The sequence below is a fragment of the Numenius arquata genome, chromosome 4, assembly GCF_964106895.1.
Source record: "Numenius arquata chromosome 4, bNumArq3.hap1.1, whole genome shotgun sequence".
Classification (NCBI taxonomy): domain Eukaryota; kingdom Metazoa; phylum Chordata; class Aves; order Charadriiformes; family Scolopacidae; genus Numenius; species Numenius arquata.
Window position 1 is genome coordinate 2,475,476 of NC_133579.1, and position 72,089 is coordinate 2,547,564.

General features: G+C 44.1%; 2 protein-coding genes across 3 annotated transcripts in view; one reads left to right on the forward strand and one right to left on the reverse strand.

The window, feature by feature from the left end:
* Positions 1–41,402: 41,402 nt before the first annotated feature.
* On the reverse strand, positions 41,403–51,398 carry GDAP1 (ganglioside induced differentiation associated protein 1). 2 transcript variants are annotated; one of them, XM_074146553.1, is made up of 6 exons: positions 51,348–51,398; positions 50,964–51,156; positions 48,600–48,773; positions 44,601–44,695; positions 44,124–44,238; positions 41,403–41,785 (listed from the first exon to the last, which is right to left on the reverse strand). In XM_074146553.1, exons 1-6 carry the CDS (start codon positions 51,396–51,398, stop codon positions 41,403–41,405), a joined length of 1,011 nt encoding a protein of 336 aa, XP_074002654.1. The 2 variants fall into 2 exon arrangements, with proteins under 2 accessions (XP_074002654.1, XP_074002655.1); XM_074146554.1 differs by lacking the exon at positions 48,600–48,773 and having other exon boundaries at positions 51,348–51,383.
* Positions 51,399–70,943: 19,545 nt separating this feature from the next.
* Positions 70,944–72,089, forward strand: part of JPH1 (junctophilin 1) — an 88,971-nt gene continuing 87,825 nt past the window's right edge. Inside the window, exon 1 of the mRNA XM_074146126.1 lies at positions 70,944–71,359. Coding sequence (XP_074002227.1) covers positions 70,981–71,359 — 379 coding nt within the window. The 5' untranslated portion in view covers positions 70,944–70,980. The remainder of the gene's footprint in view (positions 71,360–72,089) is intronic.

Here is a 72,089-nt window from a genome sequence, read left to right on the forward strand (position 1 = left end):
CCGCAAACAGTTTAATTCTCCTCCTGGTGACTCCTCCAACAGCACAAAGTTGCACAAAGATGGTAGAAAGCTCCATCTCCAGCTATATTTAAAAATAGTCATGGGTCTTTAGTCTTTGGTCATGGGCCATCCTGGCATGGCTTGTTACCAAAAGAACCAGACAGGCAGTTAGGCATGACTTAAAAGCTTGGGACAGAAGGCTGGAAGGAGAATCAAATCCACTTCCCTTTTACTTAAGGAAACAATTTACTATAACTCCATTCCCGCAATTACCATATAATCCATTTTCTCCTCTGCCTTCATTTTGGGAGGCTAAACATGCCAAGATATCTTAGACTTTGTCTACATCTGAGTCCCATTGCCAAGCTGGGCAGCCACAAGCCGGGTCTGACCCAGGAGCCACATAAAAGCCCTCACAGAGCACTGTGGCAGAGTCACTGTGCCCTGCAGAGAGGCTGGGCACGCTGTCTTGGACACAACTCTGCTCCAATGAATGTTAATGGAGTGATTTGTAATGAGACTACCCTAGATGATGCCTTGCCAGGAGCTTTGGACCTGCTAAGCATGGACCCAGTGATGGGCAGGGGAGGAGCCAGCACATCCCAGTCACATGCCAGGCTTTCCCTGGGAAAGGTAGTCTAGGAAGGCCTGGCTACCAGCCACACTGGTTTTCCTGAAAGACAGTCTGTGACCCTCAAGCACGGCCAATCCCAGTTCCGGGTCATCAACAGGTGCTCTTAAACCGTTGTTATCTTTCTCAGTCAATGATTTCTACTGAAAATATTAAGATTGGCACAACACAGATCATTTAAGAATGCCTCTAGTAACTTCCCATTAGCCTCAGAGTTCCATTTTAAGCAAAACCCATGAAGTTTTCTTTTTAGCCAGTTCCTTACTCACCTTGCAGTTTTTTGTCTAATTCCCACTTATTTCAGTATAACTAATAATTTCCTATGTGGCAGCATATCAAACACTTTACTGAAATCCAGATAGATCTACTGTATTTCTCTAGTCTAAAAATCCATTTTTATTAAAGAAAAATATTGGGCTAAACTTCAAGATCAGTCTCTGGTAACCTTATACTGCATTTTATCCTGTTTTCCTTTTACTTCCATGTGCTTAATTATTTTTCCTTTAAAATTAGTCCTCAGCCTTTTAATACAGTCCAGGCTATGCTAATATGTTTGACATTATCCAGAACTTTTCCCCCTCTTTTCTGTTCTCCACTTGGATAGTACTACCAATTACCTTAATTTATTAAATATCCTCGTTAATTGGTTTTGAAATGCCAGTACTTTTCCTGTTTAGGCTAGAACTTAAGCTCAATGAGTTTTCCTTCCATCTCAAGTGCTTTAATTTTCTACTTGTGCCCTTTCAGGCTTAGCTGTGCTGCCTTCGGACCCGTGTTCTACATCACTGCCTTCATTAAAAGCAGAGACTCCTTGTTTCACAAATTGTGGTGGAGTCTGGTCCAGTCCCTGCTGGCCCCGGGACCGTGCAACCACAAGCCCATATTATAATATCTCCAGTTCCAAGTGATTTTGCTCTGTGAGGGTTGGTACTTTCACTACATGGGATTTACTGTTTATATGTGTCTTATGTATAAACAAGTCCAAGACCAGGCTGGATGGGGCTTTGAGCAACCTGGTCTGGTGGGAGGTGTCCCTGCCCAGGGAAGGGGGGTTGGAACTGGATGATCTTTAAGGTCCCTTCCAACCTGAACCTTTCTATGATTCTATACTGGGACTGTTTATTCAGAACACTGTACACCTCCGGTGTGTAACATATGTCGGGTTGGTTAAGAGAATTATATTTCTCACTATTTTAAAATCACAAATGATTTAGAGTTATCTGCACTCATAAAAGCGTGAGTATATATAGGAAAAGTTGATAACCTCTGAAGCTGTGTGTAGATCTTGGAATAATACATAGCACTACGGCAGTAATTTCAATATCCTAAATATCAGACTGATAACAGAGCTCTTAAGAAAGCACAGTACCACAACTTTATGGCAGCCATATGAGTAAATCGCATGGGAGCTTGTTGTTCTTGAACAGGCCAAAAAGCTCTAAAATTCTGGATTTCTTTCAGATTAAGAAACAAAAACCAAAACAAATGTTCTTGTTCTTTGTTGCTTATTGACTAGATAATAGGAGGTTGCTTTGAAATGACTTTGTACAGTTATTATTATTGGAAGGCTGTTTTCTACAACGCAGATTTCAGAGTCTGCAAAACAGCCCAGCAATTCTCAACCTGTTATACTGGAAATAGATTTTCCTGAAAAAGAAACCAAAACGAACGCCAAGATCAGACAAGCCTAAACACTCAGCAACCTTTTGGCCCGCATCTTGCTAAAGCACCTGCAGTGATATGGGAAAAAAAAAAATAAAACTCGGACCCTGTGCGGGATTCTCAGTACAGGCTGTGAGTGAGCCTTTGTGAGAAAACGCACACAGGCACAAACACACACATCCAAGCAGGAGGGACCAAAGGAGCAGGTTACCCTGACAATAAAGCAATGTTAGCCAAATGTGACCTAATTTCTCCACAGAACAATCCAGGCAGAATTGCTTCCAAGGGATTTGCTTACACAGAGAAAAATCCTCCTTTTGGTATCTCCTTCACACTGACTCTTTTTTTTTTTTTTTTTTTTTTTTTTTTAGGGGGGGGAGGAGGGCGTGGATTGTTGGTTGTTTAGTTTATTGAAATTAGCACCCCAAATGATAACACCTTTTTCAATAAGTTATAATGTAGTTCCTCACCCACTTTTTCAAAGTACATTAGCTTGACAGCACAAGTCCATATTTAGTCAGCAAAAGTGCCCTAAAGCTCAACTCACATCTAAAGTTCTGTTGTTCTGGGAACCACACAGACACACGAGGGCAGGGACTTTCCCCTAAATCGCTTGCAATATGTAAAAATTCCAGTCAAGATAAATCCAGATCAGAGCATGCAAAGAAATAGTAAAGAAGGGGATGTAATCTTAGCCACATCTGTGTACATTAGAATGATTTATTGGCCTATTTTTGCACTCTGAAATGTAGAAATATAATAAATATGCAGGAAATAGGCTAGGAATATGTATGGCATGTTAACTTTCTCCTCAAGCTGTCATTTTATTAGCTTGGCAAATGATGGGAAGTAAAATCCTTTGGAAAAGTCTAAACTTGTAAGAGGTCATTTGGATGGTTTTGGAAGTGGTAGTTTCCTATTTAGATAAAATACCCACTGTATTCCAATTGGTTAGGGGCACAACACTGCTGCAAGTGCTGCCCTTTGGATAAGATATTAAAAAAAATAGGGTTTTTTGTTTTCTTTCTATAAGATCATTTTATTAGTAGGGAGAGGTTAGTAAGGATCTGGGAAGGTGTTGTCCACTCCTCACATTGACCACCTCTTCCCATCTGGTAGTGAAACTGTGTATATTTAAAGAGTATTTTTTAAGCTTCACTTCCCATCTTAAATGCACTTTCAGATACTGAATAATTCCATGGCAGATATAGCTCTTACCATATCCTGCATGAATCTTGTCCAGTACAGGGCAATTACAGGTAACACTCAGATTCGGTACTATGCAGAAAGTATAGCAACCTGTCTACAAAATGTAAACTATAATCATATGCCAAATGTAAGCAAAAGGTTCAGACCTGACGGGGATGATGTGTGCGCATGGCTCATTTCTGTAGGCTCTCCATTCTTTCCCCAGAAACTCAGAGTGCGCCCATATAGCAGAGCTGTAATCATTACGTGTTGCTTTTATGATTAAAATTTAAGAGTCTGCACTAGTGACTGGTAAGGTATTAGGACACCGTGTCAATATGGATGTATCTAAGTCCTCCCAGTGTATATCCATTCTCTAAACAAAGTGGTATCATTCTCTTGAAGGAAAACTCAAAGAGTCTTGAAATCTCTAAAAAAAAACTTGTCTCTCAGGGGTTTTTATGCATGCCCATGCAATGATTTGACAACATCCTTGGCTGCTGTTAAAGAAGTTTCCAGAATCTACTGGGAGTTACTTTATTTCATGAGAACTCATTTAACAGTACTGTGTCCAGCTCTGGAGTCCTCAGCACAGGAAGGACATGGACCTGTTGAAACTGGTCCGGAGGAGGCCACGAAGATGCTCAGAGGGCTGGTGAGGACCTCTGCTGTGAGGACAGGCTGAGAGAGTTGGGGTTCTTCAGCTTGGAGAAGAGAAGGCTTTGAGAAGAGAAGGCTCAATTTTCCAGCCATTCTCCCTTTCTCTCAGCCCTGGTTCTTCACTTCCAAGCAGTGATCAAACCTAGTCTTACCTCACTTTACACTTCAGAACTTGTCCCTTCCTTTCCTTTCAGAATAAAAAAATTGCCTGTACATATTGTAACTCATCTTGTTGTCTGAAGTATTGATTGCTTTTTTATTCTTTGGCAAATTTACTTTGCCCCTTTGCTGTCTGTTTCTCCTGAAATTACCAAAACATTTTTGCACATGTTCTACCAAGCATTGCCAACATGGGGCTTGGACAGCTTCAACCTGCTTTAGACATTGTTTGTTTTAAGGTTTTCCTTCTCTGTGGTAAGAATTGCCTGTTTGTTATTTGGCTTTTAAGATCGTGAAGAGAGGTCAAGATGCTAATCCTTACTCAAACAGCCCTCCGTCGTTCAGCACTTGCTTGGGTCTCCAACCCTCATCTCATTTCTCACATCCAGCCAAAGCTATTCAGTTCAAAGTCCAAGGTATGTAGGTAAATATCACCCTCATAGCACTTCAGCTCTGCTACACCTCAGGAGCTGATTATGATCCCAAGAATGTGCACCGAGGTTTAGGACTGATCAAACTCCTGTTTCTGCTACTTTGAAATCCAACCAAATAATCAGCAACCCAACAAGTGTCACCACGAGATATTTCCTTCCTTTTTCCAAGCTACCTGACACCAGGAGATGTGTAAATTAATGCTCAGTAGCACTCGGAGATTCTGTCTGTATTGAGAAAATTAGCAGAGAGTGCAAGGATTGCAGTGAAGGCCCATTGATATCTGTATCCACTGGTAACGGGCCAGATCTCCTGCCGTGTTAAGGGCAAAAGGGTCCACCCTGTATGTGTTAGACAGACAGGTCATTGATCCATTTGTTTTCCTGTGATTTTCCCAGGCTTGATGCCTTCTCCAGTCTTCCTGACTACACCCATTATCTGTTCCAGCAATTGGCCTACCGCACAGGATGAGTTTTATGTGATATAAGCCTTTGGTGAATCAGATATTTTCCCATAAACATGCAGTTTTTCAATCTAGAATTTCTTAAGGGAAACTATAAAGCAGAAAGATATTGAAATCATTATGGGCTCCACATTTCACAAGGGCAAAGCATTTGCTTGCAAATATTTTGCTTTTGCAGAATGAAACTGAGCCTCTTTTGTTTGCCTATCCTCATTTGTTTGAAATGAGATCTCCCTTTGACACTGTGTCTTGAAAAAAAAATGCACTTTAAATGTTTCATGCAGCTTGCTTCATTTTGGAATACTGGCACTCACCTCTGCATTATGTTGGGAATTTTTGCCTTTTTTTGGCATCGATAAAGCAGCATATTGTGTCCAACTGCAGATGGACCAGCTCCAATACAGTTCAAGAGCTCTTGTCTTATTTTCAGGTATTTCTGAGATCTGTTAAAGTCCCTTTAGCTCCCTTCTAACACAGGAAGCATTTTAATACCGAGGCAGGTATTTTTCTTTCATAAGAATTTTAAACTATGAAAGACAAAGGGGAAAGAAACTGGCAAGCAACAGGATTCCTAAAAATAAATCTGGTATTCAAGTGGACTTTACATATATTTCAGAGGGATGGTCTCAAACTTTGTATTTTGTCCCTCTTTCCAAATCTACATTCTGCAGATTGCAAAATCTTCCAAATTCTTTATGTGGTTCTATCTAATGTTTTGACCAGACACAGCTGAAATTTAACAGAATTCAGTAATTAACTGACTGTTCATTAGGGATTATTAGAAAGCTGGCAAATTGTGGTCAAGACCAAGGGGGCAGCATTTAGGAGTCCCAGGAGGTTTCATTTTTCATGGAAAGCAGGTCTACAGATCTCTGGCCCGTAGATCAGGAACAGATAAATGGAAACTCTGAAGTTACTGCTGCTTAAATATTGATTGATAACATTCTCGCAACGTTCATAGAATCATAGAATGGTTTGGGTTGGAAGGGACCTTAAAGATCATCCAGTTCCAACTCCCTGCCCTGGGCAGGGACACCTCCCACCAGACCAGGTTGCTCCAAGCCCCATCCAGCCTGGCCTTGAACCCCTCCAGGGATGGGGCAGCCACAGCTTCTCTGGGCAACCTGGACCGGTGCCTCACCACCCTCACAGCAAAGAATTTCTTCCTGAGATCTCATCTCAATCTCCCCTGTTTCACTTTAAAACCGTTCCCCCTCATCCTATGGCTCCCCTCCCTGATCAAGAGTCCCTCCCCATCTCTCCTGGAGCCCCTTTAGGGACTGGAAGGGGCTCTAAGGTCTCTCTGGAGCTTTCTCTTTTCCAGATTGAAAACCCCCAACTCTCTCAGCCTGTCCTCACAGCGGAGGTGCTCCAGCCCTCAAAGCATCCTCATGGCCTCCTCTGGACCCGTTCCAACAGGTCCATGTCCTTCCTGTGCTTCATTAAAGAGGAGAAAGTGCTTAGCCCTCCGTTTGCTAATGCTGTTCAACCATCTGCTATAAGCATTCCCTCAACTAGGGCTCCCAGGCAGGTCCCTTGGCCAAGCTGCCTTATCATGAGTGATGGAGCTGACACTGTGGGCTGCAGAGAAGTGCCCTGGGGGGATATCCCATCACACCCATTAACAATTTTTCTTAAATTTGAAAACTTAGTTCAATCCATGTTGGTCATGGTCAATCTGGGTTGACAGGGCTGGTTTGTTTGAAGTTATTTTATATGCTAAGCAAGCAGGATCAGCTTTGTGGATAAGATTGGGCAGTTTCATGGACTTGGGAAGAATTCTCACCACCTTGCTGACCTTTTGCTCAGAAGCTATGGTTACATTTCAAATATCTCACTCCAAATTATTTCCAATTTTCTGAATTTATTTATTTAAGCATTACATTCCAGAAATTCTAGTTCCTTGGCATTTAAGCCATGGGATAACTGGTTTAAAGTGCCTTAATTTGCTTTGGAGAAAAGCTTCCTATAGATTGTATACACCTTTGTCCACAAAATGTCACCGTAAAATCAGAGTAAGTGGAAAGCAGCAAAAATATTTTTGCAGATTAAAGCCCACAGGGTTGACAAAGCTTTTTCTTTTCCCAGTTCTATAGTAATTCCTCTGTTTTACTCACCATCATGAAAGGATTTATATGATAGTATTCTCTGTGATAACAAGTGACAAAACTTACTGGTTCACAAGGTCCTTTGCCCATCTGCGTTACTGTGACTCCCAACTTCCATACTTTTTAGCCCACCAAGGGTGGGATGTTTACAACAGCCAAGGAAAGCCTTGGAGTTTTTGCTCAAATCCGTGAAGTCTAATGCTAAAAAAGACTCCTTCTTACTTCCAGCTTTCAACTTGTCCCCTCCTGCACCACTGTGCATGAATAATCTGTGCATCATGAGGGTGTGTTTCAAAGGAAACGCACTACTTGGCAATCGAGGAGGAAGCACATACTGTGCTTAGTGATTAGTTGGCATTTAACCACACATAAATCTATTATGGGATTAAAAACCTATCACAGTGCCAGCCACAGGGAAAGAAATACACAGCTGCAGAGACTACTTGGTGTGTGTACACAGAGCCCCATTCGCCCTTGCTGTGATTACAGATACATGATCGCTTTCCTGAGGCATTCTCTGAGAAAACGAGGCACAAATGTTTAATGCTAGATTATTTTTGCTGACAGAGGATAAGGAAATCCCAGAAGCAAAAGTTTAGGATATGTAATAACAAACAGCCTGGTCAATAAGTAGACTGAGGCTTCAAAACTCTCTTTCCTTGCATCTTGCATACATAAAAGAATGGCTGATGGTCTGTTATTCTGAGAGGCTGAACCACCCCCAGCTGACTGGCTCTTCTACCCTCAGTTAAACTTCTTCCTTAGCCTTTATTCCATTTATAAATTTTCACCTTGGATAATTTGTTTTTAAATCTGAGATCTGAGCCACTGTGGAAAGAGTCAACTGATATTTTCTTTTTGGTGTTGTTGAGGTTTTGGGGATGTTTTGTGATTTAAAAGCTTTTTTTCCTATTCCAGAATAATTTCCTGAAGTAAATCTGACTAGCTTGTATGCGTCTGTGTGATTATTTCTTCATTCACATACATATAGTCATATGTCTTTGCCCTTGTTTGTATCTGCGCTTGGAGGTAAGTGATGTATATAAACATATACCTGTTGTGGACGATCTGAAAGAATCACGGCACCGCTGAGGCTGGAAGGGCTGTTTGCCTTCTTTGCTGCAGGGACACGTTACTGGCAATGAGGGATTCAAATATCCCTTGTGCAACCAATAAAGATTAAGGATTTCTTTTAGCATCCTTTCTCCAGTCCTCCTTGCTGGCTGAGCACTGGAGACATCAGCTTTAACGCCTGGGGTATCATCTCAAGGCATTCTGTACACATACCTATCGTGGGAATTACCATTACTGACATCACTACTTTGGGGAAAAAACAACAACAACAAATAAAACCCCAAAACAAAACAAATCAAAAAGCAAACAAACAAAACAAAAAACCCCCATGAGTTACTACTCAATTGTCATTAAGCCTAAGATAAAGTATTTTTCCAGATAAAAGTCCCAGTCAAACTTGAATTCAGTGGGCCCAATGTGCTTGGGAACATGTTTGTATTGCCAATTTATACTGGACACATGGATCTATGTTATTTAATGTGACATCCTCTGAAGGGAGCCTACAGGAGAGCCGGAGAGGGACTCTTTGTCAGGAAGTGTAGTGACAGGACGAGGGGTAATGGTTTTAAATTGGAAGAGGGGAGATTTAGATTAGATCTTAGGAATAAATTCTTTACTGTGAGGGTGGTGAAGCACTAGAACAGGTTGCCCAGGGAAGTTGTGGATGCCCCATCCCTGGAAGTGTTTAAGACCAGGCTGGATGGGGCTTTGAGCAACCTGCTCTAGTGGAGGTGTCCCTGCCCACGGCAGGGGGGTTGGAACTGGATGTTCTTTAAGGTCCCTTCCAACTCTAACCATTCTATGATTCTATGATTCTATGATTTTCGCAAAGTGAATGGGCTCTAAGCAATCAGAAGCAACAGCATTCTCATCTTACCCTAAAATAAAGATCTGAAATAGGTCAGAGCAGTCATATACCAAAAGTGCCCACTTCTTTCTGTTACCTGAAAAGGAAATGGGAAATCTTACAGGTAATAGGAATAAGAACAAGCTTTAGCAGAACAAGCTTGAAGTGTTACCAGGCAGGATCATAGCATCATAGAATCATAGAATTGTCTAAGTTGGAAGGGACCTTTAAGATCATCTAGTCCAACCATCAACCTAGTTCTGATAAAAAAAAAAAAAAAAACAACAAAACAAAACAAAACACTAAACCATATCTCTAAGCACTATGTCTGCCCGGCTTTTAAATACCTCCAGGATGGTGACTCCACCACTGCCCTGGGCAGCCCATTCCAAGGCTTAAGAACCCTTTCTGTGTAAAAATTTTTTCTAATATCCAATCTGAACCTCCCGTGGTGCAACTTGAGGCCATTTTCTCTTCTTGTGCAACAGATGATGCCATTAAGCTCTTGAAATACAACCATTTTCTTGCCACTGTGTCCAATGAAGCTATTGCAATTGCAATTATAATTCTAAATCTTTACTTCTTTCAGCAGCATCTGATAAAGATAGATGTCTTTCTTTTCATAAGAACTGGAACCAGGAATATTTAACAGCCAAGAAAGAATGCAGCAGGCATCAAATGGAAACACTATTCAATCATTTTTTTGAAGTTCCTCGTAATGAACTTTATCATGTTTCAGTATTTTGTTCTACAAATACACAAAATCTGAAACAGCGGTTCAGGACAAAAAATATGACAATTCTTGCTAGTCTATGGTCAACATGGAAGCCAAGACATGAGAAAAATATTTCAGTACTATAACTTTACTGAGCATAATTGAAAATGTCATCTTGAAAAGTCACTACAAAACAGACTTGCCTTAATTAGCAATTTGTGTGCTTCCACTCACCTACCTGTGAAGCAGAAACCTGTTAAGGAAGTCACAAGCTAAAAATGCTGCATATAAAGGAAAGACTGGCCAGTCCATGAATGGCTTTGCAATCTGATCATTCCCAAATACCACATACTTCATTCCGCACCCTACAGGACAGGACTGCTGTCCTGCCAGCAGCAAAACAACTTCCAACCAGCAACTGAAGTCCACAAGTAAAGGTACCTGTTGTGGGTCTGAAAAAATGGCTGTAGATTTTGAGCTACAACCTCTCCGGTACAGGAGGGGGTAAGCAGAGATATGTCTCGGCGATGAAGATCAGAGAAAATGATTGTGAAGACAAAGGGGGTATTTTCCTTCTCACAGCCATTCTGATAGATAGAACGAGCTTGGGAGAGAGGACACAGAAGTCACCCTGTCTTTTATAATAAATTCGTTACATTTTTTTGGCCCACGGTAATATATAGAAGGAAAGATTTTACATGGGTACTTCATTGTTAAAATTCAGGATTATGTAAAATGTAGTATTTCCTCAATAATAACATGAGTTACAGCACACCTTATCATTTCCCCTCTATACTCAATAGCATAGCATAAGATTGCTTTGCCAATACAACGGAGTTACACTGCATTGGGCTTAGTATTCGTAATAACTCGTGTTGCAGACAATTATCTCTCAAGAGACCGTTGCTTATTCAACTGAAGCTTTGCAGGTGGGCTCCAAACATAAGGTCAGCACCCTGAAAGCTGTTGTTGAAATGCAGGAGACTTGACAGACTGAATGAGGTGCCCCATACCGGCAGGCGGACAGGAATATCTGCGGGTTCAAGCTGACAAGAGAATAATAAATTACAAACCGAAGTGCCAAAAGCATCATGCTCCCTATTAGTTTTGGTTTGTTTTGTTTTCCTCCTGCGTGCAGGTTTCAGTGTTGTTCCCCAAGAATGCTAAAACGCTAGGAGAAAGAATTTGCCGGTTCAGATTCCTGGATAACAATTCACTTTGGTGAAAACTGTTTACCTTGGAAAGAGGTTTTCGACTTTCCAACTATCAATAACACATGCAGCCACAGTCTGAACCATAAGATACTTGTTCCCAAAGAAAATAAACAAACAAGTACAAACGAGTTTTTCTCCAAACATCAGTTCCCAATATATGGTCCTGTTGATTTGAATCAACAGATACTCGCATAAAGTGCTTAGTCCCACAGCATGCAGCAAAATTCACTTTTCATCCATCAAATGGCAGTTTATTTGGCTGCAACAGTTGCAAATTATTTCTTTTTTTTTTTTTTTTTTACATCAAACTGGAGAAAACTGGACAGTCTTCAGGAGACAAAAAGAAAATAGAATGCAAGCTGCTGCAGCTTTTGTAGAAGCCTGTCCTTGTCTGTCAACGAAGCCAAATGATTCGCAACACTGATTGAATGAAGATTGTGGCACACGAAGAGAAATCAAAAGACATCGTAATGGCCAACTGAAGACCAATTGACCTCAGGTTAGTGCCGTTTGAAATGTCTTGGTTATTCTCCTCAGACTTTCTACAATGTGTTGCACTTACCCCAGAGATGTCAACGTCAAACAAGAGCCCTTTAGGATTCAGTAATTTTGTGGAATCAACAAAGAAGCCCAAAAAGAGTACAAAGAGAAGAAACCATGAAAGTAGAGCAAAGCAATCCCAATAATTTTTTATAAATATTTCTCCTTTTAATCATAGAATCTAGAAACATTTGGGTTGGAAAAGACCCATCAAGTCCAACCATAAACCTAACAATGACAAAAACCATCACTAAACCATGTCCCTAAGTGCCAAGTCTACCTGGCTTTTAAATACCACCAGGGATGGGGACTCCACCACTGCCCTGGGCAGCCCATTCCAATGCTCAACAACCCTTTCCATGAAGAAATTTTTCCTAATATCCAATCTAAACTTCCCCTGGTGCAACTTGAGGCCGTTTCCTCTTGTCCCATTGCCTGTGACTTGGGAGAAGAGACCGACCCCCCCCTGGCTACACCCTCCTTTCAGGGAGTTGTAGAGAGCGAGAAGGTCTCCCCTCAGCCTCCTTTTCTCCAGGCTGAACACCCCCAGCTCCCTCAGCCGCTCCTCACAACACTTGTGCTCCAGACCCCTCACCAGCTCCGTTGCCCTTCTCTGGACCCGCTCCAGCACCTCAATGTCTTTCCTGTTGTGAGGAGCCCAGAATGGGACACAACTGAGAAGATGAAGGCATGTCTTCAGTAATATAACTGAGATTGTGTCTAAATTGCAACTGGTTTATTACAGCTTCAGTTACAACACTACAGTTCAAGATTAAAATGTTTCACCTGAAAATAAGACGGTTGTCAAGCAAAAGAAAAAAGGTTCTTTCTATTTATTTTTTTAACATAGGAAGTCACCACAAAACTTTCAGGTAAAATAATTGAAATCCGAGGACGCAAAGACTTTTTTGTTGTAGTTACATCTATTTATTGAGGCTCACTCCAAAATAACCCTTTCCTCTTGACATCAGTTACTTGAAACGTTAGTTGCACTAGGCCAGCACAACGCAAGAGGGAGCTCCAAGACAGACTCAGAGCCCTCTCTACCCAAAAAGTGGAGGCTTAGGTTGGGCGTAACTTTGTGCACAAACCGGAGTAACTGGGAGGGCTGTGTTTGCCCTCAGTGCTGTCTCTGGTGATTATCACCGTTTTATTCTCATGGAGCCGATAATACCCTAATAGCCACCAGATTTTCTGGTGATAACACAACTGCCGTGTGCAGCCCCTCCGATACTTTGGCTGAAGAGAGCTGAAAGCTGCTTTGGAATCAGGATGGGGTTTCCTGGTTGGGAGCTTACATGATTAAATGATTAAAGATTCTTTTGCACATAACGCACAAGGCTGAACAAACCATCTTAATTCATGGGGGTTTTTTTAACTTCAAAAGGCTTGACTCTGCAGCGTTAAGTTAATGGTTTAACTTTTCAGATGCAATACTTTATTGTACCCAAAAGAGTCTGTTAGACTTAATTCATTTTAGGCATTCTGTAGGCCAAAGCAGATATAGAATGCCCAGAAGAGATATCACAAAACATTAGAAACAACCGGGATGTTTCAGTAACATATCACCTGGAGAAAGTAAGCAGGTCAACACCAAGTTCTGGTTTGGTTTCTCTGGAAATTATCACTGGAAAGCCTCATCTTTGGAATTCAATCTCTTTGGAGGTCCTCCTAGGAGCTTTCAGGATACAGAATCAGGATTATTACTTTCTTTGTGGTGCTTTATGAGGTTCTTTGTACAAAGAGTTTTTCTCGTTTGTACTGCAAATAAAAATGTTATAGCAGTTACAGCCTGTGGGGAGATGCTCCACAGCAAAGTGAAAGAAATAGTTCATCTGCAGATGTAATATCTGCACAAGCTCATCCTTAGAGACTACTGGATCAAATTATATGATTTTGCAGGAAAGTGGCAGCTAACAGATTTCTAAGGCAAAGAGAATTATCATAAGTAGCCTTGAAAGCCTTGGGATGAGACTGTGACACAGCTCACAGGAGGAACTGCTTTACTCCAGCTTATCTCTGTCAGCGGTCGGTGCTCTATCCTGCAGTGTAAAGGCTCCTAAATAGAGTATTCATGATATAAACTTCCTCTGGAGACTGTTTTTCCCCAAGTTAGCAACTGCTTCTTTAAACCACGAGAATCTATAGCATTTAGCCTATAGAGTTTTAGCTCAGTAGTGAGCACAGAAGCCGGCATTAACCGATTCTGTATTCTTTTCAGATCTTTTATATCAACAGAATTTTACTAACAGCATTGGGGGTGGTGGGGGGTGTTTCTCACTATTTCCATTTTTCAACCAATCTTCTTTCAATTCTGTTCAAAACTTAAGGGGGAAAAAGTAATTAAAATTCAACAGGGAAAGCACAGGAGGAATTCACAGTTCACCCTTCTGCCTTCTAATGGCTCTCACCCCTAAATTTAACTGTTACGATTTACTCCTGCAGCCTTCAGAGACAAAGATCTGAACAAGATTTTAATAATGCCTGCCTCTCTTATTTTTCTCCAGATTTTGAGACCCTTCCTCAGAGAAAAAAAACCTGCCTTTCAAATTTTACTCTGATCTTTTCGCTACATGTTCAGCTTGAGAAGTTCCTCTTCACCTAAGCTCCAGTGTAAAGGTTTGTTGCTCTCTAGCAGCCACTCATTGGATGATGACACTCTGCCAGTTTTACAAAAAAACACTTTCAACCAAGCCCTTACAGCAAAATCAACTGCCTTCTCCAAATTCAAAGTTTCCACTTGAAGTTGTATCTTTAAAATAGAGTTATATTCACAACTGGACAGACCTCCCAGACAAACGAGCTCTTTTCCCCCTCTTATAATCTCTCCCAGGTGGTGTTACTGTTTTTCCTACTCTCTACCCTTCTGCAGGATTACCACAAAATTCTCCTCCACTGCTTCATTGATTTGTCATTCACTGTAGGAAGCACAACATGAACCTCCCAGCCCAGCTCCAGCCAGGTCTCACTGGAAATGACCGCTGATCTGCAGGGCTGTCTACGAATACCTCATGCTACGAAAACATAATGTGAATTCCAGTACCCTCTTCTTCATTAAAGCCACATTAAACTCACAAAAGCACCGATTTCAATAAACACTAGAATCCTAGCATAACAAAAATAATTATTTCCAATTTCTCTATTCTCAGATTTTCTATCTCGGAGCTTAAATGAAGTTTAAAAGCATCCTTGTGTCCCTTCAGACACAACAAACACTCAAAAAACCAATCCTTTATTCTGCATTTAATTTGTGGATTTTATTCCAAGTGCCATGTTGGGGTTTGTACTCCCAAATGACTTTTGCTGTTACAGTATGATATTTGAATATTGCTAGTCCTTGCAGGGACTAAAAATCAAAAATAAAATGTTTTTCATAACAAAAGTGTTGTCAATAGCAAGACCCAGGATTTCATTGCCTCCAAAATTAAAAATAATAAAAAAGCACATTTCAAGATGAGTTAGAATTCTTTGGAACAGATCCTGATCTGTTGATTTTCCAGCTGAACAGCAAAAAAACCAGCAATCAAGGAATAATACACTCCAGACAGTGCATGTTGGTATGATTACTGCACGCCTCAGGTGGTGTTATAAAACTTAAAGTCAGTGAACTTGAACCACCCAAGAAGAAGAATTGCTCCACCAGCGTTTCCTGGGAAGTCAGCACACTATTGAGGTAGAATTAAAGCAGACCTGCGAGCAGCGTAGGAAACACTACCTTTTCTGTTTGTTTGTTTTTGGAGTTTTCTTGGTGAAGGAGAGTCATAAAACACACATTTGCATAAAACAAGGCATGGTTGAGACACAGTGGTTTCAAATTTTCTATTTAAATAAATAAAGACAGAAAGAATCAGGAAGACCTTGAACGTCCAGGATGGAACTTCTCATGTGAGAGATCCCCTTCAGTGTATTCCAACTGTGAGCTAATCACAGTCTCCAGCTGAAGAAGTCCAAGTCTGACTCGGTTCAGAAAAGGGTTTTAGAAGAGCATTCTAGGAGTGCACCTGAGCTCCTGCCTGGTCCTGAGCAGAAAAAAAAACCTTCTCCATTCATTTCAAGAGTAAATTATAAAGATCTGTTTAATACCACACCTAAACTACTTTATTTTTCTTTCAAATTGTACTATTTTTCCAAGAAAAAGTTTTCTTGTTTTCCAACCAGCCCTATGTAGCACTATAGTATCTACTGGGGGAAAAGATAAATAAATAAATAAAATAAAATAAATAAAATAAAAATAATAAAAAAGAAACAACACACCAAACTAGAAAGCTGTATACATATTCAGTACATTATTATGTACTGCTGTATGTATGCTTATAAAAGCAAAGTATCAATTTTGTATGTAGATTCAGCTACAGACTATCTGATGAAACTTGTGTCTCACCATGCTGATGACCACCTAAACGTGTGGAGAAAAAAGAGCTTAAAGAGTCTTAGAAGTTTACTGGAAAGGCTCTTTGTTATCTTGTGGCACGGGCCACAAAAAGGCATGCAAAGAAATGTTTTGACTTTCCTACGGGATGGCTGTGGCATCTGTCTTTGCATATACGTAGGAAAGCTCAGGAAGCATTCCCCAAGGGTTAGTAAGTGAGAGATCTAGGTTTCCATTCTGAGCTGGTTTGCTCACTGATTTCCTCGCTGTGAGCAGGGATGCTGGTGGTTATCACGTCACATGCGCACGAAGGGTGTGACATAAATACATGTTTACGACTAAAAGTTTCTTAGCTGAAGCAAGTACACTAATGCAAGATGGGTACTGGCATCTCAACCATATTAGGCCAAAGATATGTTTTATCTGCCATAATCACAAAAATAGTGATTGCTACGAGTTTGACAAAGCACGTGAGCACTGATTTCACAGCTTCACTTGGGTGTTTTGTGCCATAACAGAGAGAACAGATAGGTCTTTTCAAAAACCAAAAAAAGCAGTTCTGTCCAGAAAATTTTCTTTTGTGAAAATTTGACTTTAAGACTAATTTCTTAATGACTTAAGAAATTAAGACATTAATTTGACTTTAATTTGACTGAAATTTGACTTTGTCTACTTTTGGACAGTAGAAAAATCAATTTACAGTAGACGGATTTGGGGGTGGTGGTAAAATTTACACTTTTTTTTTAACTTTCTTAAACACACTAAGAAAACCAATCCCTCTCAATAAAATAGCTAAGTGCCAACTTTCAGGCTTTTGCCTGTCACCAGTACCATGCTGCCCTTGATCTGCACGCTCAGGGTCACGGCTGAGGATGCAAGGATGGTTAAAAGATGTGTACAGGAACGACAAAAGAAGTGTGGGATTTACAACCATAGGAATGTGGACCTGTCCTGGGATTCTCATGCTTTCATGTAACACTGGATGGAAAAAGAGGGGTTGGATTTATATTTCCTGCCCTTCATCAAATGACAGATTCTGCCCTCTCCAGCTCCATACAGTCACTTTTTCCAGTAACACAACTGTGCATTATATTCATCGTATCCACGTTCACACACCCTTTGGTGTAGTATCTCAGGATCCAAAATTATACGGGTGTATCGGAGAACAGGCAGCAACTTGAATCTAAACACCAAAATGCGGCCACGTAGCAAGGGACACGGAATGTTTACATCTGTCCTGTAAAACCACGTTCTTTAGTACCATCCAAACACACGAACCACGAAAAGACTGATGTCGTAATTGCAGTGATGCTACATCCAAATTGCATTGCCTCCTGGGAGACCTCTATCTGTTACTGACGATCTGTTGAGAAAATCTGCCATTGCCAGCTCGATAGTTTAATCAGAGGGAAGGACACAAGGGGACATGTAGCACTGCAGAGCCTTACGTTAAACGATAAGAAAATAACAGAAGTGTCAAGGGTTTTCTGAGAAGGATGAACAAATGGGAATTCTGATGCAAACACTATGCGAGTTGACAAATGCACTAGACAAAATTGTCCTCAGCTCACCCCTCTGGTTTGACAAGTAAGAAAGTCTGCTGGAAAAAGAGCTGGACTGTTCTTACCCCATCTGACTCTCACTTTCTTTACCATAAGACTCAAACACCAGGTTCGGTGACCACCATTCAATGAAATCCAGCGCCTCAGCTGAGCTGCAGGAACAGCCCAGGAACACCTTTCAAACTCTGTCTTGTAACAGCTAGAACGTGTACTCTTGAACATCTTTCACCAGCTAAAATGTGTGCGCTTGAACATCTTTCATCGCAGTTTGAGAGCGTTTTTCACTTCGGGCTAGGAGCCCTCCCCAATGTGCTTATCACCGTTCAGCTGATGCATTGTGCGAGCAACTGTAACTCCATCCATCTCGGGCCCTGGAAGCTCTAGGACACAGACCATCAGTCAACCTTTTGCAAAAAACCCCAGAAAACTATAATTACTGAATTTGAAGGATATAGGAAAAGAAGATTACAAATGGCAGGCAAAAGCAAAGGAAAGTTCAATGTGTATCTAAAGCATAGGACAAGCAGAAAAAGGTGTCTTCAGATCACTTAGCTCTTGTTCAGCAACATCCCAAGGAGATTCCCACTTCTTCCTCTCAGATTAAGTGTGCTGAGCAAGTGGCAGTACCTTTGAGTACAGAAAGGTGCTTCCTCTTAAGAGAAAACAGAGTTAGAGAGAGTATGGAGAACCAAGTCTTCTCATGCTCCCTCCCAGTCCCACCAGTGACCTGCTGCGCAATCTTTGCTTGCCCTGGGGGAAAATTGAGAAATAATACAAATTGCTTGTCTGTAAGCGGTGTGAGTCAGCCTATTTGCAGCTGGATGAACCCCAAATCATCCTGTCAGTTGCACGGTACAAACTGGAATTTGTGATGATTTAACTGGGGGAGAGGGCAAAAGAGGGCCAAGATCAGGTCCCAGTGAAGCCATCAGGACAAGGTTTCAATCCTGAATCTTGTGAAAGACAAAGAGATTTTACACTGAAAGAGTAGGGGGGAGAGTATGCTTAAAAAAACAACCCACCAACCAACACAAAAACAAAAACCACCCCAGAAAGATTATTAAATTAGTCTTTTTTTATTAGCTGACTTCTCAGATACTTGGGTGCCTTGGACTACATAACTTCTTTCATTCTGTATAAGATACCAGTCATTTTGACCTAGAGCTTGCAATTCAACAGTTTGCCTCGTCTTTAAGGCAGAAACGCTGCTAAATACAAATGTTCAATTTCCTTTGAAAGCAAGTACTAGAAAGCTAGTGTAAAGGAAGGCAGCGCTTTTTGAAAATTCTCAAAATATATATCAGAACGTGAATCTTCTTAATAGAAATGGTTTCAACTCTGCTTTCAATCATTCCACCATCTCCAGCAGCAAACATTGACACCCTTTGTGTCCAGTTCAGCACTTTGGCTCCCTGCCTGCAGCAGAAGAGCCACTCTCTGAGCACATCAAAAGCCCAAACTGTCTGAAATGAGTAACAAAATGAAGACCAGTCGTTATTTCACTGATTATTGGGTGGAGTTTTTTTTCTTTCAAACTTGAGGAGTGATTCAGAAAGCATCTTGAGCACCACGAGGGATCACTATGAGAGTAGAAAGAGCAGACTGATGCAGAAGTGATGCCGCTCCCACAGCATCAGGATGCTCCCTCCATCCCTAGAGGCTTTAAGTGATAATCACAAGTTTATTTTTTGCCTTCCCTTTTAACTGCTCTGTTCATGTCTACGTCTCTGTTGCTCATCCTCCTCCCTTCTGCTGAAGCATAAAATAGGGTACATATCTTTATGGGGACATACCTTTACTGAGACACAGTGAGGTTACTCAACTTCCAAACCAAATCACGAGGCAGATGAAGCTCAGATCTGCTTGTTCCCTTCAGCACAGATGCCTTTAAAAGAAAAAAAAAAAAAAAAAAAAAAAAAAAAAGAAGTGTAGAAGAGCATATTGAGCATGGAAGAATGCTGTTCACACCTCAGGTTATTTCACTGCGTGGAAAAAAATTATGACTTAGGAAGGAAATAAAGGAAGCTGTTTGCAAATAGCTGGAATTTAAATGCAGAATTAAGAAGAGAAGGGGAAGGGCTAGTATCTACAACTAACCAGAACACACGAGGTAAACCAGTCTGCTGTACTCTTCATGTCTTCCATCACATTAGCCTAAACTCTCTTGATTTTTAGCTCTGACCCCAACTCAAGGTCATGGCTGTTTACATCCAGACAAGTTTGATGTCTCTGTTTTCGCTAAGGTTTTACTAAGTTGTTAAATTTCCCTGCAGGATTTGTGACCATTAAGTGCAAATTTTCAACAAGGTCTACTTCAGACATTGCTTCCCTATCAATTAAGCTGTCTCCATGTCCAAAAGGCTCCTTTAGAACACCTGGCTATTAAAACCACTGGCTATGGAGATATTCCTACAACTCGACAGCCCTAACTACAACAGTTCTGCAGAATATTCTTTGACATTCCTACCATAATAGGTATTATAAATATGGCATTTATGCTTCCTGGCATTGTCTTCAAAAGCATATCACAATTAGTCCAGAGTTTCTGCATTACAAACACCAGAACACTGAAATTTCTTACCTGCCAAGAATGGAGACTGAGATGGACAAGCAGCAAGATAGAGAACAAAAAGAAAAATACTTTGCCCTGGGGAAAAGTAAGCCTTAGACAGAGCCTATAGAAATGAGAAATATAGAAATGAGCCCTTAGAGTTATAGAGGTCTGGATGTACAAAATGCTGAGGTACACATTGGTCCCTCTAGGAAGAGGTTTTAGGGAACTGGCGTCTCCAGCACATTGTCCTCCAGTGACTAAACATGTGGGTACAAACTGTAAATGCTTCAATCATGAACTAAGAGATTAACTGAGAAAATCCCTCATCTATTTTTTTTTTCTTTTTCAACATTGTTTGCTTATATGTTGCAAGATTATAAAGTTGTAAGTCTTTTGCTGTAATGAATTTCATTAAAACGCTGGTTTGAAATCATTTAGCCGTACCATCATCATCTTGCAATTATTCTGCTTAATCCTTACTATGTTAACTAACCACAGCTGTTTCCCTTGGCTCATCAGTGATTCCTTCTGAACTTGTGTTCCTCTTCGGAGGAGACGAACCCTTCCTGGAAGACAACACAGAATTTTCATTTATCATCTCTCTCTCCAAGAAACTGTAGCTGTTGATAAGTATCAGAGAACTTGACTGCTTTCGAGCACCACATGTTTCTGCTCTCTGCTCTGAAATGCTGTGTTTTTCTAAACTTTGTTTCATCAAGTATAATTTCAATTCAAAACCATGATCTAAGCTAACAAAGATGGCACTGCAAAGATAAGTACTCTATACCTTCTCACAGCATCTCTGAGGTCAGGATCTCAGACCTTAGAACGTTTAAGCTTACTTAACTTTCCCCCTTCTGTGAGGGAAACAACACCTTAAAGCTGAAGAAGGGAAGAGAAAAACATTTACTGTCCACGGGATACCTGCAGCTTGAAGGGAAACTCAGTCAGACTGACAACTCTGAAAAAAATCTCTTTTTAAACATGTATTCCTGAATTTGCAGTATTTAGCAAGACTGTTTCGTTCCCAAGGTGATCCTTTCTTTTGATCAAACACACTGGTTTCAGCTCAGAAACAGTCAATGTTTCTTAAGAAAAGGAATTCTTACGATGAATTATTAAAAGAAATAGAAACAGTCAATGTTTCTTAAGAAGAATTATTAAAAGAAATGTATCACACTCGCTCTCACTTGTCTGCCTCGTTCTTTGGCTGATCAGAGGTAGAAATGGGTGTTCATCAGACTGAAAAGGAAGAAACAGGAAAACAGATTAAAGAACTATTTGCAGCCACCCACACCAACAACACACTGGCTTTTACCTACATCACCTTAGACTCTAAATATGCTTATAAATTTACATAACCCAACAAAAAGGGATATAAAGTACAGGTGAAGTCATTTTTTCACTCAGCAGCATGAGCTGAGCATTAATGAGCCTTATCCTCACCTGCAGTTAAGTCTGTCATTAGCTGTCTCTCAGGAAATAGAAGTAGCCAGTTTATTGCCAATTGCTGGTGATACTTGTTATCAAATTGACTGAAGGCAATCAACTGCTGATGAACTCATCCCAGAATGGCAAAAGAACAAAAATTAGATCTTTCTTTCCCTTTAAAGTAGAAGTCAATGAGAAAACGAAGAGAAAATACCCATATCATCCACTTGAGAAAAGGAGAAGAGCATGAAGTATAAACTGGTGTCATTCTCACTTGTCGTGGGCAGAAATGATTACTAAAGCACTGTGATTTTATTTTTCTAGTGCCAGAATACAGTAGGACCACAAGTCTCAGTGATTTACAGTAGGGCATATTTTCTTAAATTTCGGCTAAAAATCCATCATTCAATTCATAAGCGATGGTAGGAAATGGGATAAAGGTAACATAGGCTCATAAAACAGTATCATGCCACACTAGTCTAGCTTCCAAAGGATGGAGGAAACTGCACTTAATAACGTATATCTTGGCTTTTGTGTTATTTGTTAGTTATAATGTTAACAGCCCGGCATGGAGAAATACAGTTCAGTGAAATTACCTTAGATCCCATCGACTCCTTCAAGCTGTCATGGGAAAACAGGAGACATACGGGTTTGCTTATGAGGCCTAAGGCTATCACCCACAAAATAAAGAAGGAACCATTCCCTTGTAACCCGCACGGGACTTGATGGCTTCAGCTGGCAGCTGCGGGTGGCTTCAGAGAGTTTAGGAACCGAGGTGCGAGTCTTCAGTGTGGATTTTTATTAGAGTAAAACTAACATCAAGGGATGTCAGATCTTGAGTGCAAACGGAAGCTGCAGCTGCTGTCTGAACACCTGGTGAATCAGGCTGCTAAGTGATTCCACAGTTTGAAAAGAGCTCTTGGAAAATCCTGTCTCTGATGAAAGATTAAGATAAGGTGATGCCTCGTGTGAGCGGAGTCAGCTGGCCATCCCAACCCGGTTTCACGAGGGGAAATCCGGGCTAACTTCACGGAGTTTTGTAAAGTTAAACTTGTGTAACCAAGAGCCACTGGCTGCCTACCTAAGAATTAAAGGGCACGCCGTAAGAAGGAAAGACATCTATTATTTTTATCAATCACTGGCACCGCAAATCATGGGCTTCAACTGGTAACAAAGAGTAGCTTAAAATTGCACTTTAGTAATAGAAAGAAATAGTAAATAGTGAGAATTCTCTCTCCTTTGCCAATGTTAATGATGGATTTGGTTTTTATCTGCAGATGATGATATTGTGATGGGAGTTCATTAAAGAACTCATTTTCAGCTTTCTCTAATCCAAATGCTTCTTAAAGATTGATTCTCAAAATGGTTCTCAAAGCCTCTGTCTCTTGAGGATCTCTCAGCAGGTGTTTCTTTATCTAACAGGTCTCTGGTCTTTACTGTTCCTGGAAAAGTAATTTGCAGTTCTGTGATGAGCAGCCCAAAATTACATTATTTTTATATATCAATTAAGTTTAATCAGTAGGTCTCATTTGATACAAAGCCTGTAGCTCTGCTTTTTGGCTGTGTCCCTGCATAGTGCCTGGAGGCCCTCGGGACAGAAACGTTTTTTTGAAGCTGCCTTCAGTGTTTGAAGTGGCTGTCCATAGATGCTGAAGCATTTTTTCATTGCTTTTTCCCCGTGCAAGTGTGAAGGACATTCAAATAAAGCCAGCAAGCGGGAGAGTCAAAACAAAAAAATTCAGAGAGTTTTGAAACATAATGTGTAAGTTATGAAACTCCTTGACACAGGAGAATGATGGTTAAAAGTGTATATAGGTTTAAGGAGACACTGAGAAGTACATTGAGAAGAATTACATGAGGGGAGCATTAAACACACAGAAATCATTTCGACCTCAAGAAGTCCCTGTGCCACAAACCATTGCTAGTGGGGACTTTTCGCAGAGCAACTGTCATTGTGTGACTCCTCTAACCTTGTCTTCTCCCCCAGGCATTTGCTCCAGGTCGTCGCTCAGGACAGAGAGTGATCCCGTACAGCCTCTCTTCAGTGCTGCTCTTTCCCTATGCAAAGTATAAAATGGGCTTTAAAACAACAAATACTGGAACAGATGCTTATGTCACGGCCTGGTTCTTTCCCCCTCCTCAAGGCTTATCAGTTCTGTAGATCATCCGAGATACCCTCTAAGCCCAACCGCTTTGCAGTTTCCAGGCTTTTCTTTCCTTAGAAGGAACGAAGTGGGAGGTCAAGCCCCGGTTCCGCCTCGGTTGTGTAACTGGCTATAAATGTTTACCAAGACGTGGCTTATCTCTGGCTATTCTTCTCTTCTTGTTTGCTTTTCTTACAGCCCACTGTTTAACTAAACAAATAGCCCAACAGTCATCCCAACGGTCATGTCAACATAACGTATTCATTAACTATTTTAGCAGCTCCTCATCCATCACTGTGGATACCAGAGCTCGACCTGGACGTGGGAGCCGCTGTCTTTAAGGACAAGCATCTGTTTGGTTTAATGTTCATCCAGCTGAGTTAGCTTGAAGTGGGGATAAGCACAGCTGGGCTTATTTAAATGTGGAAGCATATAATCTAAAACACACTTCAAATACATAGATTCGGGTCTTCATTTTCAACAAGTGTAATTAACTACCAAAACAGGCAAACGAAGGAAGTAAGGGATTGTCTGTTTCCTGGAAACTTTATGCCAAGGTAGACAGGTATGATTTACTCCAACATGTAATTCAATGAGATCCAAGTGTGACTTGGAGGAAAGGGATGACGGGGGTAAGAAAATCAAAGGTTTGTGTCATACTGCAGGTGACATTAGAATGATCCTTTCTGGCCTATGAAAGTCACTCTCATTTCAAAGCCATGTTCTAGTGGAGCATTCATCCCACTAGGGATTCCACCTTAAACACGATGACTCAGATCATTCATAAAACTTGTTAAATCATAGAATCATGGAATGGTTTGGGTTGGAAGAGACCTTAAAGGTCATCAAGTTCCAACCCCCCTGCCCTGGGCAGGGACACCTCCCACCAGACCAGGTTGCTCAAAGCCCCGTCCAACCTGGTTTTGAAAACTTCCGGGTGAAATCTCCCATCAGATTACATAAATTGGTAAAACCAAATGTGAAATAAGAGAGAAGATATGATTGTCCTTCTCTAGATCTCCATTTTGTTTTTACTTATCTCTCTTCACAGTTCTTTTTATCTCCTGTTAAATAACTGATCTGATAATAGGTTAATCATTTACAAAGTAGTGTCTGGTCTATCTTTTATACATGCCTCCAAAGATTTTTCTTTTTCATCTGCCATAATGATATTTTAAAATATTTTCCAGGGTTTTGACATTTACTTGCCCTGCAGATCTTAATTCAAACACTTCAGTGTTTATCCATTTTCAAGCACCAGCTGTAACTACGCTTGATCTCAGAAACAATACATCTTATTATAGATGTATTTTTTACAACAAAATTCCCCTTCATTACCTGTCAAGCCTAATAAAATAACTGCAAGGCTGGAGATAATTCCTCGTGTAATCACGGGAGGTTTCCAACTGTTTATATTTTCCTTGCATTGTGGAGTTGTCTGTAATTGCTGATGTCATATGCAGTTTTGAAACAGGATGAAAAGCCACATTTTCTTATTTTTACTGTAAGTCATTTTGCAGCTGCAATGCTCTTCAATACTTGCTCTTAAATTTTTGCACGAGGAGGCAGATCATCCTCCCTGGGCAAAGGGAGTGCTCCGGGTGTATCAGAACTAGAAGTAACACTGCGGGGGTTGGCAGGGCCCAGGGGCACAGCTCCATATAGAATCACAGAATGGTTTGGGTTGGAAGGGACCTTAAAGATCATCCAGTTCCAACCCCCTGCCCTGGGCAGGGACACCTCCCACCAGACCAAGTTGCTCAAAGCCCCATCCAGCCTGGCCTTGAACATCTCCAGGGATAGGGCATCTACAACTGTAGAAAATATTTGTATTTTCATTGTTTTAGAAAATTATATGATATATTTAACAGTAGAAAGTAAGAAAATAGTCTTTGGGATTCCTTTGGATACTGCGCTTTGATAAGTGTCAGAATTTTATTTCCATTTTGGTTTCTAGAACTGTAATCATACATGTAATCCTTCTCTTCAAAAGGAAAAATAATATTTAATTTTAGTGATATATAATTAAATCTCATAATCTGCTATTAAAACCCAATTTATACCTTTATTTCCATTATGCATTGTTTATTACTGTGTATGGTGCCATTTTCTCTGCATTTCACACAGAGGTGGGTTGCTGCTGATTTTCACAAGCTGTGAAAACTTTTGTGACAACACCCAAATCTCCCTGTGTTTGAGAGAATTGTTTTGCTCTGGGCCTTCCAAAGTAAGTTTGAAAGCATATTGGTGGTGCAGGTTGTATTGCAAGGTTGACGAGTAGTGTGTGAACACTTTACTGCAATTGCACCATTGATTTAGAGAATATTTACAGAGAAATGATTCTGCCCCTCTGCTCCGCTCTGGGGAGACCCCACCTGGAGCACTGTGTCCAGCTCTGGAGTCCTCAGCACAGGAAGGACAGGGACTTCTTGGAACAGGGCCAGAGGAGGCCACGAAGATGCTCCAAGGGCTGGAGCCCCTCTGCTGTGAGGACAGGCTGAGAGAGTTGGGGGGGTTCAGCCTGGAGAAGAGAAGGCTCCGGGGAGACCTTAGAGCCCCTTCCAGTCCCTAAAGGGGCTCCAGCAGAGATGGGGAGGGACTCGTGATCAGGGAGGGGAGCCATAGGACGAGGGGGAACGGTTTTAAACTTAAAGAGGGGAGATTTAGACTAGATTTCAGGAAGAAATTCTTTGCTGTGAGGGTGGTGAGACACTGGAACAGGTTGCCCAGAGAAGCTGTGGCTGCCCCATCCCTGGAGGGGTTCAAGGCCAGGCTGGATGGGGCTTGGAGCAACCTGGTCTGGTGGGAGGTGTCCCTGCCCAGGGCAGGGGGTTGGAACTGGATGATCTTTAAGGTCTCTTCCAACCCAAACCAGTCTATGATTATACGATTCTATGATATATTTGCTGGAAAGGCAGCGTTTCTCTCCTGTTGGCCTAAACAGTGCTCTCCCTCAAAGTGAGCAACTCCACTTTTTGTGCCATGGCTGGTTCACCTCTCAGCACACACACCACCAGGCCAGTGGAGACTGGGATGAGGTGATCTTCAACTGGTGTGTCACCAGAGCTGCATTGCCACCAGCTGTGGGGACACACACACCAGAGTCACCAGGTACAGCATCTGCAGGGCTGTGGAAACAGAAAGCCTCCCACCAGAGAGAAATTCAGCCATGGTCACCTCCTGTAGAGCCTTGTTGTGCTGACGGCTCTCTCTCAGGGTGTCCCTGCCCTGGCATGAGTCACCTGCGGCCACAGTCCCTCAGGGGTGGGTCTGTGACCCAGTGTGGGTCACCCACAGCCACAGTTTCTCAGAGGTACCCTCAGCAGCACCAACCATGTTTCCTAAATACATCTTCTGAGGTGCCCCATGGGCTCTTTGGACTGCCCAAAGTTCTGGTGCACATTGAGGTGTTCCTGCTGGTGCCAGAGCCATAGGGAAGCGGCCGTGGCTAGCACAGGGGGGTCCATGGCCTCCTCCTGCACCTCTCACCCCCACAGCCTCCTCCTGCCCTCACCCAGCTGCAGCACAATCCCCATCAAATGGCCCAAGTGAAGAGCAAAAGAAAAAAATCCCGCTTTCCTCAAGGGAGGGGGTCAAGCAAAGGGACACAAGTCAGGGCAGGCTCGGGAGCTGGCACTCCCAGTTCTCCCAGATGTGTTTCTGGAGGGACCCACCGTAGCCCATGCTCCAAGTCCCCTGGGACCTCATCCAGAGGTCCCAGCTGATGCCCTGTGGCCTCAGGAGAGGTTGCTACAAGGACTTGTTAATATTTTTTTACAATCCTGAAACCTAGAAATTAATTGCCTGTTATTAGTAGTATTTATTCTTAAACTAGGACAGAAACTACTTTGTCATGGCTGATGTACGATACTCCAAAGCTGCCAGTGTCACCCATGATGTCAACTTCTTGGCAAGAGGGAAGCGTTTTGAAGTAGGCTCTGAAATGACAATTTTTATTTTAATAATTCATCACAGTTTTCTTCACGGTCAAGAATGCTTTTTTTTTTTTTTTGAATGATGATATTGTTGGGATAATTGAAACAATATAAAGTAAGCGGGATGAATAAATGTGTTTTTCTAACAAAAATCAGCGCTGAACAAGGGGTATTCTTTCCTGAGTGGGTTTCTGCATACAGCAAGGGTGTTTATAGCAGTACAGATGGCTTGTGATTCAACCTTCATTTAGGTTTCTGGCTGGATTGTACTCTGTATCAACGGGAATTATAATTTTAATACCAGTCCTGGATTTAATTCCAAAACTGTTGGAGTTGTGTGTTTGTTTACATATTTTGCTCCAAGATAAAATCTCAATGACAGTAAATAAACAGTGTCATGAAATCACTATTTACTTGTCAGTACTAACAGAATTCATTTGGACTGAGCTGATTTTCCAAAAGGGTTTGTAAGGGTTTCGTGGGTTGGTTTTATTTTGTTTTCTGTTGGTTTGGACTTGGTTTTTTTTGGTTTTTTTTGCAAGCGTTTTAACTTTATTACTGTGTTGCTGAAAATGCTGTCTTTGCACTGAATAGTGCTCTCACTTGCTGTCTCCTTCCATGTAACAGACTTTTAGTTAGCAAATACACTTGGAAAGGGAGGCTTCCAAGTACTGATACTCGGTTATAATCTTACCTTTTGGGGAAATATTTATTGGGTAGGGCATCCTGTGGAATTTTTTTTTTTTCTTCTCCTTCTGGAAAATGCACCAGTTTAATAGCTCTACTATTCTGTTCTGCTATTTTTATAGCCCGATTATTGCACACAGATACCTGACGGGGATACAGAGCAGAAAGAAAGAAAACCTGCTTAACCTGTAACGACATGACCGGCACAAGGACAACCGGGTACGACTGAGCTACGAAAGCTGGAAATTAGCTCGGCTTAGACATTTTAACCATCGGAGACCTGAAGTTCTGCTTGAGCTTTGCAATAGACGGGGGTGGGGAGGGCAAAAAGCCAAACTTATTCTAAGACACAAACTGACAGAGAAGTTTGACAAACAGAAGAGGTGTCTCGGAGGAGGAGGAGGCACCATTTTACCTGATGAATGAAATGGGGTTTTTTTCCATGGTAGTGGCTTACAATTTAAAGCACCACGTGTTGTAAAAAGGGCCAGGACTCTTCTGAGTATGAACTAGGAGGCTCTGCCTTCAAGCCCTTTGGTCTTTGATCTCTGCACCCACATGAGGAATTGGGGATGATCTAAAAATGGACACTTTAAAAGCACTGGTTCAAAGACTTGTGAAAAGGAGGGCGAAACAGAGAAGTTTCAGGGTATACATGAAATGCAAGTTAAAAACCTGGAAAAGGAGCAAAAAGTGCCTGATAAAATGGTCCCTTCTCAGTGATAAACCTGATGTTAATTGTGTCCACTTTGCACTTCATCTTAGGTGAGGAAGGGAAAGGGACTTGTTGAAATTCTCATAGCAATGATAAGTGGGGGAACCTGCTCTGAAACTGGGGGTCTCTCTATAGATCTCCAAATCCAGAAGACCTTTAAAAAGACCGGGCTTTTTGCCAATCAGCTGTGGCACAAAGCTGAGAGGAGGCTTCTCAGATACCTCTCAGAGCAGCAGAAATTTAGATTTACATCTGAGGATGTATTTTTTATTCCATAAAGTGAAGTAAGCAACTAATAGGATGCTCCTCTATACTTGGTTATAACCAACCATTAAACGGAGAGCATGAATTATCAATTACAGTAAGACTAAACAATAACAACGAAGGTTATGTTTCTTAGGAAAAGAGGAAAGGAAAACACAAACATGGGAATTTGAGGAAGCACATTTCAGTAACTTCACAGTGTATGCTATATTTTCCCTGGAAATTAACGGAGGAAAAAGAGGAGTTCAAAAAGCTGCTAATTTCTTAAACAGTCTATGTTAAAGATATCAACTATTGCAATGAAGAAGAAGAAATAAAATATATCAAGATGTCTCTAGGCAGATTAAATGCTCTCAAAATCCTCAAAATACAAGGAAGTATCCGAATAAGGCCAAATTATTACCGGCATTAGCTGATAGCTTAAGGATATAGGCCCGATGCACAGAATAAAATGTCTCTTGCTCTTGTTAGTTATGTCAAAGGTTATCAGACAACAGTGTCAGCTGAAATATGAAGCAGAGACTCCCCGTTCATCACTCTCTGTTGTGTTGCTTCTGCTATAGGTCTGGGGAAGAGTTTTTCAGAAATCATCCCTCCTCCACCTGACATACACAGTATCAGCCAGACTCCAGACACTAAAGGGAAAAAAAAAAAAATATCACATATAAAACCACCCTGTTTTAAACATGGCCATCCAGGAAAACTGTCCAGTGTTTTCTTAAAGCTCCTTGAGCAGACAGTGTGGAGTCATTGCCACTTGAGAAAATTATGCAAATGTCTTACCCAAACACTGCTGACCATAAACCATGCACTTGTACTGAGCTCCTTTCGGCGGAGCACAGTGACTGCACTTCATCAGCAAAAATCCCAGCGTAGGCATGTAAACCCCGTAAACATGTGGCATGGCTGGGCTAGAAAGGAAAATTCCACCATTTGTACTCAGTTGAAATTTAGCTGTCTCCCATGAAACACAAAGAAGAATAAAACAGTGGCTAAAATCATACATGTAGGTACTTTCTGGCCTTTTCTCCAGCTTGTAGAATTAGTCAGTTCATGTTCCTAAACAGCTAACTAGATTTTAATTCTATTTTTTTTCTTAATCTATCCTGTGTTCAGTATTTCCTTGCAAAGACAGAAGTGAAAAGTCCTAGTGTACAGAACTACAGAAATAAGCCTTTGCACCTCTGTTGAGCTTTCCATCTGGTGATGCTCTGGAACAGTGACAGCCTGATTGAAAAACTATCATTAATGTCTCTGGAGATATTCAAAACCCACCTGGATATGTTCCTGTCCAACCTGCTCTGAGTGGACCTGCTTTGGCAGGGAGGTTGGACTAGAAGATGTCCAGAGGTCCCTTCCAACCCCATATCATTCAGTGATTCGGTGATTTTAAAATACTTCTTCAGACGTCTCATTGAACCTAATCAGACCACTTCCGTGAGTAGGATCAGTGAATAAGAGATTTAAGAGATTAAGTCTTGTGAGGAGCAGCTGAGGGAGCTGGGGGTGTTCAGCCTGGAGAAAAGGAGGCTGAGGGGAGACCTTCTCGCTCTCTCCAACTCCCTGAAAGGAGGGTGTAGCCAGGGGGGGGTCAGTCTCTTCTCCCAAGGAACAGGCCATGGGACAAGAGGAAACGGCCTCAAGTTGCACCAGGGGAGATTCAGATTGGATATTAGGAACAATTTTTACATGGAAAGGGTTGGAAGGGGCTGCCCAGGGCAGTGGTGGAGTCCCCATCCCTGGAGGCATTTAAAAGCTGGGCAGACATAGTGCTTAGAGCCATGGTTTAGTGATGGTTTTTGTCAGTGTTGGGTTGATGGTTGGACTCGATGATTTGAAAGGTCCCTTTCAACCCAGGCAATCCTATGGTTCTATGATTCTATGATTTACAATTGGTACCCAGTGAATTACCTGGCAGAGGTTCGATCTCATTTTTAGATTGTCCGAAAATAAGTCTCAAAAGATAAACCAGATAAAGTTAGTACAACTATAAAAGAAAGAAAAGTTTCCACAAAATTCTGTACAGCGAAACTTCTGCTTTTGGATAAATGGCCCATCCGTCAGACCGGTCACTGTCACCCCCTGCTCTCCCAGATACTCCCATTAAATGCAATCAGTTCCAGGAATTTTATGTGTGAAAACGACCTGTTTCTCAACCTTTCCTGCATACATTTCTCCCACGTGCACCGCATAATATGTAATAATATGGACATCAGTTGTGGGCCTGATTCTGAGGTCCTACCTAACTGCCCCCAGCCTTACTGAGTTGGGTGGGAGATGTAAGTTCTCCATAGCCTTGCGAATTAGACTGATATATTCCCACAGGCACTCACAAAAAGACAGTTGTGTTACAGATGAAGTATTTATCATATTAAATGTACCTCCGTCATTTAAGGTCTGGAGAACTGGCATTCTCTTCTGCAGATTACTTCACGGAACTCTCAGTTATAAGTAATGGAAACTGGAGCACAAAGTGTTGAAGATAGGTAAAGTTAGAAATATGCATGTATTTTCCTCATGGAAAGCTAGGAAATACCAAAAGTATCTGTCATATCAATTACAGTTAATGCCAAGCTGCTATTATTACCTAGAACCATGCTTCAGAGCATATTAAGCTTGATAAATTCCTTGCTTTCTTAAGCTCAGCAAGCAATTCCTTTAAATTAAACCATTTTGGCAGGCAGAGTTGGCATCTGCAACTCCAAATGTCCCCGCACAAAGCACTGCAAATACAATTTGTGGCAGCACTAAGATAATAGGCAACATTAAAAAAGATGAAAAACTCATCATTATTCATATAATGAATATGAAAAATACAATTATTCATGAAAAATAGAAGTGTGCCTAAAGTTTGGCCCTTATTCTTTTCTTACAGGGACACCAGTCCCCTCCCAGTTTCCCCATTCCAATAGACAAGGCTGAGACTCCCCAAGCTCTGGTAAAATTCTTAAAATAATTGCATTTTGGGTGTGTTTTTCCCGATTTGTGACTCTGGCTATTAAGACAACACTGTTGTAATACTACAGTATTACCGTGTTAGTGAATATATGTCATTTAATTTAGTTAATCACCTTCAGACCACCAAACACCCAGCACTACGGACGTACGACGTATAACCGTGACACAGTAAGGGTGGACAATCTCAGCCTCCTGCTCCAACTCCAATTCCGGGGCTGAACTTCGACAAGATGTGACGTTCCCCAAAGTGCCCGCGGCCAGCGGGAGCCCAGGGAAGGGCAGGTTAGAGAGCAAACAGCCGGGATTAGAGCCCGTCCTGTACAAACAAACGCAGGATGAAGGACCGCAGTGTAGGAGAACAAAACCACTTTTGAGGCAAGGCCCTGTGGTGAGATTAATTATAATACATGCAAAACCATAAAACTTGTTAATACCTAATAAATCACTAATGGGGGTAAGCAGGGAAATTACTTACTGCTATCTTGAATTAGCATTTTAAACTGTGGCTGAAACATCTCATTAAACAGAATAATTATTGAATGAGCCAACGAACCAGGTAATAATAATGTTTTTTTCCTTACCCATCGAAGCCCCAACAAAGAGGTGTTCAGACAAGCTCTCACGCTCAGTAAGCAAAGTCTCTACCCTTCATCAGGAGACGTTGCTTCTCCCCCTCAACGGTGCACATTGCAGTCTAGCACTCTACCAAGTGTGGATTTATTTAAATAAAAAACAACAAAACCAAAAAAAAAAGGCCAAACAAAGCATAATCCTTAGGGTTATCGCCTGCTAATGTAACTTGCTATTTCAGGTCCTCTTTCCGAGTCTTCATTGCCATCTTCCCCATCTCTTTTCTCTCCCAGAACATAATGGTGCCACAGCGCATCAGTGTGAAGGGTTAAGCCAAAGCCTGCACTTCAGAACTAATTCTCACCAAGGTAAGAGGTTTGCCTCTCTTTTGTCCACCCGTCCGCCAGAGAAAGCTCTCCTGGTGTTTCATTTATGCAACATAATCTTCTGTAAGAACCAAAGTTTGGAGGACCAAGGAAAGGTTTCCAGTCTTTTTTCATAGAATCACAGGATCATCGTAGATCGTTTGGGTTGGAAGGGACCTTAAAGATTGTCGAGTTCCAACCCCCTGCCATTTTCAAGACAGTTAGTGTGAGGAGAAGAGAGATCTCCAGCCTTTAAACAATAACACCTCCCTCTGTACTTAAAGATGCATGAAGGTTGATCCATGGGCATCTTGTCTCTATTGCCCAGGCTCTGCAGATGTTGTCTTTGGGCTGCTTTGAGAATCTCAAACATAAACTTACAAGACTGGCTTTAAAATCATGACTATCCTTTTTTTCTTCCCATGTCTTTAAAAGCAAGATATGAATATGTTTTCTTCATAAATACATCTTCGAGCCATTCTCTAGACAAATATAAGCACAAGATAGAAAATTTTTCCTGATTCCAGGTCTCAATATGTAAGCGTTCACCAAGACTTCTCTGGACTGACAACTGATATAGCCATTGGCAATATGGAATGTGTAAACCCGCAGGTATAATAGAATCATAGAATGGTTTGGGTTGGAAGGAACCTTAAAGATCATCCAGTTCCAAGCCCCCTGCCCTGGGCAGGGACACCTCCCACCAGACCAGGTTGCTCAAAGCCCCATCCAGCCTGGCCTTGAACCCCTCCAGGGATGGGGCAGCCACAGCTTCTCTGGGCAACTTGTTCCAGGGTCTCACCAACCTCACAGGAAAGAATTCCTTTCTGAGATCTCATCTAAATCTCCCCTCTTTCAGTTTAAGACCATTCCCCCTCATCCTATGGCTCCCCTCCCTGATCAAGAGTCCCTCCCCATCTCACCTGTAGGTCCCCTTATGGACTGGTTGGGCATCTACCTGTGCAACCAGTTGGAGGGATTTCTGACTTTAAGCACTGCCACTTCTCACGTTGGGTTCGAAGCTCCCTTTGCTTCTCCTCCCACATGTCATACAAGGCTGGTGGATTGCAATGAGCTTCTTCCAGTTGCTGCTGGACTTCCACCTCCCTGTGCTGCTGCGAATGTGGAACCGCAGACTCAGACGCTGTTGCTGGTGTTGCTGTTCTGCCAGCCATTTGGGGAATATTTACATCTTTCCCTTTGCACAAAAGAATCTTGAGAATTTCTTATAACATGCAAGAATGGGCAGAACCCTTATCCAGTATGATATTCCAAAGAAAATTGACTAAGCACAAAAAAAATATTTTTTTTTAATATATATATATATATATAAAAGAGAGAAATCTGTTATCTTTTTATTTGCTGGAGCTTCCTTGTATCGCAGTCACAGTTTGCTGTTAACAACCGCAAAATGAAGTCAGCTATAGCTTTTTGGTTTTCTTTCAAATCCAAAGAATAAAAAATTTATGATGCTGTTCTGGAATCAGTCCTATACATACATTCTTGGCCTCATTTTAAAAGAATTCTTTATTCCAAAAATAACTCCATATTCCAAAATTTTTGATTCAGTATGTGTTGTCCATATTAAAAGCTTAAACAGCTTCTAAAAGTTTAAACTCTGCATATATCCTTTGTTTCGGAAAGGTATTGTGCAGCTTTCACTGTCTCTGGAACAAATAGGTTGATTAAAACAAAACTTTTCAAGGCAAAAATCTTAAAATGTGATTCATGGCATAATGACTTTAAAATCAAATTCTGATCTGATGTAAGCAGATGCAGCACTAATTTTTTTGTAGCAATGACTCACATCAGATCTGAATCTGGCTCTTTGTTAGAAACTGGAATCTTGATACCTCTGCAACATCAGCCAATTTTGTTTCCTCCGTAACTTTTAGTGGCTTCTGCCTCTGTGTTTTAGTGCTGTCTAAAATTCACACAATGGAAGAGAGCACAACTTCTGAAGGCATCAGATTTGGACAAAGAGCATCTGGCCTCATCTGGTACAGACTTCCCATGAGATCTTTCTCTCTGGAGCTATTTCTATTAAAAAATCTGAAAATCTAAGCCATAGGGCCTTCTAATTTACTGCCTCTGGCTCTAACGTGCAATCCAGACCTCTACTTCGGTGTCTAGGCTTGTGACAAGGTGTCTGGGGAGAGGTATGCAGCTCAAAGCCTATGCTTTCACAGCACCTTTCTGAACAGCGGTCTGACAAACATCTGGATTAGGAAGCTGGATCCACCACACATTCAACAAAGGCTGATATTCCTTCATAGTGTATCACAGAATCAAAGAATGCTATGGGGTTGGAAGGGACCTCTGGAGATCATCCAGTCCAACCCCCTGCCAGAGCAGGGTCACCCACAGCAGGTCCCACAGGAGCATGTCCAGGTGGGTTTGGAATGTCTCCAGAGAAGGAGACTCCACCACCTCTCTGGGCAGCCTCTTCCAGGGCTCTGCCACCCTCACAGGAAAGAAGTTCTTCCTCATGTTGAGATGGAACTTCCTCTGTTCCAGTTTGTGCCTGTTGCCCCTTGTCCTGTCACTGGGCACCACTGAGAAGAGCCTGACCCCATCCTCTTGACACCCACCCTTTAGATATTGATCAGCATCGATGAGGTCCCCTCTCAGTCTTCTCTTCTCCAGGCTGAACAGCCCCTGGCCTCTCAGCCTTTCCTCATCAAAGAGATGTTCTAGTCCCCTCATCATCTTTGTAGCCTCCTCTGGAATGTCTCCAGCAGTTCCCTGTCCTTCTTGAACTGGGGGCCCAGAACTGGACCCAGGACCCCAGATGCAGCCTCACCAGGGCAAAGTAGAGCGGTTTCCCTCCACTCATTTCAGTTAAATAGTTGAAGTGAGATGGAAGAAATATGTTCTGTGAAGTGTCAATCCAAAAGCCTCTCTCCACTGCAGAAGAGCCACCCAGAGCTGGACTAGAAGATATGGTGATGGAGCTTCTCTGGGAACTTCTCTGGTTCACTTGGGCTCCTGAGCCTGGAATTCCCTCCCCTTCACCAAACCTGTGTTATGCACCTAAATATATTATTTCCAAGAGGTCCGCACTTTCTAGCAAACTTGAACACAGGAAGTTTCACCTAAACTTCTGAGTACGAATCGTGAATCGTAAAGGATGATGATCGTTGTGTTAATTTGAAATTAGTCAACCAGATTGTCATAATTTGAGCTTTAGAGACTGATTTTATAAATATAGATAATATAGTAATATACATAGTTGTCAATTAGGCATTTTTAGCAGAAGAAATATGGAAGGGATAAATGGGGACATTATATAGAATATATACAAAGGAGATCAATATGTATTTTAGAAGTATATTAATATTGATTTATTCTATTATATATTGCTTTACAGAATACACTTCTATACAATTATTTATGAGTATTTTAAACTGTAGTAAAAATAAATGCTGATGTAAAGCTAAGATGGAAATAGCTGGGACTTCAACTCTGCAAATTCCAACAGATATTTCCCACAACTCTAAGCTTACCCACAGCTTAACTATTTTATGGTGCAACATTTTTAACTTCACATTAAATAAAGCACCACGATTGTAACTTAGAAAGAAAAACAGAAATAAAAATGCTACTGAAGTACTGTATAAGTGAGTTAACATCATTGCAAGAACTCTGGCTTCTGGAATTTCCTGAGTTTTGAGTGCCTGACTTTTTGACTTGGTACTGCCCCAAAAGTAAAAAATTTTTTTTAAAGAAAGGAGGGGAAATAAATGTATTTTGTTTGGGGTTTTTCTACATGCTTTTGACTTCCAAATCTTATAAATTGCCTAAGCACTACCTTACACCTCTCTGACTAACATCAGTTAAACAGAGAGATAAACTTAATAAGGAGGCCCCCGTACAGAATAATGTCACGTGCCTAATTGCAGAGCACAGTGTGCTCTGGTGAGCTCCAGATCCACTACTTTTTTACCTACTTTTTGCCTACTGCTATGTCTAATCCTCACGGATTAGGGCATGCCAATCTGCTCCCTTAACCTTGCTCTCTTAAAATTAAGACTTAGTTAAAAAATGTGACACGCAGCGGTGGACATATGGCTATGTGAATCCGGACAAGGCATTTCTACTCGCCAGACCCTTCCCAGTCACTCTTGCTCCTCTGGTCTCTTTAGACATAAGCTTTTCACAGCAAGGTCTCTCTGATTAACGCCAACATCGAGGCCATCTCCAAGATGGTCCACAGACCATAGGTGTGATAATCACCCCAATCTCAAACCCTACCAGCTGTCCATCTGATCCCACCAGCTCTGCTGACCTTGGAAACACGGAGAGGAAGCACGTGCAAGCCCCAGTAGTGGTGTCTGTTCCTCTGCTTAAAAGAAGCTTCAATGCAGAGCGTTAAAGTGCAAGACAGACACACAAAAAAAAGCTTATGGCCCAACACTGGTCAGGGCACACAGGTTTTGGTCTCATTAGTGACAATATGAGTGTGGACACAGCCTACGTGCTTGTCACCTTATAGCAAGGGGTCCCAGCTTCTGCAGATCAACAATATAAACCAAGAAAGAGGGGCACACTCAGAAGGGAAGCTGGTTTTTGGGGTTTTTTTGTATGGATTGATTGAAAACACAAAACCTGCTTGCCCTCCTTCTTTAAATGGGTTTTTAACATTATTAAAAGGCTTCCGTCAAGCCTCACACATATACAGCTCAGACAGACGCCCAAAGAAAACTATCAGCGTAACTGTTGCTTCCAGACAGATGCAAGAGAATCTGTTGATCACCTTCCGAACTGAAATACCAGAGGCTTCTCCCCTTGGACAGCATCAGACTCCTCACGGCAGTACTGCGTGATCGTCGAATGCGGCTGGTTTTACTGACACAGAAGAGATAAACCAGTCGAGAAAGTGGTCTTAGAATCAATGTTTATTGTGCAGGTCCCACATACAAAGATATGATATGAAATATATCTGGTACGTGATGTGAGAGCAAATAGTAAATGAAAACCAGAAGATCGCTTGTGTTTCCAATCTAAACAGTGTCCAGAGGTACCAGAGCAAAGAAAATAAGCCAGGCTGAAAAGAAACTTTACAAGCACTACACAAAAGCTGTCCTGCACAAAGAGCCACGTACAGCATATGTGCTTCTAAATCTCATCCTATTTTGAGGAATTTAATCATGGATAAGCCTTTTGCTGCCACCTGCACAGAAAGTGATGCCACACAGAGGACTTCGGGGCAGTGAAAACAAGTGGGCTATCGAATAGTTGGAACTAACAGGCATGAATTAAACCAGGGATCCAAACTTTTCCAGGGTAAAAGTTTTACCCATGTTCATTCCCGCAGATGACAAGTTTAATGGCTGTTCAGTGACATCCATTTCAATGTCAAATATTATTCCAACTGTGCCCTCTTATTTATCCAGTGTAGAAGCTACACCCAAGCACAAATGAGAGGTACCAGAGAACCAGCCTGTGGTTGACCAAAGCCGTTGTTTCAAGAGAGACTCTTAAGAGAGAGTGCTGGTCTGAGGAGGATGCTCACGTCCATCTTACACCGAGACCACAAACATTTCGTTTGGGAAAACTAGTGTTTTCCTGCACATCTCGAGGCAGGCCAAAGCGTAGTCCTGGAGGACCACTGACATCTGGTGGTCATTTCGGTCCTTCCCAGTGGTACCTGCAGCTCCTGGCAGGTGACGGGCGCTGTGTGGAGATCGCTGGGGCTCGGGAGGAAGAGAAACTGCTTCATCAATAATTAGGCTGTCTCACAGCCCACAGGGCAGCTGGTGTGAACTAAACCCGCACGCCTGTGGGAATGTAAGTGTTCTTATCTAGAGGTAACGGATTTAAAATATATTAAAAAAAAAAAAGAGGAAGGAAAAAGTAAAATATAAATTAACTCTGAAGAAAGCTAACGTATAGCTTCATGTATTCATGTATACTGAAATTTACCATGACTTGATCAGGTTATATTTTACAGATGGCCTGTCAGAACTCCACGCCAGGGAAGCATTAAGTTACAGGCCTTACTCTGTGTTTATTAACTCAGTGGAATTCGTTGGCTACAAGTAAATGCAGATGAACTGCCATACACAAACAACAAACTCAGTTAAAGCTGCCAGCACATTAATAGTATTGTTGGATTGAACTTACTCTAGAGATAAGAGTTTTTCTAAATAGAGCACATTTAATTCAACAAGTTCTTGAGAACAACTGGGTCATGAAATAGAATTATATAAAACTGCCTTTTAGACAAATAAAAAAAGCATTGTTTCCTGGGTAAGATGTTTCTTATTACTGAAAAGGAGCAATGAGCTTTAGGTCTTCTTTTGCTAGACATCTAGCACAATATTTAGTTATACGCAGGAGTATTCAATAGTTTTATCCATTTTGATACCTGCTACATGGTGAGACTTGCCAAGACAAAAATCTCAGGTCTCTCCACCAGACTCAGGAGCGGATCTTCGTGGTGCTCCAAGCAATTCTGCAGAGACCACAGCCACCAGCACCGGATCTAAAGCGTACTTAGGCCCGACCGCACTAGTTGTTGATAGGCGAACATTTAAAGCTATGTTTTGCTTGTTATCTACAGCTTGTAAACAAAATTCTGAGGCTTTCAGACATTCATCAAGAATATAAAAAACTCACTAAACTTTCATGAGAGTTTTCAGCCCTTCCCAGCTGCTTCCTTGCTGCAAAAACATTCAAAGTCTACCTTCAGGTAAATGTGCATTTCTCATGGAAACGGGAGCTCCGTTCAAACCTAATAAAACTCTTGGCATTTGCCGAGTAGTGGGAAGTAATCAAAGTGGGTTTCTATGCCTTTCCTACAAGCTACGAGAGAGTAGCTGTGCAAAAAAAAAAAAAATAAATCAGCAGTACAAATCACCTGTCTCCAAACTGACCTGTATTTTTCACAAACCACCAATATCACAGAATCATAGAATGGTTTGGGTTGGAAGGCACCTTGAAGATCATCCAGTTCCAACCCCCTGCCCTGGGCAGGGACACCTCCCACCAGACCAGGTTGCTCAAAGCCCCATCCAGCCTGGCCTTGAACACTTCTATGACACCTCTCCACAAGTAAACAGATTACTAAATTGCTCTTCTACCTTCAATCTGGGCTACCCAACCAGACTGAAAGACAGTGAAGTATTTTAAATTACTTTTATGAAACGCATCGCTGTGCGTACATTGTCTCATTGGCTGTGGCACATGGTGGGCAAACATTTAATAGAGGCACGTGCAACTGCTAATGTAGCCAAGGAGCGTGCAAAAAATAGACAGTGCTCAGAGTGGAAACAAGAAAGGGTACCTGGGACACTGATATGGAGACAACTCCATCAAGCCACCCCGATGAAAGCAGGAAATGTGCGCCGAAATGGTTTGGTTTGACTCAGGCTGGGCACCTGCCTGGGCCAAAGGCTACCAAAAAGGCTTCCAAAAGACAAGCATCGGGTTTTTCACTCCCATTCATATTTCAGCAGAAGTCCAGCATCTGTTGACCACTGATGCCTCTGGAGAACTTCACCCATGTGGCACACAAATCACTGATGTTCATACGCGTTTCAAGTCTCTTCCTGTACTACTGCATGAACATACAATGACAAAAGCGGCTCCACAAGGCTACTTTTTAACACATTCCTAAAGGCTGACCTGCAAATCAATAGACATTAATCACTACAGAGACACTCACTCCCGTATGCCACAGGCACAGAGCCTATATGTTCCTCTTAAATCCTACTCTGAGCATTTAAAGTGCTATTTTCAGTATTTCAACAGTGTTGGTTTCTGCACAGTAATGGATTTCACCCATAGTGAAGAGCTATCACGCTGCTGCGTATCTATTAAAATAAAAGCAATATAATTAGGCCAGCTACTGGGTAAAGGAGGCAATAACCACTTTAGCAAAGCATTGCCACCGCCCTTAAAGCTCCTCGTCTGAAAAGAAAGTCTCTTCTTTCCTTTGTTGTCCCCTCTACCATATTATTTTCCACAAATATCTTGGCATTGCCACTCCAATTATACACCAGCAGGAGACGATTACTGTGTGTCAATGCTCTAATTCACAGACATAACCTTTCTTCTACTTTTATATTTTACTGGGGATATTTTCCTGGGGAAGGAGGGAGGAGGGAGGGGAGTAGAAATGCCCTCCACTCACCACCAGGGATAGATGAGTCTAAAAATAATTTTGCCTGGTTCTAATCGATAAAATCACGTTGGCAAACCTCTTCCGAAGACACATGAAAGCAAGATAACCCACTCCCGCCAGCAGGCTGACCAGCAGGGTGGTGCCAAGGACCCTGGGCGCCCTCTTCTTGGCCACCCGGAACGCCGTTGGCAGAACGGCTGAGATTAATATATTGTTGACGTGTCCTAAAACTTTGTAAAATGCTTTTCTCTTCAGGACACGCTCATAATAGGCTTCCAAGTTGGGCCGCTTTCCATTTCCCCAGTTTCTTCTTGCTAATCCCAGAAACTTCAGGCGATGTAACGTGACGGCAAGTGACACATCTGCCAGGCTGAAGAAATCACCACAGAGCCAAGGCTGATTTCCATCTTCTGAGCAGAGATAAAACAAAAAGAATTAGGAGCTAACGGAATACAAGCACGCATAGAAGCCTCCACGGGCTCACATTTAATCTAGTGCTGTTTCAAAATGCTGCCTAATAAACACCACCAACACGTCAGCTATGACTTCAATCAATTAATATTTTACCCTGTCCTTTCTCCACACAATATTGTAAAGTCTTAGGCTCAGCAGCCTGGCCTACATTTGTTAAGGAAAAAAAGAGCCACGTTTCAGGTCCATAAATTAGAATGCACAGTCAACGCTTATTTTCCTCAACTGCTTTCCTCAAATCTGGATTAAATTAAACAGAAGTGGAAAGGAGGCAGCTTAGCTTGTACTGAAAAGCTACCACTTGCATGAAGAATTTAACATCCTGCCCATGTCACTCAGCTTTGTGGCATTCACTCAAGAACTGCTCATTTGCTGGAGACTTTCAAGTCAAAAATAAACAGCTGAGATGACGGACCTGCATCAAACACACCAGCTCAGCGAGAAGACAGGTTGTCAACCCGTTTTTCCTTTGTGCTTCCTAGACCCCAAAGCATGGGGGTTTCATGCTGAGAAGTTTGGGAAGCGATGGATATTCACCCTGCCCACCACTAGTCAGGAGCACTGATTACAGGATCATAGAATGGTTTGGGTTGGAAGGGACCTTAAAGATCATCCAGTTCCAAGCCCCCTGCCATGGGCAGGGACACCTCCCACCAGACCAGGTTGCTCCAAGCCCCATCCAGCCTGGCCTTGAACCCCTCCAGGGATGGGGCAGCCACAGCTTCTCTGGGCAACCTGTTCCAGGGTCTCACCACCCTCACAGCAAAGAATTTCTTCCCCAGATCTCATCTCAATCTCCCCTCTTTCGGTTTAAAACCATTACCCCTCATCCTATGGCTCCCCTCCCTGATCAAGAGTCCCTCCCCATCTCTCCTGTAGCCCCTTTAGGGACAGGAAGGGGCTCTAAGGTCTCCCCAGAGCGTTCTCTTCTCCAGGCTGAACGCCCCCAACTCTCTCAGTCTGTTCCTCACAGTAGAGGTGCTCCAGCCCTCGGAGCATCTTTGTGGCCTCCTCTGGACCTGCTCCAACAGGTCCATGTCCTTCCTGTCTTGAGGATTCCAGAGCTGGACACAGTGCTCCAGGTGGGGTCTCCCCAGAGCGGAGCAGAGGGGCAGAATCCCCCCCCTCGCCCTGCTGGCCACGCTGCTTTTGATGCAGCCCAGGATGTTGTTGGCTTTCTGGGCTGCCAGCACAATGGAGGCCCCAGGTGCCCTCTCCAGTCAAAGGAAAGAGGTGAATCTTCCTGGGATGGCTCAGAGCAGGCACTGTCAGGCAGCATCACTCCTCTAACTTCAGTGATCTGAGACACCTCCACCTGAAAGGGCTGACCTGTACTGACTACACTGAAAGCTGTTGAAACCCAGGATATGAGATTTGGTACTTAGCACAGCTGCCAGCACAAGTCCTCTGCTGGAGCCTAGATCTCATACAGGACTTCGCCATTCCCTCCTCATTTGCCACCTTTTGCAGTTCTTCCCACACAACAGGCAGGCAAAACCGCTGGCTTGAACATTCAGCAGCCCCTCTTTCACAGAATCACAGAATGATATGGGGTTGGAAGGGACCTCTGGAGATCATCCAGTCCAACCCCCTGCCAGAGCAGGGTCACCTAGAGCTGGTGCCACAGGAACGTGTCCAGGTGGGTTTGAACGTCTCCAGAGAAGGAGACTCCACCACCTCTCTGGGCAGCCTCTTCCAGGGCTCTGCCACCCTCACAGCAAAGAAGTTCCTCCTCATGTTTAGATGGAACTTCCCATGTTCCAGTTTGTGCCCGTTCCCTCTTGTAAGGCTTTCCAAGAGGGTGGAGGAGGGGCCACTGCTTAGTGATTAGTGCACTTAACCCAGACTGCTAATTCCGTGTATACCACAAATACCAGCACAGCATTTAAACAAGATTGTAACAAATTTGTGTTAAACACTAAGGTCATGATCACTACAGTGAACCGAGGCCTACAACTACAACATCGAGAATAATGTTATGTAGTGCAGGGTTTTTTTCAGTTTATTGATAAAATACTGCAAAATTGTGCCGCTAATTATACTTACTGCTGAAAATGTGATCCAGTGCTCTCATGAGACAGTGAGAACTCAATGAGAGTGTCAGTAAATTAAACTAGTATTTAAACCAGCATTGATCCTTCTGTAGTGTCAGATCTGTATATCCTAAAAGCATCAAATTGGATACATTAAACGAGTCCTACAATGGTGCCTTCAACAAGTTTATTCAGTCTCCCCAAACATAAGCACCAACAGGATTTAGCAAGAATAATTCCTTACCTGGCGTTTCCTCATTTCGCCGCTGCAGTTCAGTCTCCACCTGATCCAAAACTTTTTCCAGTTCATCCAGTATTTTCTTTAGGTATTTTATGTTATCGTGATCCAGCAGCTTAGACTAAATATATATATATATATATATATACAGGTTAATGTTTTAATCATTGAGCTGAGTTTATAATTTTATCAGAGAAACTTTGACTTAGATACTACAGTGCTTATTCATAAAATGGGATTATTTTCTCCACATGGTCAGATGGATACTACTTGGATGCCGGTGACAATTCAGATAATGGAAATAAAAGGAAGTAAAGATAAAAGATAAAGTAAAGTGAGAGATAATGGAAGCCTTGTAGGGTTAAACCACTGTATGACATTACTGGTAATGACCCGTGGAACAAATCTTTACATCATGCCGGAAAAAAATCGGACACTAACAAGCCCATAATAAAGAGGGAGGAAAACAAAGGGTTTTCTTACTTTAAGGCGCTTCTGTTTTGCTATATAGGCATCTTGAAGGTCTGGGTTTTCTTCTGCAAGTTTTTTCAATTCTGATTCTGTGTTACTTATTTGGCCTGATACAAAAAAAACAAACAACAAAAAAAAAAAAAAAAAACCACAAAAAAAAGGCGAAAAGGAATGACATTAGATATCCAAAAGTACCCACAATTCAACCCACAGGAACGGATCAACAGCTTGTGTACAAACGCCACACTAAAGACACAGGAAGTGGTACCTCAGCGAAGTGTCACCACCAAGTTGGGATTCAAAACCATCATGTTTTAGAAAACTTAACCTGCTGCATAACTGACTCCGCCGCTTAGAGACATGGTTTAGTGATGGTTTCTGTCAGTGTTGGGTTGATGGTTGGACTCGATGATCTGAAAGGTCCCTTCCAACCCAGGCAATTCTGTGATTTTAGGATTCTATCCATTTGCAATGAATCCTAAATAGCAAGTCATCTCCCAGGCAAGAAGGAGGAATTCTTGTTAATATTTTTCTCTTAGTCAGATAAAACCATTTTGCTGCCAGAAACGGTGCTAAATATATGAAATTCCACTACAAATCCCTTAGGTGTCTGATTTTTTTGTACCTCAGTTCCTGGGTTCCTACCACACTTTTCACGCTGTGAAAGTGCAGACAGGTCCATACGGAGATTTTCTGTAGGTCACGTGCATAATTCCACAACAAAAGCCTAAATACCACTGAGTATGGAACCCAGGTGTTGTCAGTCAGCTAAAATGTGACACCAAAATCTGTGATCCCTTTCAGAAATGTTCATTTTGGACTATATGGATGTTCTAGAAAAACACTGATTACATGACTTAACAAAGGAATGCTGTGAAAAACTTAAGATAATTTTAGTGATTACTACGTGTGTAGCCTTTTCTCTCCTTCAAAATGGGGCTTTGCTTGAAAATGCCATATGTACAGCCCTAGAGTACCAAAAGATAGTGAATAATAAGTTATCTTCTAAAATAAGTATTTCTAGTAGCAAACTGAGAACAAAATCATAATTATAGGGCATGAATCACCTCTCACTTGTACCTGATAATTAAGTTTAGTTCCCATTAAGTCTTATAAATTAAACTGGTAAAAAAAATCTTGCTAGAGAATAATGAACTCACTGTTTTATATATTCTTTGTTTCAACCTGACATGACTGCGAAAGCCATCTTTCAACAGAGTATATGAAGAAATTTAAGGATGTAATCACACAATTAAAATTTTATATATGCAATTAATTACTTAATTGGATTTGGCATGCACAAACATCATCTATAACTGAATGGTGGCTTATGAAATCTAGCACTTTGAAAAAGATCAGCTTTTCAAAGCTGAAAACTAAACCACCTGGGGAGAAGTTTGAACAAGCAAAAGAATTGTTTAGGAACATCCAGGAGCCATTCAAAAAAGTGCCTCAAATCAAGCAAGCAGGCTACACTTTTGAGTATAAAAAGATAAGAAAACATCCCAATTTAGACAAGTAGTAATTTTAGCTCTACCAGTATGAATGTGTGTGTGTAAACTGACAACAATACCAACTATAAGCCAGAGGGGAAGAACTCATACGCTCAGCAGAACACAAGGCAGTGTTGTAAAGTGAACCACAATAACGGCACTGACTGTTACCATGTGAAAACAGAAGAACTATCAATAATGCCTGTGAGAAAAGTACGATTATTCAATAAACAGTTATCACCCACATTTGGGGGAAAAAAAAAACCCAGACTGTACACTGATATAAGATAATAATTCATGTTACTTCAGTAAAAAAAAAAAAGCAATGGTAATTACTCTTACTGAAATTCTAAATCTCTCCAGATCCTTTTTATAAAGAGTTTCTTTTAAATAACCATTGATCATTGGACCAGCAATGCTGACTTCTAAATACTTTGCAACGCTCAAGGAGTTTCCAGCGGATGGAAAGAAAACAAATCCTGTGCTGGTGTTTTACAAAGGGTAACTCATGCAGCTACGAGGAAAACTAACTGCCTGCCTTCACTGCTGGCAACATCCCGGTGCAGCTAATAGGAGAACTGACTTGACAAAAATTTTAAGGAGGAGGATAACACAGTTTCTTGGAAACAGGATTTCTCAAACTAAGGCAGCATCATCTTTTATGATATTATGAATTTGGTAACAGTATAGTTGTATTACTTCTCAAAGTCTCTGCAGTATTTGAGAAGTCTGAAAGAGCATTCTAAAATATACCAAAATATCAACACAATATAAAACACTGATATTGAGCAAAAAACTCCGAGATCTCAGAACATAACTGTAAGCAGGGAATCATCACCCAGTCGCGTTCTTGGGATTTGATCCTTGTCCTAGAACTATTTAGTTCTTCTGTAATACTTAAAAGGAAACATAAAAGCATTTACTAGAGTTTGCCATGGTACAAAGACTAGAAGACTAAACCACGAAAAACCATGGCACTGACACCCAGTGGCCTGGACTGGTTGATAAACTGGGCCTAAGGAACCAGTTGAGGTTTTAACACAGTCCAACGTAAAATAAAAATTGAAGCAAAAGATATAGACCAGAAAAGACATTTCTAGGAGAGAGCGCTGGAAGTTTATCTGAAAAGCTAGGCTGAGGTCATGATCCACGACCGGCCGAAGAAGGATTACCCGTGCACTGCTGCCGTTGAAAGTAATGCCGGAGTCCTTAAACACACACACAGTAAAAGAAAAAAACCAAACAAACCCAAAAATCAAGAATAAAGAAATAAATATTTATCTCCTGATCTGATACCAAAGTGAACAGAATCTGCTGTCCAGTTCTGGTGTCCAAACCCAGGAATGGGTGAAAAGAGAGGTATGAGAACTGAAAGATTATTTGCCAAGGATTTTTCTGAATATCACCGAATGTCGTGGTATTGAAACTAAGTATTTCTGCAAACTACTGAATTTGATACAGGAGTTCATTCCAGGAGGTTCTCTGTTATAATGGGGACAGAGCAACATAACTTACAGGTACTTTCTCTGCCCTTAACGTATGTTTTCATGGGAAACCGGTATGTATATAAAAGTCCATCAGGTAAAATATCCATCCCAAGGAAGTCAGAGGATATTTTTTACCACTGATTCTAATCCTTTGTCCTGATTTTATATTGTTGTGTTATTTGCACCCAGGATTTTGGTTTAAATTGTGCTTTAGGAATTTCCATTGGTCAGATGAACCCAAACTACTTACTTCTGCACACTTTATTTTATTTTTTTTCTTCCCTACCCCTGGCACCAAGTCAACATCAGTACATTCCTCAGGCTAAAAGGCTGAATGATTCTCTTGTAATATATTAGATAAACAGACTCTGTATCATTGAGGCTAATCTGCATTTGCACCACTTCGGAGGAAAGCCATTGCTTTAATTTAATAGGTAAACTTATTACAACTTTACAATCGCAAAAAATGGGTCTTCAGTCTAGTGGTTTGCTGTGAGCAGTAATAGTGCTATTCCCTAGAAACTGCTTTATAAGCATAAACAGCAAGATCAGAAATTAAAATATTCACAGCTGTCCCAGCTGCCGTTTTCTGTTATGCACAAGAAGCGCATTTTCAATCATTAGGAAAATTAATTCCACAGGCATCTCTGAAATGTCACTTCTTCTCTCCTGTTTCCAAATCCTAACAGATTACAAAACCAGTAAAAAGGCTACACGCGAATTATCAAGGGCTGCACCTAAAACTGGAAATCTGTGCTCAATATATTCTGCTTAAGGAGCACTGAAGACACAAGACAAATGTAATCGTAGAACCATAGAATCATGGAATGGTTTGGGTTGGAAGGGACCTTAAAGATCATCCAGTTCCAACCCCCTGCCCTGGGCAGGGACACCTCCCACCAGACCAGGTTGCTCAAAGCCCCATCCAGCCTGGCCTTGAACCCCTCCAGGGATGGGGCAGCCACAGCTTCTCTGGGCAAAATGCGACACCCTATGAGTTAACAGGCGTTCAGGGCTACACCTGTACGTACTGCGGATCCTGCTGGTGGCGTAGGCTGGGATCATGGAGTCCACAGTTAACTCGGGGTGCAGGATGCAGCCATGCGTGTAGGCATCCATAGGCAAGGAGTCTAGAAGCTCTCTGTAGTGCTGCACCCTCGGGTAATACATGCTCCCTTCTTCTGGCATTAATCTCGGCACTTCCTCTGCAATACAAAGTTAAAAAAAGAGTCAAGAAAAGAAGAACCGCCTAAGTGATCAAGAGTAGTATTTCCAGAGTTACTTTGGTTACGTCCAACTGCTGCAGACAACACAGCCACAGCTAAGAAAGTCTCATGATTCCCCACCGTAACTCAACCGTGTTAACGCAGCTCAGCAAAATGTGTACATACGTATCACATTTTAAAATGTTTGAATCACAGAGTCACAGAATGATATGGGGTTGGAAGGGACCTCTGGAGATCATCCAGTCCAACCCCCTGCCAGAGCAGGGTCACCCACAGCAGGTCCCACAGGAACGTGTCCAGGTGGGTTTGAATGTCTCCAGAGAAGGAGACTCCACCACCTCTCTGGGCAGCTTCTTCCAGGGCTCTGCCTCCCTCACAGGAAAGAAGTTCCTCCTCATGTTTAGATGGAACTTCCACTGTGCCAGTTTGTGCCCGTTCCCTCTTGTCCTGTCCCTGGGCACCACTGAAAAAAGACTGGCCCCATCCTCCTGACACCCACCCTTTCAGTATTTATAGGCGTTGATCAGATCCCCCCTCAGTCTTCTCTTCTCCAGACTAAAAAGACTCAAGTCCCTCCATCAGAGAGATGTTCTAGTCCCCTCATCATCTTTGTAGCTCTCTGCTGTCCCCTCTCCAGCAGTTCCCTGTCCTTCTTGAACTGGGGAGCCCAGAACTGGACACAGTGCTCCAGATGGGGCCTCCTCAGGGCAGAGTAGAGGGGGGGGGATGACCTCCCTCCACCTGCTGGCCACACTCTTCCTGATGCACCCCAGGATGCCATTGGCCTTCTTGGCCACAAGGGCACACTGCTGGCTCATGGGCATCTTGTTGTCCACCAGACAAGCTTTTCCTCAGAGCTGCTCTCCAGCAGGTCACCCCAACCTGTCCTGGTGCAGGGGGTTATTCCTCCCCAGGTGCAGCACCCTACACTTGCCCTTGTTGAATTTCATCAGGTTCCTCTCTGCCCAACTCTCCAGCCTGTCCAGGTCTCTCTGTATGGTGGCACAGCCTTCTGCTGTGTCAGCCACCCCTCCCAGTTTTGTATCATCAGCAAACGTGCTGAGGGTACATTCCATCCCTTCATCCAGGTCATTGATGAATATATTGAAGAGGACTGGACGCAGTACTGACCCCTGGGGGACTCCACTTGTTATAATTGGAATAATTCCAATTCCCATGCAGCAACCCACGCAAGCATGTATTTAAGAGGCCTTCAAACCAGAGAAGTGGATGCAGCATCTCTTGTAGGGATGGGAGATGGTGGGACACACAGCCCTTTAACCTTTGCACAGTAGGGCACAGCTGAGGCTGCAATAGGTCGTTATGGCTGAAACGTTACTACAGCTGTAAATGCTGTAAAAAATTACAGTAGAGGAATCCTACCCAAAGCATGAAGTATTCCTGCACACCCCTGAGCTTCCCCCTGCCCTCCGTCTGCCCGGGCCCTGGCTCTTCATGCGATGAACATGCCAGCGTTAAACACATAGTATGTTCAACGACATTTTCCCCGTGGCTTAAGCGATCACGGCATTAAACCCCTGAAACACAAAAGGCTGCTTCTTCGTGCCTAAAAAATAATATAACTCTGCATTTTCTTCAAAAATTGAGGCAGTCTACTTTCCAGCAACAGGGACACAAGGCCTTTCAAAAGCCTGCAGGGGATCACTTCCGAGCTTTTTCTTCCCACTTTTTTACCTCCTCACTCCCGTTTTGGCTCCAAAAATAATTGCCTCATTCCACTTCCTCCCCCCAGCCCCTAAGATTATTCTAGAATTAAGCAGTAACGTGTGTCTTTCTTTTTCCTCCCCGCGGAGCAGAAGTTGTGCTGCTTTTCCCTGCTCAGCACGGGATTTTTGGCGTCGGTCTCCCCGGGGTTAGCACAGCCCAGCGCTGCCATTGCCGACTCCTCCATCCTTCCCGAAGGGGGAAGGAGGACAGTGGTGGGTTTTTACTTAATGCTGCTTGTAAAGGTGCTGGAGCTCGCTTTGAAGGAGCGTGTTTTCACCCCATACCACCAATTACTAGGAGAGCCCATTTATTTGGGAGACTATAAATGGTTTCTGCTCCTGAACGAACCAACACACAGCGAGACGGAGCTGACCCCAAAACTGCCTCACGCCGTGGGTACGCGGGGAAAGGATTTCACGCCGAAACGCCGATGGGATTTACCATCTACAAAGGTTGCTTCCAGGTAATCGATAATCTGCGTTGCCTCACAGATGATGTTTTCCCCGTGGATCAGGACGGGCACCTCCCCGGAGGAATTTAAGCGCATGAACCAGGGTTCGTTGTGCTCGCTCAGGGGCAGGTTGACATCGTGCTCCTCGCACTCCAGGGCTTTTTCGGCTATTGCCAAGCGCACCTGCAAGGGTATCAGCCGGGTTATCCCAGGAGAACCGCTCCACCGACATCTCTCCCCGATCCGCGGAGCCGGCCCCGGCTCCCGGCCCGGCCGCGGCCACCGGTCGCCCTCCCTCCGCCCGGACCCGCCGGCATCCCGGGAAGAGGGGATGGGGGGTCTGCAGTCCGCCTCCCCCCGGTCGCCCCCCTCACCTTCTGGGAGGAGAAGGACTGGGTCCAGTGGTACAGCACCAGCGGCGCCATCCCCGGCCCCCCCGCGATGCGCTGCGCCGCGCCGGGCGGGGCAGGCGGGATGCGCGGGTGCGCAACCGCAGCCGCGCCCGCCCCGCGGCCGCCCTGCCCTTGGGAATGAAAAGGAAGAGATGCCCGAGGGGCGGAGGGGGACGGATATCCCCCTTTCTTCCCCTGCACTGCTCGGGGGGGCGGCCCTTCCGAAAGGGAATCTGCCTACAGCATCCTTCAGGGAGGCGCAGAACGATGGATGCGCAGGTAAGAAGGTCACATGGCAGGAGTCTCCCCTCCCCCTCCTTTTTTTTTTTTTTTTTTTTTTTCCCCTTGAACAAGTACTTCCACAATGAATTTCAGGGACGCTGGCATCACGCTTTTGGCAAAAAGAGCGAAATATGTTATTACTCAGAAGACATCCTGAATCAGACCCTGTGAGTATAAATACTCCATTGCCACACGCACTTAACTCGGAGCAAGGATACATAAAGCTGTAGAATAATATACATTTATTTTGCCTCCAGAAGTGTTCTTTCCATCTCAAGAGACAAGGCTTCTCAATTATTATTTTTTTTCTAGACAAAATTAGAAGAAACGAACAATCTGTAGGGTTTGTTGTTTGTTTTTTTTTTTCCTATGTGAAGTAGGGTCCTGAAAAGCATCTGGTCACAAATGGTAGCTTCCACCATCAGCAAATGCTTCCACTGGAGATAGTTGAGAAGACGCAGCTTCTGATAGTCCATGCCTTATTCATAGACACTGTCTATTTATCTGCTGCATCGGGGAGACGAGCAAACTAAAAACCCTGGTGAGATGACAGAGCCCACAACCTTGTTCTCTTCACCCTGACTGCTCGATCCAAAATAAAGGCCACTACTTCAAGTGAACCGGATAACCCACACCCACAGGCAACTTTTATAAACCAGGTGAATCCCACCATTAGTAATCTGAAGACCTGAACCTCCTATGTCGAGAGCTACGTCCCAATAACATTGGATTTTAAGGTAAATTTTGACTAAGGTTAAGCAAGGGAATGGGATGAAGTCACTGAAAGAGACAAGGTAATGGACAAATCTTACAAATCAAAAGGGAAGAAACAAAGAGCTGGCTTCCACAAGGGCAGCCCCATGCCTTCCCAACAGACTGCCTCCAGCAAGAGTCACAAACCCAAATAACCTCCCCAGAAGGGCAGGCACGGTGACAGGCTTCTCACAAACCCCAGCCGACTGCAGTCAGTGTGCTTCTGACGGTGAATCCTACATTTGGGGGAATTTGATTTAATTGCAGTTCTTCAAAAAGTCAGAGAATGTGCATAGAATGGATAATAAGAATGCGGAATGAGATAAATACATTGTGACTGGGCTTGTTTCTCTCCAAGACAGGTGTCTAAGGGGAGAGTGCTGGAACACCCTCTCGGGCACAAGGGCTTTAAGCCATGGCTCGCTGACACACAGGAATTCTCACAGGCGGCTGTACAGTTCCTCACAGCTACATCTAACACTATCTCAAGGCAGTATTGGATACATCAGACGTTATTTTTTTTAATTTACATGCACTAGACACTCTTCCAGGTTTGGAGTTTTTTTTCTTCATTTTGTCTTTGAACCAAAATGTCATCGTGTGAGATACCAGACAGACCAGCGCTCCATTTCGATTCTCCTGTTCAACTAACTAATTTGATATCAAATGTGGGCTTCTGAGTTTGAGTTATATTTCGTTACTCGTTTTAGATGCCTAGAAAGGCAATGAAAGATATTGACTTTCTAACACAATAAAGAAAAAAAGGACGAGTGAGAACAGTATTTCCTACTACAGACCTTTTCAATAGCGGAGCAGCTGTAATCACACTCGGGTCTTCCCTCTTCCTTTAATCTTGTCAGCAGTTTTAGGCCCCTCGCTCCCAGAAAGACATTGAGGAGCTGGAGCGTGTCCAGAGAAGGGCAACGGAGCTGGTGAGGGGTCTGGAGCACAAGTCTTGTGAGGAGCAGCTGGAGGTGTTCAGCCTGGAAAAAAGGAGGCTGAGGGGAGACCTTCTCGCTCTCTACAACTCCCTGAAAGGAGGGTGTAGCCAGGGGGGGTCGGTCTCTTCTCCCAAGGAACAGGTGATGGGACAAGAGGAAACGGCCTTAAGTTGTGCCAGGGAAGGTTCAGGATGGATATTAGCAAACATTTCTTCACCGAAAGGGTTGTCAAGCCTTGGAATGGGCTGCCCAGGGCAGTGGTGGAGTCCCCATCCCTGGAGGTATTTAAAAGCCAGGCAGACATAGTGCTTAGAGACATGGTTTAGTGATGGGTTTTGTCAGCGTTGGGTTGATGGTTGGACTCGATGATCTGAAAGGTCCCTTCCAACCCAGGCAATTCTATGATTCTATGATTGCTAATGAAAACTCACTAGTAAGTCCACGTTTGCTGAACCACAGCTGTTCCCACCACTGACCACACGAGGCCTCCCTTTTCCAAAAATACAATGCGAAGTACTTTCTCCCTCCGGAGATGCTGAAGAAGAAAAGGGGACGATGCCTTTTTCTCCCTTACTTCACCTACCCTTCCACCTACGGTTGCTCCCAAGCCCCTCTGCCTTCTCCTGCACGAATGAAAGCAAGCAAAAGGTCCAGGTTATGAAAAAACTCACAGCATCCTGGAAAACCTTGTTCCACAGGCATTTGTATAAAGTTCTACCCAATTTATCCGGGAGTCCTGGTGGACAACAGGATGCCCATGAGCCAGCAATGTGCCCTTGTGGCCAAGAAGGCCAATGGCATCCTGGGGTGCATCAGGAAGATTGTGGCCAGCAGGTGGAGGGAGGTCATCCTCCCCCTCTACTCTGCCCTGGTGAGGCCCCATCTGGAGTACTGGGTCCAGTTCTGGGCTCCCCAGTTCTTCTTGGACAGGGAACTGCTGGAGAGGGGACAGCAGAGGGCTACAAAGATGATGAGGGGACTAGAACATCTCTCTAATGAGGAAAGGCTGAGGGATTTGGGGCTTTTTAGTCTGGAGAAGAGAAGACTGAGGGGGGATCTGATCAACGCCTGTAAATACTGAAAGGGTGGGTGTCAGGAGGATGGGGTCAGTCTTTTTTCAGTGGTGCCCAGTGACAGGACAAGAGGTAATGGGCACAAACCGGAACACAGGAAGTTCCATCTAAACATGAGGAGGAACTTCTTTCCTGTGAGGGAGGCAGAGCCCTGGAAGAGGCTGCCCAGAGAGGTGGTGGAGTCTCCTTCTCTGGAGACATTCCAAACCCGCCTGGACACGTTCCTGTGGGACCTGTTGTGGGTGGACCTGATTTCACAAGGTTCTTGGACTAGATGATCTCCAGAGGTCCCTTCCAACCCCATGTCATTCTGTGATTCTGTGAAATGAATGTAGAGGTACTTTTTAATGTGTAAATGCCATGAATACAAAAGCAGCACAAGGCACAGTGTCACACAATCTGACCAGCATCTTGGCACGCTGCTGTTACAAGCAGACCGCCATAAATCACTTTTCTCACCATACTAATATTCTTGCCCTCTTTCTCTGCCTGGCCTCTCTTGGGCCTTTTTAGCATCCTGTACATGTTTACAAAAAAAAAAAAAATATATACATATATAGCCCTCTACAAGTGTTTTTTATGCACATCATGGAAAGAAAATAACATTTACAGGTATTACTAATAGATAAGCAGTACCCAAATCAACTTAATGAGCTGATGTACAAATTGGGTTAATGATCTGGACATCGGTGTTCTGGTTGTTTTCTTCCTTCCTTCACCACTCACTCCTTGATACCGTCAGGAAACATCTAGGCCAGATGTGTCATAAAAGTTATTGCTGCCAGTACAAAAAAAATGACAATTTCTTTCTTATCAGATCCGTTTTTTGTGCATATTGAAAACCAAGTTTGATTCGATTACAAGGGGGAAATAAATCTTTTGCTTTTTTTTCTACGCAGCCAGAGCCATTATAGCTGAAAATGAGCTGGATGCTGTGTATGCATCGTTAACAGATGCATTGGTTCAGTTCCAAGCACAGAACTGGCCTAATTAAGGGCGGTGCAGGGGTTAGTACTGGTGGGGAAACCAAGACGGGTTCGATTGCGGATCTTCTGTTATCAACGGTTCTTGGTTACACTCCAGCTGCAGACGCTGCACTCCTGGAGTCAAAAACACCCCCCAGCACCGAATTCAGATACACGGGTGAGATTTAATACTGACACAAGAACTGGCTTTAATATCACTGATGAATTAAAAATGCCACCCTTCCGAAGCAGCGAGAGCAAAGTCACTTCTTGACAGTCACGGTTGAGACAATCCACAAAACCCCACAATTTCACCACAAGATTCTGCCAAAGTTTTCCCTAAACACCACAGTCCGACCTGTTCCGTGCAGGAGTTTCATGTCAATACTTCAGAAATACTGCTTAATACTTATTTTTTCTAGATCAAATTCTCAGTAGTTTTATAGTAAGCCTATTTCAAAATAGTTAGGAGTGACTGCGTACATTTCTAGTTCTTGAGATGCAACAAAAATCTTCATTGTTCTAATGCTACAAAAACTTCAACAGTTTTGACGATTGGAATAAATTTGACTGAAATATCGGGCTTTTCAACCAAGCACAGAAATACATTTAATATATTTACATAAGGTGCAAAAAGGGCAATTTCTTAGCTACAAACCTTAAAATCTAGGTATTATCAATACAGCTTTATCCAGACCAGGCCATGTCCTTCCTGTGCTGAGGACTCCAGAGCTGGACGCAGTGCTCCAGGTGGGGTCCCCCCAGGGCAAAGTAGAATCATAGAATCATAGAATTGTCTGGGTTGGAAGGAACCTTTAAGATCAACTAGTCCAACCATCCACCTAACTCTGATTAAAAAACAAACAAACAAACAAACAAACAAAAAACCCCACATCACTAAACCATGTCTCTAGGCACTATGTGAACCCATCTTTCGAAAACCTCCAGGGATGGGGACTCCACCACTGCCCTGGGCAGCCCTTTCCAATGTGCAATAACCCTTTCCATGTAAAAATTGTTCCTAATATCCAATCTGAACCTCCCCTGGGGCAACTTGAGGCCGTTTCCTCTTGTCCCATCGCCTGTTCCTTGGGAGAAGAGACCGACCCCCCCTGGCTACACCCTCCTTTCAGGGAGTTGGAGAGAGCGAGAAGGTCTCCCCTCAGCCTCCTTTTTTCCAGGCTGAACACCCCCAGCTCCCTGTCAGTTATCAATTTACCATATTTACTGAATTTTGAAAGCTGGAGAAATTTTCATTAAGTTCAATTTCTCACTACCTCTGTCTTAGCCAACTGGAACTTTTATTCCTGCTGTTTCCCAGTGGAGGGCCCTCCCCGCGCAGTGACTTCCAGCACCAGCTCTCATTTTTGCGCTGGATGAAGGATGTCTCAGGGTTCCCATTACACAGCTTCCACACTCCCTAGCCAGACACCAGGATACTTTGTGGTTAGTCCTTCAGACAGATCTAAATTTCTTCTCCTGGTTTTCTTTAATGAAACGGCTCCTACATGTTGGTTTGATAATTTCTCTTTTGAGTTTTCCAGTCCCTTGGCAAGTGCTGACGAAAAAGCACAAAAGAATCAGTGTGTTAGGTGATTCCAATTAGTAAACCCCAAACTGGAGTCCTGATCCAAACTGATTCCACCTTAATTCAAATTATTCTTTTAGTCTGTAGATAAGTCTTGTTTCTTAAATGTAGTTTAAGTCAATGCTCTTGCTTTGCAAAGGTATTTGCAAAGGTATCCAGTGCCTTCCAGTCCCTAAAGGGGCTCCAGGAGAGATGGGGAGGGACTCTGGATCAGGGAGGGGAGCCATAGGATGAGGGGGAATGGTTTTAAACTGAAAGAGGGGAGATTTAGATGAGATATGAGGAAGAAATTCTTTGCTGTCAGGGTGGTGAGAGCCTGGCCCAGGTTGCCCAGAGAAGCTGTGGCTGCCCCATCCCTGGAGGGGTTCAAGGCCAGGCTGGATGGGGCTTGGAGCAACCTGGTCTGGTGGGAGGTGTCCCTGCCCAGGGCAGGGGGTTGGAACTGGATGGGCTTTAAGGTCCTTTCCAACCCGAACCATTCTATGATTCTATGATTTTGTGGTACCCGGGTATTTCCAGTGAAGTTAACTCCAACGCGAGTAGCGATAATTTAAGAAACTGGGATTCTTTGACTGGACTGGTATAAACTCTCTACGCCACTGACAACCTCACATTCTCAATGCCTGAAATAAAAGAACAGCAGAATGTAAAAGAGCCGGGGAAATTCATTATCAAACAACACGCGAACACAATATTCTCCCAACTCCTCTTGCGAGCAAGGCTCTCCTTTATGGAAGTATAAATAGGACGAGATACAGTTTTGGGCAGCAGTGGATCTGGGCACCCAGTGGCGGTCTCTGTTCTCCTGGCAGGGACTGAGACACGCTGGCATGATTTTTTCTCAACTGCGTAACGTCACTCACAAATAGAGAACAAATACCAGAGCTCCTGCTCCGAAAACACACTTCCCCCCGTCGCATTGAGCTCCGCGAGATTTTCTTAAGAAAAATAGTAGTAGTACATTAGCGCCAGCTGAAGGTAGTAGTGCTTGCTGTTTAGCGAGTTATCCGACCAAAAAAAAAAAAAATGAAAAAATAAAAATAAAAAAAAAAAGGCTATTCAGGGAAAGGGAGGAATTTAAATCCTGTGTGTGTAACTGATCCAAAGGAAAGCACGAAGCTGTCCCCGTGCCCTGGGCGAGCGCGGGGAAGGAGCGAGCACGGCAGGCGATGGTATGTGTCTGAAATAACAAACCCTTCCCACTAACACCCCGGCTAACGCTGCGGGTGGGGAGGCGAAGCCCCCGGCAGAGACGCTGCAGAAGCCGGAGCCAGCTTTGCAGATTTTACAGCGAGGTAGAAACTACCGTGTGAGTGTGTGTGTGTAAGAAGAGGTGATGCCCCACTTCAGTTCCCATAGTTATCCTGCCCGGTCCAGCGGCCAGAACACGGATTTGACTTGTGCGTTGCAGCCCTCCCAGCAAAATACAGACATTAAAAAGGCACAGAAGCTGTATCAATAGCAGAGTCGATATGAAGGGAGCCCAGGGACAAGGAAGTAAGAACATCCTTTTGGCCCAGAGGGGATAATTTACCATTTCGAGATGAAGAAATTAACAGGGTTTGGTTTTTTTTTTTTTCCTTGACCTTGAATAATTAATATTTTCCCTCTAACATGCTTGATAGGCCACTGCCACAGACCTTCGGGGCCATCTCACTTTATTTCAATATATTGCACAAAGTGAGAAATAACCGGGGAAAAAAGTTTTTAATCTCAGCCTCTCCCTGACTTTATTTTATAATAGATTTTAATTCAGATTTTGACACTGTGTGTGACCTAATACGGTTGAACAAAGAGATCTTTTTCAGCCCACCTTCCCTCCCCTACAAAAAAGCTTCACGCTCCGGTGGTTCTAAGGAACCACTAAGGTTCACTGGAAAAGATAACCGAGGTAACACCAAGAGGGAGTCTAACAAGAAGGCAGTTTGTATCTCGGAGCAGTGTTTTAATATCGTGATTCAATTTGTATTCCCCTCAAATTGTGTTTTGTTTGAACTCCCTGGCTGGAGATCCCTTTTCCTCCCGTTTTCTCGCTCTCGGCTCCTTCGCCGCCGGCAGAAGGTCCCTCGGAGCTGCGGCTGCATCCGTAAATGTTCCACCAGAGGCCCTGGTGACCAGCGGCCCCGGTGGGTGCCACGAATGTGATCCGAGTCTATCTCGGGGAGGAACAGCACGACCGAATTTTACTGCCGATGCTATTCTGGGTGCTGTGTGACGCGCGCCTCCCCTCCGGCCGAGCAGCGCCTGCCCGTTTGTCTTTCAACACTCACTCCAAGCGTGACAGGATGAAGTAAAGACAAAATTTACTGGTAGCGAGAAGACTTCCATTTTAACAACTCCATCATACACACACACACACACACGCGCGGGCTTATTTCAATCACCACATCAAACATTTTGTACATTTACTTCTTTAAAAACATCAAACCACAAGAAGATAAAGAAAAGCATTGTTATATAAAATAATCCAAATTACTATGGAGGCACAAGCCTATTTATCTTAACTTATATATATAAGTTATATATAACTTATATATAATTTAACTTATGTAACTTATAACGGTATAACTTAACTTATAACTTAACACGGTAGCTCCAGCTCTGCACAACACCTCCCGACGTGGAGAGCAAGTCGTATCCCCCCCAAAACCGTGAAAATAAGGGGGGAAATCACTGAATTTTTTGAAGCAATCACGCACACAGGATCACCTCTTCCAAAATCAGGCAAGGAGCTTCGGGATACAGACCCAAACTCACTCGGTAGCCAGCAAAACGAGCCAGACACTTGCAGTGATTGATTAAACTCAACCCAGCACAAGATCTGTACCGCACTCTGAGAGGACGGAAAAAAACCCACAACGTTTCAGATCAAAATTACACGCACACTTTTCACACTTCAAATGTCATTATTTTGCCCATATTAATATATTTTTTTTTAAAAAATGAAGCTAGAAGCATGCCACTGACACCATATGGCACAGAATTTCTTCTCTTAAGCCTATACAAGTAAATTTTCAGCACTAAAACTGGAGAATCAAAAAAGTTGCATAGTTCCCAATTCATTCACTTTCTGCATACTGAAATTTTAGATAGGAAAATCCTGATGTCATAAATTTTCAAAAACGGCTGACAATTTTTAAATGTTTAAGTGGGCTCAATTTTCCAAATACACGGAGCAACCAGCTGTTAAAAATCAAATCTCATTAAAAATGTCATTATTTAGACAAAAACTGCAATCTCAAATTTACACGAAACCAAACCCATATCCCTTTATACATGAAAATAAAACTGCAACCCCCTACTGAGCACGCTGTATCACAAAACTGCACTCTTCCAGCTCTCTCGCATTTTTTGTTTTCATGACAGAACCTCATACAAGCAAAACTACCACATAGCTGACCGTGGGTGAATTAACAGAAATTTTGCATTGTTGTCGTATGAAACAAGCGAATTTCAAAATTAATTTTAGTTCTCAATTCAACGGAAATAAACAAACATTGTACCTGACATGCCCAAATATCATGTAGGTTAATGACACGGCCAAATTTTACAATTAATAAACTAAAACATGAACTAAGTTGATCTCCACCACGGACTTCACAGCACAGCAGGTTTTAGGCATACCTACAAGTGAAAGATTTAATGATAAATACTTGCCTAACTGAATACAGTTGATTATTTTACAAGTCAATTACCTTTATTAGGCATTCACAAGTAATAGAACATCATAGAATCACAGAATTGCCTGGGTTGGAAGGGACCTTTCAGATCATCGAGTCCAACCATCAACCCAACACTGACAGAAACCATCACTAAACCACGTCTCTAAGCACAAATTGCTCATATAATCATATAACATTATATAATTGTTTTTCAAACATACTGTATTATCTGGAAGAAATACTTACCATGATTAGAGCAGACATCATCAGAAGGGATCTTTTTATATAATATAATATATTAGAAACAGCAAAAAGGGGCTCACAGTGTAACCCAGAGGGTGAAGAGGATCCTTCGTACAAAATCATCACGACGTTCTGTCCTCATTCCATAACAAAGCCAACAGAACAGAAGCAAACCAAGAATAAATGAAATCTCACACCAGCTGGGAGTCTTAATTCCTTAGTTAGGCTGATTATGGTGCACTGACCCCTGCTGCATTTTTTCATGTAAAATTAAACATGAAAATACGTTTAACATGCGTGTTAGCTGTGGTGAGGACAATTTTTTCCCCCGGGACAAATATTCCTGGATAAGCACAAGAAACTTATCAATAGTGCACCTCTACCAACTCGGGCATAACAAACATAGAATAGAATCATAGAATCATCCAGGTTGGAAGAGACCCTTGGGATCATCGAGTCCAACCATCTACCCTACACTACAAAGTTCTCCCCTATACCATATCCCCCAACACCACATCTAAACATCTCTTAAACACATCCAGGGATGGTGACTCAACCCCCTCCCTGGGCAGCCTGTTCCAATGCCCGACCACTCTTTCTGTGAAAAATTCTTTCCTAATGTTCAGTCTAAACCTACCCTGCTGGAGCTTGAAGCCATTCCCTCTCGTTCTGTCATTAATTACCTGTGTGAAGAGACCAGCACCAACCTCTCTACAGTGTCCTTTCAAGTAGTTGTAGAGAGTGATGAGGTCTCCCCTCAGCCTCCTCTTCCTCATACTAAACAGTCCCAGCTCCTTCAACCGCTCTTCATAGGATTTGTTTTCCAGGCCCTTCCCCAGCTTCGTTGCCCTCCTCTGCACTCGCTCCAGCACCTCGATATCTCTCTTGGATTGAGGTGCCCAAAACTGGACACAATACTCCAGGTGTGGCCTCACCAGTGCTGAGTACAGGGGCACAATCACCTCCCTACTTCTGCTGGTCACGCTGTTTCTAATACAAGCCAGGATGCCGTTGGCTTTCTTGGCCACCTGGGCACACTGCCGGCTCATATTCAGCCGCTTGTCAATTAGAACCCCAAACATCTGTTTGCCTTTTACTGTTTTATCAAAAATCAGTTAGAGTAAGCTGTATTATCCTCACCAAAGTTTAAGCAGATTGAGGGAGTGGCTTTCTATTAAAGGCCTTTGCAGCACCGTCTGCTCAGCCCCGCGGCAGTGTCCTCTAATGCTCAGTTCCTTCACAGAATCACAGAACGATACAGGGTTGGAAGGGACCTCTGGAGATCATCCAGTCCAACCCCCTGCCAGAGCAGGGTCACCCACAGCAGGTCCCACAGGAACGTGTCCAGGTGGGTTTGGAACGTCTCCAGAGAAGGAAACTCCACCACCTCTCTGGGCAGCCTCTTCCAGGGCTCTGCCACCCTCAAAGTAAAAAAGTTCTTCCTCATGTTTAGGTGGAACTTCTTATGTTCCAGTTTGTGCCCATTCTATGATTCTAAGATCTCAAAGGTATTACATTCCTACAATTTAAAACAAAGCAAAGCCACAAAATACACATCCGGACAGGAGAGAGATGCTTTGCACATCACTAAGAAAACATGAAAGAATCCCAATTCTTACCCGACACGAGAGCTAATACAAACGCTCCCAAGAACAGGAAAAGCTTCGATTAGGCCACGGACCTTCTCAGGCACCTGGGAAATCTGAAGGACACAACGTTGCAAGACTCGAGCACGTTGGGTGCTGCTGTTAGTTCTTCAAAACCCAGAACGGGGTGAAGACGGGGGACTTCAACAGCTGAGGACCCCCTGGGAAGGTGCTACGGGACAATTACAGTGCCGTGCTACAGCGAAAAAGATTTTTTACCCAGCAGGTGAGCGATGATGCCAAATCTGGAATATCTCTTCCTGCTAACCGACGTGACTGAGAATGCACTACTGCGGGCAACTTGGGTGAAAGATTATGGGAAAATGTCATTTGTGATTCCCAGGGAAAAGAGAATGGAATTAACAACAAAAGAGGTGAACTGTAGAGCCGCCAGCTTTTCTAGGTGCTTTCAATTGCATTAGGGCAATTGTTTGTATAGATGCTCTGCAGACAGAGCAAACGATTCAGCTTTAAGAGCAAAATAAAAAAAATAAATCTTTTTGCCGGATTATTTTTAAGCTGGATTGGTTCCCTGATCCAAATCACGGCTCCATTGTGCTGGCAGCAACGGAGGGCTCGGGGCACGAGAATGTCTCAAGCCAGTGTCAGCCAAGACTGCGTTGTACAAACCAGATTGTATGGATTATTTGCTCTTTACTAGGTTTTATTTTATTGCAAACTCCCCCCCAAAAAAAGTGCAAACTGTTTTCTTAAAGGAATAACGCGAAGGGCATAACCACAAACTACCCCCACGCGAAGGGAAAATAAGATGAGTGTCACGAGACAAACTCGACTAAATCGAGAGCTCTTGGACGATCCTGAAACACTAGAAGGAAGTCCGTACAAGCAGAAAGTAGGTCAAATTGCTAAAGGAAGAATATTAGGGAAGAGTGCAAGTATGTAGGGGCAAAATCAGAAAGGCCAAATGACAGACCGACCGAGGGCTGGTGGGGAGGGAACGGAGAAGGAAAGGAGACAGCCCCGTAGCAGGAGGAGGGCAACGGGAAGGGCTGTGCGGGGAGGGAAAGCTTTGGGAACCACCACTGAGATAGACCAAAATGCTACATGCTTTTTTTGTTTGTTTGTTTGTTTGTTTCAGCCTTCATTAAAAGAGATATTATTATGCATTTTGACTTCAGCAAAGCTGCGGAGGTTCGTTAAAGGTGATGTAGGCAAAGCCTTGGTAAGAGAGTACACCCTGTTTGCAGTTACTAAGCAATGGTTATTAAGTCCCACGCCTGAAGGACTTACCAAATGCTAAATCTGTACCAAAGCCTTTAATATTCAATACGTTCATTAATAGCTTTGATTTTGGAAGAGTTTGGTCACTGCATGTGCAAATGTGCCAACTAGTAGAAACCCGGGGAGGAACTGCAGCACGGGATTAAAATTCAAAATTAATTTAACCCAGGGAAGTAATCTCAAGGGGGGGGGGAAAAAGCGCGCAAATGAATACCTGCTGAGTGAAACTCACCTTCATTAATAGGAAGTGGGAAGGAACTGGTTAAACGATATTCTGTGGGAAAGGGTTAGGATGGCAGCAAATCCCACACCAAAGACGAGTCGTTACACAACATCTCGTTGTTGGGGCGGGAAAGGAATCATCGCACTCCTGGCACCGGCGTGAAAGAAGAGCGTCATCTGGGAGTCACAGGGAATTAGGCTACTATAATACGGCACAATATTAGTCAATAATGCGTTTTGTTTTCAAAACCAGGCTTTAATCAATACCTAACATAATTGGAGAAAGCCCAGACAACAGCAACAGCGACAGTCAGGAGGTGGAGGGGGAAATAATGAAAGAAATAGCCCACTTCAGCTAAAAAAAAAAAAAAGGCTAAAGCAAGACATGACGAGTAATAAAGACAAGACGAACCGTCTTCAAACACTTAATAATTTGCTGCAGAGAGGAAGGCAATAAACCGCTTCCATCTTCCCCGAGGAAGCAAAACTTGAAGTGCAGGAGCTGCAGGATTAAGATCAGCACGTAGGAAAAACTTGCTAGGGATTAATCTGATTTTGTAGATCTTTTCCACCCATATAATTTGGGTGGTAATTCAGAGCAACCCTTGTGATGTTACATTTCTCCTCCAATCGAGCATTATAAGATTGAACACATCTGAAGTTAATTTTTTTTTTTAAGCAAATTAAGGTACAGTGATGCAGTCACTTCTGTTCTGCAGACATAGGACAAAAAAACCCAAAACAAACCCACAACAAAAACACTCACTACATGTTGACAATACCCAGAAACAATATTTCCTATTTTTTCCATAATTTCATAGCTACTTTTAATCATAATACAGTTGCATACCATCATTATAGGATAACCTAAAATCTTTATACATTTAAAAAGGAAATAATCATTCCACTACACTGGATCTTCCTTGTATGGAGAGTTCTGTTGCTGTTAAAATCCCTTCAGAAACAAAGATCAACATAAACACCAAGTATATTTTTTTAATAAAATAAAACTGCATTTTTATTTTAAAATCTAATTCAGTTGCTTAGAACAATGCTGGAAATAGAAGTCCAGGTACAGAACATACTCATCTTGTTTTCAAGTTAGAAAAGGATCTGTGGTTTTGTTTTCACAAGCTTTATCAGCACTTCTTGCAAAGAAAATAATAACTGTATTCACTGAGTAAGCATAATATCTCCGGAATGAAATATACTATCTTACTGGCCAGGTCCCAGCTTCCAGTCCAAGGCAGCTGGAACACGTACTGATGCAGCCAGGAGAGCAGTCTCACACCACAGTGTTTCTCAAATATTATAGCTAATTTTTTTGAAAAAAAAAAAAAAAAAATCCTGTAGAATTACGGTTCCAGTATTCACAGTAACTTACGTGACTTTACAGCATGGTAAGAAAAAGTGGTATAGAATCATAGAATCATGGAACCGCCTGGGTTGGAAGGGACCTTTCAGATCATCTAGTCCAACCATCAACCTAACTCTGATAAAACCCATCACTAAACCATGTCTCTAAGCACTATGTCTGCCCGGCTTTTAAATACCTCCAGGGATGGGGACTCCACCACTGCCCTGGGCAGCCCATTCCAATGTGCAATAACCCTTTCCCTGTAAAAATTGTTCCTAATATCCAATCTGAACCTCCCCTGGTGCAACTTGAGGCTGTTTCCTCTTGTCCCATCGCCTGTTCCTTGGGAGAAGAGACCGACCCCCCCTGGCTACACCCTCCTTTCAGGGAGTTGGAGAGAGCGAGAAGGTCTTCCCTCAGCCTCCTTTTCTCCAGGATGAACACCCCCAGCTGCTCCTCACAAGACTTGTGCTCCAGACCCCTCACCAGCTCTGTTGCCCTTCTCTGGACACGCTCCAGCCCCTCAATGTCTTTTTTGTGGTGAGGGGCCCAGAACTGGACACAGCCCTGGAGGTGGTGCCTCACCAGTGCCCAGTACAGGGGGACAATCACCCCCCGAGTCCTACTCGCCACACTGTTCCTGATCCAGTCCAGGATGCTGTTGGCCTTCTTGGCCACCTGGGCACACTGCTGGCTCATGTTCAGCCGACAGTCAATCAACACCCCCAGGTCCTTTTCCATGGGGCAGCTCCAGCCACTCTGCCCCAAGCCTGGAGCGTCCATGGGGTTGGTGTGACCCAAGTGCAGGACCCAGCACTTGGTCTTGTTGAATCTCATCCCATTGGCCTTGGCCCATCCATCCAGCCTGTCCTGTTCCTATCCTAGAAGTCAGACAACATAATTTGAATTAAACTTACAAAGGGCTATGTTTGTAAATGTTAATTCAGACTCTAGACACAAAAAAAGGGCATAAATGTTGGGGCTGTTCATATGGAAGCAGGAACCTGTTCCCACCTCCCTGCGTGGGAACTCACCCCACACAACGCGTGCAGCTCCTCCGGCTCGTTCCTTAAACATCCTGCTTCTGTTCCACCAAGCACTTGCGCACATTCTTGGGAGCTTTGCTTTACTTGAGCACAGATATCTTGCAGATGTTTAATTTAAAGCTCGTGTGTAGTCCCACTGAAGTAAATGGGATTACTAAAGTACTTAAAGTAATTCCCTGCTGAATCAGGCTTTTAAGGGTAAGAATAAATGTGCCTAATTTTTATTCACGCATCAGATATCTATAGACTAATAGTTTAAACTCAGCAGTTTTGTATCTGGTTAATATTAAATCTCTAGAGTTTAATATCTCCACCTGCTGCATCTCCCATCCCTGCACCGAGGACCTCGTTAAATAACAAGCTGCAGGACAGTTTTTGCCTACATCAGGCACTCATGTTTCGCATACAGATTAGTGCTGGGATGGCTTACACGGCAACACAACTATGCAAGGTTAACTTTATTTTGCCAATATACCACAGAAATTGCACTTTTTTTCTTTTTTTGAAAATGACAGATAAACTGCACCTGGCTCTTGTATTTTCTGAATTTTACATATGTCACAGAATCATAGAACAGAATCCCAGAATTGCCTGGGTTGGAAGGGACCTTTCAGACCATCGAGTCCAACCATCAACCCAACACTGACAGAAACCATCACTAAACCATGTCTCTAAGCACTATGGCTGCCCGGCTTTTAAATACCTCCAGGGATGGGGACTCCACCACTGCCCTGGGCAGCCCATTCCAAGGCTTAAAGAGACTTCAGAAAAATAACTGTTATAAAGAAGATAAAAAAAATAGTGGAAGCAATTACATTTATTTTAGACACAACAGGTAAACTCATTCAGGTGCCTGTAACTGGTTGCTTCCTGCATACGATGGAGTTTTAAAACCACTTTCAACTTGATACTGGGCATAAATGTCCAAGGAAGGAAACAAAACCTGTGGATCTCACATAGTTTACACATACATTGCATAGGATCATTATAAACACAAAGTGGCATGAACTGAAGTGGAGACTCAGCAATGCAAAATCTGTCAGAAAAAAAAATAGTAATATAAATCTACAACCTCATCAGCAATGAGAGACTCGTGACTTCTTACATCATCAAGACCTGATGCTGAGAGTCCTCTGCAAAGCACTTCTGTCCTCACATCCATCAAAACTTATCCCCTGCTGAGAATATAACACGAGAGGGCTGGCAGTGATGAATTCATCTTGTCGTCAAGCGTCAACTTCATTTAAATTGATTACTTTATTTAAATAATACACCTGGAAATATAAACCACATGCAAAATTACCATTCATTTTAATGTCATTTGCGGGTCACTAAAAAAAAGGCCTACTGACACACCTGTGATAACAGAAGAGAATTTATATGATTCCTTCCTAAAATGTTCATTGTTCGCCTCTGGCCCATCCTATCTCGTTGGTTCATCTGATCAGATATTAAACCTATAAAATTTAAATCAAGGGGGTAAAACAACGGACTAACAGGCAGATGCTTATTTCGTTAATGCAATGGTACAACATCTTCCAGTGTGAAGATGTAAGAACTTAATTATAGCTTTGGGATATGATTACAGACATCAGGCCAACAGCTTTAGGGATAAACAATTTACGCCTAAGTAACAGCACAGTCACATATAGAGATCAGTAGTGCAATTACCCAGGTCATTACGACGGCAAATCCAGTTATTTGGTAGTACAACTATTCAGGTGGAAACGACGGCAAATCCAGTAATTCACCAATTCTCAGCCATGTAACACCCGGGCAAGCAGGGACTTGCACAGCCGTGGTTATCAGCCAGGCCTGGGCACGGCTGCTTCTTCAGAGGAGCGGCTCCGACCCACGGAGGGGCTGGGGGAACCCCACACTTGCTCATCGGACCCACCCCTTCCGTTGCTGAGTGGTGGAAGCACCGTCTGGACTTGCCGAGTAGTCATCCCACCCCACCTCTGCGCCTCCGGTCCCGTCCCTGGTGTGCACAGGGCACAGAAGTATTGTGTAAGGCAATACTGGCCTTACACCTCCATTGTGTGCACAAGACCTGGAGCACTGTGTCCAGCTCTGGAGTCCCCAACATAAGAAGGACATGGACCTGTTGGAACGGGTCCAGAGGAGGCCATGAAGATGCTCTGAGGGCTGGAGCACCTCTCCTATGAAGACAGGCTGAGAGAGTCGGGGGTGTTCAGCCTGGAGAAGAGAAGGCTCCGGGGAGAACTTAGAGCCCCTTCCAGTCCCTAAAGGGGCTCCAGGGGAGATGGGGAGGGACTCTTGATCAGGGAGGGGAGTCATAGGACGAGGGGGAACGGTTTTAAACTGAAAGAGGGGAGATTGAGATGAGATCTCAGGAAGAAATTCTTTACTGTGAGGGTGGTGAGACACTGGAACAGGTTGCCCAGAGAAGCTGTGGCTGCCCCATCCCTGGAGGGGTTCAAGGCCAGGCTGGATGGGGCTTTGAGCAACCTGGTCTGGTGGGAGGTGTCCCTGCCCAGGGCAGGGGGTTGGAACTTGGTGGTCTTGATGGTCTTTACGGTCCCTTCCAACCCAAACCATTCCATGATTCTATCACAGTGTCCTGCGAAACACAAAGCTTGAAAATTTTTCCAGGTTAAGTGGATATGTTCACTATGTGTAATATTTTAACTTCGTTCAGGTTTAAGTCAAAAGTGCTTATAGCTGGGCTGAGTTTGGCATAAATTTCTGAATTTTAACTGTTTCAGCTTCCGAGGGTTTGTGTTCAAATCTTTCATTTGCAATGAAGTTTCTGGTTTTACTCACTGCTACTAACACAGCCATTGCTATGTCCCCACTTTCCCACATCACCCATGTCCAGACAGTACCAACTCCCCGCGATTAGTAAGTACGATTCCCACTTCTAACAAAATCCCAACTGAAGAGCAACTTTTTCTTTCAGATTTTCTTCCAGTCCTGCTCTGTAACCGCGAAAGAAGAAAAAAGCTAAGATGACCAGCAACAACAGCTTTCAATCCCCTCTCCACCCTTCTCTCTGCTGTTTCTATGCCTCCAGTCCCTCCCCTGTCATTTGCCCCTTACATTTTTATCCGATTATCAAATATCTGGCAAAGGAGCACTTGGCAAGACCCAGAGCCATTCAGTCACCCAAGGGCCAGGGGGGCTGAAGGCATAATGAGAGATTCCTCGCTAATTTCCCAGCAGTGCTGTCTTTGGAAGGCCTTGATGCCACCCGTGTTCCCCGTGCCCCGCGTTTCCCGATGCCGGGAACAGCTGGTTTGTGCCTTTGGGAAGGTGGGTTCCGTACGCGGTTTGGAAACAGGGATGAAGCACAACTCGGCTGCGCTCCAGCGTGACAGCTTCAGCCTTAAAACTGGCCTTGGAGCGTAGAGAAAGAGAAAAATAAAAAGTGAATTTAAAAGTCATGGGGTACCACCTGAAAAGCGCTCTCCTTTCGCCCACTTGTTGCCGGCGCGGGCAGGCAGAGCAGCCACCCCCTCCGGCAACCAGGGGCGGGCACAGGGAGTCCTCCCCCCGGGGGGGACACACGCCTGCTCCCGGGGGAGAGGTCCGTCCGTCCGTCCGTCTGTCTGTCCGTCCGTCCACCCACCCGGGGCGCGCACCTGCCCGGGGGCGGTCCTCCGGCAACCAGAGGCGGGCACACGGAGTCCACCCCCCCGGGGGGACACCTTCCTGCTCCTAGGGGAGAGGTGTCCGTCCGTCTGTCCCTCCGTCCACCCACCCACGGCCGCAGCCCCCCGCCCGCCCGCCCGCCCACGGGGCGCGCACTTGCCCAGCGGCGAGGGGGGTGGGGGGGCGGTCCTGCGGCAACCAGGGGCGGGCAGAGGGACTTCTCCCCCCGGGGGGGGGGGGACACCCGCCTTCTCCCGGAGGACAGGTCCGTCCGTCCGTCCTTCTGTCCGTCCACCCACCCGGGGCGCGCACCTGCCCGGCGGCGGGGGGTGGGGGGCGGTCCTCCGGCAACCGGGGGCGGGCACAGGGAGTCCTAGCCCCCCGGGGGGGGGGGGGGACACGACACCCGCCTGCTCCCGGGGGACACGTCGATCGGTCCGTCCGTCCGTCCGTCCGTCCACCCACCCGGGGCGCGCACCTGCCCGGCGGCGGCGAGGGGGTGTGTGGACGGACGGGCGGTCCTTCGGCAACCAGGGGCGGGCACAGGGAATCCTCCCCCCGGGGGGGACACACGGCTGCTCCCGGGGGAGAGGTCTATCGGTCGGTTCGTCCCTCCGTCCGTCCACCCACCCGGGGCGCGCACCTGCCCGGCGGCAGAGGAGGCGGGGGGGGGGGGGGGGGCGGTGGCGGCGGCGGCCCGGGCCGGGGGCGGTGCCGGTGGCGGGGGGCGGAGGGGCGGGCAGGGAGGAGCGGGGGGCGGGCGCCGTTCGCCGCCGCCGCCGCCGCGGGGCTGCGGCTGGGCTGGGCTGGGCGCGGGCGGGCGAGCGGCCGGCGGAGCGCTCGCAGTCGCGGGGATCGCCGGGTCGGGCGGCCGGTCGGTCGGTCGGCGGGCGGGAAGGGGAAGAAGGGGAAGGAAGGGGAAGAAGGGAAGGCGGGCGGGAGGCGGCGGCGGCAGCGCCGCGCTCGCCCCGCTGCCCTGGATGACGGGCGGCCGGTTCGACTTCGACGATGGCGGCACCTACTGCGGCGGCTGGGAGGACGGGAAAGCCCACGGGCACGGCATCTGCACCGGGCCCAAGGGGCAGGGCGAGTACGCCGGCTCCTGGTCCCACGGCTTCGAGGTGGCGGGCGGCTACACCTGGCCCAGCGGCAACACCTACCTGGGCTACTGGGCGCAGGGCAAGCGCCACGGGCTGGGCGTGGAGACGAAGGGCAGGTGGATGTACCGCGGCGAGTGGTCCCACGGCTTCAAGGGGCGCTACGGGGTGCGGCAGAGCCTCAGCACGCCGGCCCGCTACGAGGGCACCTGGAGCAACGGGCTGCAGGACGGATACGGCGTCGAGACCTACGGGGACGGAGGTGAGCGCCGGCGGGGGGCGCCCCAAGGGCGGCGGCGGGTAGCGGGGGGGGGGGGGGACGCGCCTGCGTGGGGCGCGCTCGCCGCGGGCAGGGCCCTTCCCTCAGCCCGGCGGCCCCTCAGCGCCGAGGGGGGTCTCCCCGCCTTCCCCCTGCCCCGGCTCCCGGCCGGGAGGCGCCTTCCTTAGCCCGACCGGCCTGAGGGGAGGCTCCTTCCTCAGCCCGACCCGCCTGAGGGGAGGCCCCCGCTTGGCGGCCCCGGGAGCGCCACAGGTGGCCCGGCCGCCCTGAGGGAGCCGCCCGGCCCCAGCCCCGGCCCAGCGGGGAGGCGGGTCGGGCTCCGGAGCTGCCGGGCCGGTCGCTTTCTCCCGGCCAGCTGGTGGAAAATCCGCATTACGGCTGCCTGCGGGCGGCTTTCCTCTCTCCCCGCCGAGGCGGCCGCCGGGATCCACACACACACACACACACACACACCCCCCGCCTCTCCCGCTCCCCGCCCGCCGTAACGATGAACCGGGGGCCGGCAGCGGCCGCCCGGGAGGGGTCAGCGGGCGGGCAAGCTCCCTTCGCTCCGGTTTGGTGGTAAAAAGGGCGAAAACTGAGTAAGGCGGCCCTGGTGCCGTGTCACTTCGGTGGCAGGGGGAGCTTTATTCACTTCACGGGCTCGGCTCGTAAACAGGAGGCTTGGAGGGGACGAGGGTGGGCAGGCAGCGCGCCGAAAATCCATGGAACT

Excerpts from the sequence above, each read along its gene's own strand:
- GDAP1 (XM_074146553.1), bottom strand. The coding sequence starts at position 51,398 with ATGGCGCCGCTGGTGCTGTACCACTGGACCCAGTCCTTCTCCTCCCAG. Across the intron at positions 51,157-51,347 it reads AGTCCTTCTCCTCCCAGAAG|GTGCGCTTGGCAATAGCCGA; the intron begins GTGAGGGGGGCG and ends ATACCCTTGCAG. Across the intron at positions 44,696-48,599 it reads CGCCACCAGCAGGATCCGCA|GCCAAATAAGTAACACAGAA; the intron begins GTACGTACAGGT and ends TTTTTGTATCAG.